The sequence below is a fragment of the Capsicum annuum genome, unplaced genomic scaffold (assembly GCF_002878395.1).
Source record: "Capsicum annuum cultivar UCD-10X-F1 unplaced genomic scaffold, UCD10Xv1.1 ctg999, whole genome shotgun sequence".
NCBI classification, from domain to species: domain Eukaryota; kingdom Viridiplantae; phylum Streptophyta; class Magnoliopsida; order Solanales; family Solanaceae; genus Capsicum; species Capsicum annuum.
The window spans coordinates 4,654-76,742 of NW_025896087.1; the positions used below are offsets into that span (position 1 = coordinate 4,654).

General features: G+C 35.2%; 1 protein-coding gene and 1 pseudogene across 1 annotated transcript; one reads left to right on the top strand and one right to left on the bottom strand.

Moving 5' to 3' along the window:
* The first annotated feature begins 6,140 nt into the window (after positions 1-6,140).
* Positions 6,141-15,323, top strand: LOC124895852 (annotated as a pseudogene).
* Positions 15,324-36,368: 21,045 nt separating this feature from the next.
* On the bottom strand, positions 36,369-36,872 carry LOC124895853. The gene is made up of 2 exons (XM_047406256.1): positions 36,694-36,872; positions 36,369-36,639 (listed from the first exon to the last, which is right to left on the bottom strand). Exons 1-2 carry the CDS (start codon positions 36,870-36,872, stop codon positions 36,369-36,371), a joined length of 450 nt encoding a protein of 149 aa, XP_047262212.1.
* Positions 36,873-72,089: the final 35,217 nt, after the last annotated feature.

The following is a 72,089-nucleotide window of genomic DNA, read 5'->3' on the forward strand; positions in this document are numbered from 1 at the left end:
TGTAGCCATAAAAATTAGTGAAGCTATTGCAGATGAGAAATGGTTTCAAGTCATGAAGTTGGAGGTTCAAGCTCTTGAGGAAAATAATACCTGGGAGGCGGTTGACTTATGGACAGAAAAGAATGTCATAGAATCAAAATAGGTATATAAAATCAATTACAAAGAAAATGGTGATATTGAAAGGTTCAAAGCAAGACAAGTAACAAAGAGCTATAGTCAGCAAGAAGGTTTAGACTATCATGACACTTTTTCACCTGTTGCTATGATGGTAACTGTCAGGTGTGTCATTGCTCTAGCAGTTTCAAGAGAATAAAGTTTGTACCAGATGGATGTGTATAATACTTTTTTTCAAGGTGATCTAGATGACGAAATATATATATGCAAATGCCTGAAGGTTTTCAGCAAAAGGGTCAACATAACGTCTGCATGTTACTAAAGGAGCTTAAAAATCCCTCAAGACAATGGAATATTAAACTCACTTAATCTTTGTTGAAGGTTGATTTTACTCTGAGTACATATGACTACTCTCTGCTCACATTGAAGAAGACAGGAGGAATGATGATTATATTGGTATATGCAAATGACTTTCTCATTACTAGAGACAATGAGTCTATGATTATAAAAGCTAAGAAAGCACTGCATTAACAATTCAAGATCAAGGACTTGGGTGAGCTTAAATACTTTCTAAGTATTGAGATATTAAGATCAAAACAAGGGATCATTTTAAATCAGAGAAAGTGCTTGCTTGAATTGATCTCAGAGACTGGTCTTACTGGTGTAAAGCTTGCACTTACACCTGTGGAGTCCAATATTAAACTGGCCTCTGTAGAGTTTGATGAAGCTACATGTATAACCAATGATGTGGTTTTGAAGGATGCCTCTCTTTATCAAATACTTAGTTGGAAAAACTTATGTATGTCACAATTACTAGACCTGATATTAGCTATGCAATACATATTAGGGTTTTTGTCCTAATTTTCTTACCAAATTTAAGTTTTATTTTTCTTAGAAGTAAAATCAAAGTAATACCATAAATACTTTACCTTTTTTTGAAAAAAAATATAAAACTTTTCCATATTTGACAAACCTATTTTTTGGAAGAAAGGTTTTGAAACTCTATAAATAGAAGATCCCTCTTCTCATACTATAACACAATAACATCCACAATGTATTTGTTATGAGTCCTGTTTAGGAGGAGATTTTCTCCAAATAGTATTTTTTTTATGTTTTTTGATATTAGTTTTCAATAGGTAGGTCACTTGACCAAATCCTATCTATAATATGTTTTTTAGTATATTTTTTTTGTCGTCTGAATTATCACCACAATGATTTGTAACTAATAGCTTCTGCAGGACGCCATCTCAATTTCGAACCCAACAAGTGGTATCAGAGCATACGGTTCAAAGATCCAGTAGTGTGGTGAGACAAGATTAAACTAGTTCAAAGCAATTTCAAAATCAAGCTACAACTAGTTTGGTAATAATGACGATTTTGTTTAGCTACATGTGGAGAAGAAGTTTTAAGCATATTTCAACAGTACTGTTGCTGCATCTTTAAAAATAAAAATAAAATATTTATTTTTAACCCATTTTTAACCATAATATTTTAAATCTTATTTTTAACCATGACAAGTAACAGTGATGAAGATTATGCGAAGAACAAAATCATGCATGCGAAGAAGGTGTATCAAATTATGTCAAGAAAATCAAGCCAAAAGAGGTTTTTGTCCAAATTTTCTTACCAAATTTAAGTTTTATTTTTCTTAAAAGAAAAATAAAAATAATACCATATTCACTTTTACTTTTCTTGAAAGGAAAATATAAAACTTTTCCATATTTGGCAAACCTCTTTCTTAGAAGAAAAGTTTTGGAACTCTATAAATAGAAGACCTCTCTTCTCATAACATAACACAATAACATCCACAATGTAGTCGTTATGAGTCTTGTTTAGGAGGAGATTTTCTCCAAATAGTATTTTTTTTTTATATGTTTTTTGATATTAGTTTTCAATATGTAGTTCGCTTGACCAAATCCTATCTATAATATGTTTTTAGTATTTTTTTTTTGTCATCTAAATTATCACCACGATGGTTTGCAACTAATAGCTTCCGCATGACGCCCTCTCGATTTCGAACCCAACAGTTCAGACTTTAAGCCAGTTTATGAAGATGCCTAAAAGATCACATTTTCAGGCTGCACATAATGTGGTTAAATATTTGAAAGGGTCAGTAGGACAAGGCATTTGGATGAAGACTCAAGGCACTACAAATATAACTTGCTGGCGTGACTTTGATTGGGTAGCCTGTCCTAATACTAGAAGGTCTGTCACTGGTTATGTGATACAATTTGGTGGATCATTGGTGTCATGAAAATCTAAGAGTAACATATACTTTATAGGACCTCAGTTGAAGTTGGATATACAAACATGGCTTCAACATTGGCTGATTTAACCTAGTTGGAGGGTTTAATCTCAAATTAAGGTGTTTCTATTCACAAACCTATCACAGTATTGAGTGATAGAAAATCAGTTATTCAACGGGCAGCCATTCCTATATTTCATGAAAGAACAAAACATATAGAGATTGATTGTCACTTCATTAGAGATAAGATCAAGATTGAGTTAGTCAAGACTATGTATGTTCCCACACAACATCAGGTGAAAGAAATATTGACCAAAAGCTTGAGTCATGAGCAGCATTCTCATCTCCTTAGCAAGCTTGGTGTGGTTAACATCTTGCATCCTTCAGCTTGAGGGGAGCGTTGAGATTATTAGAACAAGTGAAAGTAGTTAATAGTAGTTAATAGTGTTTACTGTTTCATTGCCTTAGTTACTGTTGCATTGCTTACTTGTACATCTGGTTAGTTAGTTGGTTTGTAACAACTTGGTAGCTAAGAGAGTGATAGTTAGGAAGCTTCTAGATGATATTAGAGACTTTGTACAATTCTATAAATAGCTCCTAAGTTATTTAAAAGATAGTAGTTGTAACTATTTTTTTCTCGGTTCATATCAATGAACTCCTGTGCTTTCTTTATGCTTCCTTCTCTTCCTTCATCTGTTCTATTTCAGCTATGAGATGATGTATGTACGTTGTTAGTGTAAATTTTGACAGGAAAGAAAGTGAATAGGATTCAAGACGATCCAAAAGCAGTTGATGGAGTCTCGGTTGAAAAAATTCAAGGTGATGCAAGAGATTATTTGAATGCTAGGTAGTAGCTTATAAAAGACAATGATAAGGTGTAACATAAAGCAGTGACTAAAGATTCAATTCCTCAACCTCTTGGTACAAGAAGTGAGCAACTGAATTAGGGTGTCAACTCAAAAATTCATCACAAAGCGGGACAACCTGATAGAGTACAACTGATCATGAATTAACAGCAACTTGATAATTTCCATATAATACTAATAGGAAAAACGAGGTTGTGGATGATGAACATGGAAAAGATGGCCAACAATTTAAAGAGATGGATGCCACAACGGAAGTTGATTTGGGAGTAGTCATACATGATTTTGAGGTTTCCATGTGAGCCAAGGAGTTAAGCAAAGGTAAAGATACGACTAATGATGAGAATTGGACCAATTGTGACATGAAAGCAAGACATGGGCACCGTAGTTAACACCTTGATTCGTGACAATGAGCCGAGCATTGTGACAAAGAAAGGTGTTCGATCAAATTCCTCAAAGGACATTATTTGTCCCAACTCTTGATGCTTTTTCGATTAGAGAGGAACAACATCCTAGTACGAGTAGTCCTATATTTCATGATGAACATTAGGAACTGGCTAACATGTTGCTTGTTTGGTTTTATCCATCCCCATTTTGAAGCCCTTAATGGATACTTTGAACAATTCAAAGTAATATTAAGTGCCAGCACAATCCGTGGAGCCATTTGAAGAGCTACAATATGGCTCTAGACAACAACTAATATCCATACGGAGTGACCAAAATATGGATACAATGGTGGTATCTACTCCAGTGCACTCAACCAGTAACATTAAAGCTAAGAGTGACCAAAGTGGGGGATGAGCGCGAAGAGTTGGGCAGACATGATGGAGAAGGAGCTGCAGCTTACATATCTTACGATACGCGACAAGTTGAGCCCAATAGCTCGTGTTTGTGTCTAGTTGTACCATGATAGTTCCACCACTAGCAGCAGAACAACTTATGGTTCATCAGACAAGTGCTCCAAATAGTGAAATTAGGAATGAAGATCTTCTATAAGATGCAGATTTTTTTGATGAAAGCCATGAGGATGAAAGGTTGGATATCTGATTTGCAAATGATGCTAGGGATGCTGACATCTCTCCTAGGTAACAAAGAAGTGAAAAACACAAAGGTAAAAGCAAAAGTCATGGTAGACATCATATTTAGAATGATAAAGTGTCGGGGGAATTGTCCCAAGCAACTATCAATGATAGTGACAAAGCAAAAGAAACAATGTTCAACTACATCAAGATGGTTCGACAAACGCAAGAAGAATTAACGTATTTTCAAGAACTCTTGAACAAGGTTCAGGAAGGAGATAAGGAGAAGAATCAAATTGATATAGGGCTACAATTTTTTGAATTTGTCACAAGTACAAAGATGAAGGGGCCAAAAAACAAATGGGGACAGTATTTTTGAGCCAAAAAATAAATAGACTACGTTTGCTCCATTTCAAATAATTCAGGAGCCCTTTTCCGTGGAAACAATAGCTTTAAAGTTTTCCTTTTACCCTTAATTAAGTGATATACAACCACATAAATATCTAAAGATTATTTTAGGCCACAAATTTTAAAAATCGTTCTTTTTCCTCAAATAACGTGTCAATTCAAATGGTGTCACATAAATGTTATGGAAGGAGTAAGACGATTAACAACTTTTAGCTAAAAAGCTAAATAAAGCAGACTTAAATTAAGAATAAAGATGCAATTTTTTTCTAAAAGGAGTGTAAGGCCTCATAAAAATTTTGACTCTAGGCCACAAATGCTATCAACTTAAACATGTTAATCAACTTGAGAAAAAATTTCATATAGATTCTATATAAAAAAAATGATTTTTATGGTTGGGTTTGACGTGCAAAATTGTGCTTATAATGATGTGGCATTTGGGACTAACTCAACTTCAAAATTTAGCTCAAGATGGGAGGATTGCCCAAGTCCATATAAGAAGACCACAAGGCCATTCTCCGAACACTATTAAAGTAGGACTCTAACCCATTTTAATAGTGTTGAAAATAAAATAACTATCTCCGGTATGCATTCGTTTTTATCGATTTTGTATTAAAACATCTGTCTAGTTAATATACTTCGTCAGTGCACTAAGTAGCTAACTAGTTTGTGGACAAATCAGTAGAAATTCTTTATTGACATGCTTGCTTTATGTGTTTGTCAATAGCTACCTGTTGTAAGTTAGAAAAATTATCATGGGCAATTTGAAACAACAGTTCGTTTTTTGGGCAGGTTTCATCTGTTGTGCTTAGTGAGGACATTGCCAATCTTCTAGATTTTATAGAGAGGTTAAATGATGGACGTGTGCAAAGTTCAGTTCTTAATATGGATCAAATTGAAGAGCTGACAATTTAGTCTGCATTTTTTCATCAATATTACTATTTGTTTTCGGAAAGTTGTAATGGCCAAATCATGTCTTGCATATCAAAAGAGATTCATGATCTGGTCCAGTCACTTTTTCATCAGAGTGGAGAAGACACACTGGTTAAATTAAAGGATCATGACGTTCCTCGCCTCCTGGAAAATATCAAAAGTTGTATTAGCTCACATAGCTATGCTGAATCAAGTCATGTGACCATGATCGAGGGTCATTTGATTGAACTTTTGGATGCCATCCTCATGTATCTCCACTATCTACCCCAATGTTTTTCTGAGTTGATTTTACCATCAATGACTCAATAGTCAATATGAGCTTCTTCAGAAAGTATTTGGCAATTTAAGAGATTTCCATGGGTTGAAAGTAAATGGTTGCTTTGATTATGAGATAATCGAATATGTCTTACCTCAGATTCAACTTATGACTCAGAAAGTAGTAAAATTTTTTCTACTCTTTTGGATTACCGACTTGATGTATCAGACAAATCAGATGCCTCTTGATTTAATTTGAAGATAGCTACTCTACTTATGGAGGTTATTCCTGTTGAACTGCATGTTATGCACATATGTTCTACGTTCTTGAAAGCTTCAATGTCGGCAGAAGTTGTACGCTTCATCAAGCAACTCTTAGAAGAATCTCTAGACATTCTTAGAGAATCACTGATTCGTATACAACAGCACATCACTAATGATATTACTCCGAGCCCTTCAGCGTACAACTTTCATGTCTTGATAGAGTTCCTATTGATTATTCTTTCTGATGTGCTCCTTCATGAAAAATAGTTTGTTCTCTTAGCACATGTTGGAGCACTTACCAAGGATGTATTCATTCTTGTTTGAAATTTAGAAAAGAACGCACAAAGTGAAGAGAATATGAACGGAACAAGTGGTGCAAGTCTAAACTTGCTGGAAAATATTGAATTTCTGAATGAAGATCTGAAGAGTGTTTTCTTGAAAGCCCCTGCAGAGTCACCTCAGCTCCACTTCCCCTTAAGTGATGGACCACTCTTCATGACTCTTCTACTCAGAAACTTAAATGACTTGCTCAATTCTAATGTTTATTCAGTTGCTTTGATAAAAGAAGAAATCGGTCAGCTGAAAGAAGACCTAGAGCTCATAAATTCGTTCTTTGGGAAAGTTGAGCAAGAATGGAATAGAGATCTTTGGGCTCGTAAATGTGGCATATGCAGTGGAACATGCTATCGACTCAATTATTGTCAGGATAATGGTCTCTTGCAGCTTATCTTCGTATTTCCTGATACCATAGGAAAAATCAAGCTTGTATAAAAAGAGGTACAAGAAAAGATCTCCAAGAACACAAGTACAATTTTTGTGAACTCTCCCAACAAGAAAGTTGAAAACAAGTCATCAATAGTTGGTAAAATAATTATAGGTTTTGAGGAGGAGACTGAGTGGATAATTAGGAAGCTCACCAGCGGACCAATGGAGATAGATGTAATTTCCATAGTCGGCATGCCACGACTTGGAAAAACTACTTTGGCTTACAAAGTATATAATGATAAATCTGTTGTTGATCATTTCGATGTTCGTGCTTGGTGCGCAGTCAACCAGGAAAGTAATGAGAAAAAGTTGTTGCAAAAAATTCTCAATCAAATACATGGTTTGGAAGAAAGTGACAGTGAGTATGAAATAGATGATGACGTTGCTAATAAGCTGTAGAAACGACAGTTTGGAAAGAGGTACCTTATTTTCTTGGATGACTTGTGGGATGCTACAAGGGGTGGGCATGGTACGGTATTTTAAACTTCGGTATGGTAACTTCAGTTTTTGGTATCTAAAAGAACAATACCATTACCATACCAAATTAGTTCAGTATGGTTCGGTATTTTTAAATTTGGTATTTTACGATTTGGACTATGTTATGTCATCTGCTGCTGTGCTGTACTATGTGTTTGTGTGATATCTCGTGACTTGAGCCGGGGGTCTTTCGGAAACAGCCTTTCTACTTCATCAGAGGTAGAGGTATGGACTGCGTACATCTTACCCCCCCAGACCCCACTAAGTGGGAATACACTGGGTTTGTTGTTGTTGTTGTTGTTGTTGGTATTTTACGATTTGGTAATTCGGTAACCATACTTTATTTGATTTCTAATTACATATATTCATATGGAAAAACTACAACTTTAAATTTAAAAAATGTCTCAATCATGTTAGGGTAACAACTATCTTTATTTCTCAATTACACAAAATTAACATTTCAATCACGATTGAATAGCCCGAGATACAAACTCTGAAAAACATTACCTAAACTTAAGCATAGTGCTCCTAAATAATAAGCTTCCCAAAAAATTTATTTCTGAATAAAAGTTACTTCTGTGTTCAATTGACTAATCAATGATATATAAATATATTTAATAATCTTAAATATAATATATATATATATATGGGTTTTATATGTTATTAAAAACTTCGGTGCGGTATACGGTATTTTGGTATTTATTGCATAAATATCAAATACCGTACCAAATACCAAAATAATTTAAAATTCCTACCAAATACCATAACATCAATACCGCGGTATAAATTTTTTTAATTTCGATCTGGTATTCGGTATATACCATACCATGCCCACCCCTAGATGCTGCAACATGGGATGAGCTAACAAGGCCTTTTCCAACTGAATTTCAGAAAGGAAGCAGAGTTATTTTAACAAGTCAGAAAAAGAAAGTGGCTTTGCATGGAATATCCCACAGTGATCCTCTTGATCTTCGATTGGTAAGACTAGAAGAAAGTTGGGAGTTATTAGAGAAAAAGGTATTCGTAGAAGAATGTTGCCCTGATGAACTAAAAGATGTTGGTGAAAAAATATCCCAAAAGTGTGATAGGCTTTCTTTGGTACTTGATTTGATCGGTGGTATTAGAGTTGCCTCGAATTTTTTGACTCTCTGCTGATTATGCCTCAACATGCCTCCATGTTCCAGCTTGAGTCTTGGCACTTGCCCAGTTTTAGGAAATTGAGTAGATCATGATGCAGTTACTGGTCATCAGTTATTTTTTCTAAAAGTGCAGCCTATTTCTCAGGGGCATTTTCTATATATTTTTGGTGATATATATAGTTTTCTTTGTAACTGCTTGAGGCAGTGTCTTTGTTGTACTGAAGATCAAAATCTTCTTTATCCTCATACCTTCATATTTTGAATTCTTGAGGATTTGATTGTACTCTACCTTCTATATAGTGAATAGCTTATCGTTGCCCGTGGTTTTTTCCCAACTTAGGTTTCCACGTTAAATTTGTGTGTCATCTATTTTATTTCCAGATTTTTTTCTTGATTTTATATGTGTATTGTTCCTTGATGTAAGTGAGTTTCTAACAAGTAGTATCAGAGCCAGGTTCATTCCCGTTTCGGGCTCCCGGTCCATGCGCCAGTGCCAATTAGGCCTGGGCGTGAGTGGGGGTATTAGAGTGGGTAAAAGTCCCACATTAGTTGGGGAATGGACTAGTGGTTTGCTTATATAAACTTGGGAAATCCTCCCCTTATGAGCTAGCTTTTGAGGTTGAGTTAGGCCCAAGGTGCATTTCTTGACATGCTATCAGAGCCAGGTTCAATGATATCTACTGTAACCAAGTTTGATATCGAGAAATTTGATGGAAAAATTAGCTTTAGTATCTTGAAGGTCTAGATGAAGGCTGTTCTCACACACAACGATTTGAAGAAGGCTTTAGATGGCAAGTCTAAGAAGCCTGATTCTATGAACGACGAACAATGGGAGGAGTTGGATGAAAAGGCACTCTCTGCAATTCAACTTAGTCTTTCCAAAGAGGTTTTGTGGGAGGTTATTCATGAGACTACTGCTGCAAGTCTCTGGTTGAAACTTGAGTCTCTTTATATGACCAAAAGCCTTTCCAATAAGCTCCGTCTCAAAGAGCGTTTATACACGCTTCGTATGTCTGAAGGTTCTTTGATCCAATCTCATCTTGATGCATATTATTCAATTATAATAGATCTGAAAAATTTAGAAGTTAAAATTGAGGATGAAGACAAGGCTGTCTTATTAATTGTCTCTCTGCCATCTACCTATAAACACTTCAAGGAGATTATGTTATATGGAAATCATGAAACTTTATCTTATGAAGATGTTCAATCAAATTTGTTGTCCAAAGAAAAATTTGATCTTGAAGTTCATTTAGAAGATAAAACAGAGGGCTTGTTTATTAGAGGTAGATCATAGAACAAAGGGTGTTATTCCGGCAAGACATTTCATTACTGCAAGAAACCTGGGCATGTTATTTCTGAATGCAAAAAACTGAAGAATAAAAAGAAGAGAGAAGAAAATAACAAAATATTGTAGAAAACTACTGAAGCCGGAGTTGCTGAATATGATTCCGAAGGTGATGTTTTGTTAGCTGTCTCTACTGATAAGAAGAACTCTTCTGAATGGGTTTTTGATACTGGATGTACGTATCATATGTGTCCTCGTAAGGATTGCTTTTCAACATATGAAAAAGCTGAATTAGGTGTTGTCCTAATGGGGAATGATGCCCTTGGGATTGGTAATGTACAAATAAGGACCCATGATGGCGTTATCAGAACCTTGACCAATGTTCGTCATATTCCTGGCTTGAAATACAACCTGATTTCTTTGGGTACTCTTGAATCTCTTGGATGTAAATATTCAGCAGAAGGTGGAATTCTCAAGGTTTCAAAAACTGATCTCGTCTTGATGAAAGGAATAAGACGTGGGACTCTCTATTACTTGCAAGGTTCAATTGTGACAGGATCTGCAGCAATTTCCACATCATTATTTGATGATGATCTCACTCGTTTATGGCATATGCGCTTGGGTCATATGAGTGAGAAAGGTATGTCTCTTCTTATCAAAAGAGGTCTTCTCGATAATTAAGTTACTGGGAAATTGGTTTTCTGTGAACATTGCATATTTGGAAAACAAAAGAGAGTGAGTTTTTCAGCAGTTATACATCACACATATGGTCTTCTTGATTATATTCATTCTGATTTATGGGGGCCTTCAAAGGTTACATCTCTCGGAGGAAAATGCTACATGATGACCCTTATAGATGATTTCTCTCGCAAAGTCTGGGTTTATTTCTTGAGACATAAAAATAAAAATTTTCTTAAGTTCAAGAACTTTAAGGCTCTTGTTGAGAATCAAACTTCAAAGAAGATTAAAAAACTTTGGACTGATAATGGCTTGGAGTTTTGTGAGTCAGATTTTAATAAGTTTTGCACGAGTCATGGTATTGCTAGACACAAAACTCTTATTGGGAAGCCCCAACAAATAGAGTTGTGGAACGTATTAATAGAACTCTTCTTGAAAGATCTCGTTGTATGCTTTCTAATGCGGGACTATGGCATCATCGTGATTTTTGGGCCGAGGCAATTCTACAGCTTGTTATCTTGTCAATCGATCTCCTCACTCATCCATTAACTTCAAAATTCCAGAAGAAGTTTGGTCAGGTAATCCGGTGGATTTCTCTAATTTAAAAGTATTTGGATGCCCTACTTTTGCCCAAGTTAATGATGGAAAGTTAGCTCCTTGGGTTGTGAAATGCTTATTTCTTGGCTATGCTTCTGAGTCTAAAGGGTATCGTTTATGGTGTCCTAATTTTTGAAAAATAATTTTGAGTAGAGACATCACTTTTAATGAAAATAATCTATTGTGGTTTGGAAAAGAGTCTTCTGTATTATCTCCTAGTATAGGTGATCCACAAGATACTAGTGAGAAGGTGGAGTTAGACGTGAGAACTACATCTCAGAAGGTTGACCCTAACTTTTCTACAGACCCACAATGTAGCAATGATATTCATGTTGATGAACAAGATTCTAGTACCACCCATCCCGTTGAGCCACAATTGATGGATGATTCTTCTATTGCTCATAATAGACCAAGGAGAGTTATTAGAAAGCCCAACTGATACAGTGATAATGATGGTCTAATTGCCTATGCACTTACAGTTGCACAAGAGATTTCTGAAGGAGTTAAACCTACTTCATATTCGGAGGCAATCAACAGTTGTAATTCATCCCAGTGCTGATAGTAATGCAAAAATAAATTAAAAGTTTGCATAAGAACGGGACATGGGAGTTATATGAACTTCCTAAAGGCCGTCGTGAATTAAGCTGCAAATGGATTTTCAAATGGAAAAAAGGAATTCCTGGTGTTGAAGATGCTAGATGGAAAACTCATTTAGTTGTTCGAGGCTTTGATCAAAAGGAAGGCATTGATTTTAATGAAATTTTCTCTCCCATTGTTCGTCATTCTTCCATTAGAGTGCTTCTTGCCTTCATCGCATTATTAGACTTGGAATTGGAGCAATTAGATGTTAAAACGACTTTTCTACACGGAGAATTGGAGCGAGAAATTTATATGAAGCAACCTCAGGGCTTTGTTATTCCTAGCAATGAACAATGTGTTTTCCATTTGAAAAGGTCCTTGTATGGACTTAAACAAGCACCTAGGCAGTGGTACAAGCGATTTCATGCTTTTATGGTTAGTCAAGGCTACACACGAAGTCAATATGATAATTGTGTGTATTTTCAAAAGTCTTCAAATGGTTCCTTTATTTACTTGTTATCATATGTGGATGACATGTTGATTGCTTCAAAAGACATGTCTTTGACCAATAAGCTTAAGTCTCAACTAAGTAATGAGTTTGAAATGAAGGACCTTGGTGCAGCAAAGAAGATTTTGGGAATGGAGATTTATAGAGAATGACAAGCTGGAAAGCTATACTTGTCTCTGAAAAAATACGTTCATAAAATCCTTGACAAGGTCAATATGAGTAAGAGCAAGTCTGTCTCAACTCCTCTAGCATCTCACTTTAAGATATCTTCTGAATTCTATCCTAAAACAGAGGAAAAGATTGAAATAATGTCCAATATTCCCTACTCCAGTGTAGTTGGCGGTCTCATGTATGCCATGGTATGTACTAGACCCGATCTTGCATACACAGTGAGTATGGTAAGTCAGTATATGCACAATCCTGGAAAGTATCATTGGGATATGGTGAAGTGAATTTTTCGATACTTGAAAGGTACGATTAATCTTGGCTTGGTCTTTGATAGGAACAAGGTGACATCTAATGATGTTGTTAGGTTTGTTGATTCTGATTATGGTGGTGATATTGATAGGCGCAGATCTCTGTCTGGGTACAAATTCACTTTATGTTCTGGTTCTATTAGTTGGAAAGCATCTTTGCAATCTATTACAGCTTTATCCACTACAGAAGTGGAGTACGTTACAACTACTAAAGGTGTGAAAGAGGCTACATGGTTACGTGGTCTTATTCTTGAGCTTGGTGTTTCACAAGATACTACTGTTGTGTTCTTAGATAGTCAGAGTGTAATATATCTAACAAAAAATGATGCTTATCATTCCAAGACTAAGCATATTATTGTGAAATATCATTATATCAGAGATACAATGACTGCCGGAGAGATTATAGTTAAGAAAGTGTACACTTCGGAGAATCCGGCAAATATTCTTACTAAGCTACTTCCCATTGCTAAGTTCAAACATTTTTTGAATTTAGCTAGTGTTTACAAAACTTGATTGCCCTTCAGGGCTTTTATGGTAATGACGAGAATCTACTAAATGTGAGTCAAGGTGGAGATTGTTAGAGTTGCCTCCAATTTTTTGACTCTCTGCTGATTATGCCTCAATATGCCTCCATGTTCCAGCTTGGTTCTTGGCACTTGCCCAGTTTTAGGAAGTTGAGCAGATCATGATGCAGTTATTGGTCGCCAGTTGTTTTTTCTGAAAGTACAGCCTATTTCTCAGGGGTATTTTCTGTATGTTTTGGTGATATATATAGTTTTCTATGTAACTGCTTGAGGTAGTGTCTTTCTTGTACTGAAGATCAAAATCTTCTTTATCCTCATTCCTTCATATTTTGAATTCTTGAGGATTTGATTGTACTATACCTTCCATATAGTGAATAACTTGTCGTTGCCCATGGTTTTTTCCCAACTTGGGTTTCCACGTTAAATTTATGTATCATCTATTTTATTTCCAGATTTTTTTCTTGATTTTATATGTGTATTGTTCCTTGATGTAAGTGAGTTTCTAACTGGTGGAGTCATTTCAAGGAAGGAAAAGAAAGAATTTTTGTGGCTTGAAGCTCTCAATAATTTGAGTTCCTTTATTTTTAAGGATACAAAGAAAGTGGTAAAGGTTATACAATTAAGTTATGACCATTTGTCAGATTACCTAAAGCCTTGATTTCCTCACCTTGCAAGTTATCCGAAGGACAAATATATGGTAATATCCGAGTTGAAAGACTTACGGAGTGCTCAAGGACTTGTGGAACTAACTGATTTGAAAAGTGCGGAAGAAGTAATGAAGGTTTATGTGGATGAGTTAGTTTCTAGTAGCTTGGTAATAGTGAGAGGTGGTAGCAAAAAGAGATGCCAAATTCATGATCTGGTGCATGACTTCTGTTCGATTAAAGCTAGAGAGGAAAAGGTTTTTGACATCACAAGTTCAAGTGCTTTGTCTTCCTCCTCCTCCTCCTCCTCCTCTTCTTCTTCTTCTTCAGATCCAATGCTACGTGGGATGACCATTCATTATGATGACATCTTCATTCGAATGAAATTCCATTCCTGTTCAATACAGATGAGAAAAATCCTTCTATTAAACACCTTTTCTCTTTGAAGATACACGTGAATCGTGAGTATCTGTATAACAATGTCCTTCAATACAACTTTCACTTAAGACACCTGAGGCTTCTTAAAATGATGGACCTGACGGATGTAAATTTCACAGATTTTTTGATGAATGAAATAGGCATGCTTGCTTATTTGAGGTGCTTAATCATCCGGACAGAGGCAAAAGCTCTCCCTCTATCATTTTCAAACCTACGGAATCTAGAAACTCTGGTAGTGAGGAATGGTGGAACAGACATGGTATTATCGCCTAGTATCTGGTGTCTTGTAAAGCTACAATGTGCGTCCATCTATAATTGTTCTTTCTTTGATTCAGATATTGACGAACCAACAAAGTTAGAGAATCTGACAACAATAGATCTTCTCAACTTTTCCTGTTCGGGAGGCTCAGAGGATATTTTCACAAGGTTTCCCAATCTTCGAACCCTTGGATTCTGCATTAGTAAATCAATGGATTGTTCAGTAGAGCATATTTACTTTCCAAGATTTGATGTTCTTAATAAACTTTAAAAAGTTTCAGCATATTTTGTGTGCAGTGGGTTCGATCTGACAGTAGATGCACTGTCAAGAATTGGGAGATCACTACCCAACCTTCAAAGGCTTGGACTAGTAAGGGCAAGCATCCATGGTGGTGAAGAATGGAACATGGCAGAAGTCACCTTTGAGAATCTCAAATCTCTAAAATTCGATAATATGTCTTTTTCTGAATGGCACGTTGCAGATCAATCCTTTCCCATGCTCTCGAGGAATTACTTAAATACTATTGCACTAAGCTAAAATATATCCAAGAAAGTTTTGGGGATATTGCTTCATTTAAGTTTATTTCAGTGTGGGGAAGCCCTCAACTTATAGAGTTGGTGCTCAAGATTAAGGTGTTGCAGAAACGATGGGAGAAGACAATCTTGAGGTACACTACAAAGGTATGCTATTTTAGAATATGTGATTATATAAAAATTCATTAACTTGTTTCCTACATTAAATTCCCTCTCACAATATGTTTTCCAATATTGCTTTTAACATTTATAATCCTCTTTCTTTTAACATTTATAATCTTCTTTGCAGTGAGAGACAGGTTGACCAGAATATTAATATGTAGAGACCTCATATGATGGATTGATCCTCAAGACATTTATACCTTGTTTCTATCCATTTAGTTAATTCATAACGTTGGGGTTAGTAACTGATGTACCAAGACTTGATTCATTTCAGTTCATGTCCAATACTTAGTATTTTCTTGAATGGACTTTGGAAGTGATCAATTTTAGTAATGGTCTGAAATACTTGTTTTCTTTATTGGAATGGATGAGATCTGATGCATTATATACTGTCGCAGTTGTAATCGTCATCCAGAACAAATCATGAAACTAGCAAGTTTCAATGTCCAACTTGGAATTGGTCAACATTTTCTCTTAATGGTCTTTTTTCATATAATTAACTTTGTATGATCTTTTCCATGATTTTGCTTGTATGATTAGGTAAAATTATAAAGTATAATACTATTACTGGAATAAAAGGAATGATGTTTTTCATTGATTGTAGATTGAGTATAAATAGATTCTATACCGCAATGTGATAAACTAAGAAAAGGTTAATACTTATCTACATATAACCCAAATACAAAAGAGACCTAAAGGGAAGGAACTACTAAATTGAAATTTAAAAATAGAAGTTGATTTTATCCTTTATTACATCCCCGCAAGTTGGTAGTGTCAACAACACCCAACTTGGATAATTGTTGTACAAAAGAGGCTTTTGGAAGTGGTTTTGTGATTATGTCAGCCACTTGATCAACTGAGTGAAGGTGATGTACTTCAATATCTTTATTCTGGACCTGTTCACGAATAAAGTGGAAATTAATGGCAACATGCTTCGTCCTACTATGAAAAATTGGATTGTAACAAATGTTAGTGGTGTTTATATTATCACAAAAAACCTGCGGAACCCTTTTAAGTGAAAGATGAAGTTCACGAAGAACATTTGTGAGCCAGTTGGTTTCTACAACAGCAACAACCACACCTCTATACTCAGCTTCTGTAGAGAATCAAGATATTGAGTATTGTTTCTTTGAGGACCAGGAAATTGGTGTGCAACCTATGAAAATAACATAACCAGATGTAGAGGTGCGATGTTCTAGATCACCAGCCCAATCCAAATTAGAATAAACAACCAAACGAGAATCTGGAGCTTTTGTAATCCTTATACCATATTGGCAGGTATGGCGAAGATCACGAAGTAACCGCTTGACTTCTTTCCAGTGAAATTGACGTGGGATTTGCATAAATTGAGAAACCTTGATAACTGTGAAGGCAACATTAGGACGTGTAAAGGATAAGTAGTGAAACTTCTTTATTACCCATCGATAAGTACCATCAGTTGGAGGATCATTCACTGAAGCTGTCAAAATGGTAGTTGAAGTCATAGCTGTAAGTGCTCCTTTACAGCCTATCATGTCAACATCATCTAAAAGATCCATAATATACTTGTGTTGGGACAAAACAAGACCATCAGCAAAAGAGATAACCTTAACACCCAAAAAATAATGGAGCTGTCCAAGGTCTTTCAAAGAGAAGCGATTGGAAAGACCTTCTATTATATGACGAACCCCATGAATTTGATTTCCAATGATGATTATATCATCTGTATCGCTAAGAGCATAGACAATGAACCCAAGATTATGCAAAATAATAAAGAAGAATCAGATTGAGACTTAGTAAACCCAACAGTTAACAAATAATTTTTGAGCTCAGTGTACCATGCTTGGGGAGCTTTTTTCAAGCCATAAATCACTTTGTTCATCTTGTAGACATGGGTGGAGAGGCTTCGATCTTCAATGCCTGGTGGCTTCCTCATATAAAATTCTTTCTCAATACATCCTTGTAACAAGGAATTATTGACATCGATGGATAGGCCAGTTATATAGCGTCGCAATGGTAAGCACCAAACGAATAGTTACTGGTTTGACTACCGGGCTAAAGGTTGAATGGTAGTCTAATCTTGGATGCTGGGTAAATCCCTTTGCAACAAGCCGAGCTTTGTACCTATCCATGGAACCATCAAATTTATGTTTTATACAAAACAACCACTTGCACTCAACCACATTCATTAAAGGAGAAACTAGAACCAAATCTCGATTCCTAACAAGGGCATCAAATTCAGCTTTCATGGCTTTTCTCCAGTGAGGGTGAGAACATGCTTGTTTATATGTACAAGGAACAAATGGCAAGGAGAGTTGGACACTTACACTAAAGTGCTTGGGTTTGAGATTATTTCATTTAGAGTGTGTGGCCATAGGATGAGTTAAAGTGGTCACCACAGGTGAAGGAATGGGTGGAGTCAAAGTAAGTGTGCTCTGGGAAGGGTTGTAATTAGGTGATTGAGAAGGTAAGCTATAAGGAAGTGGCATCAATGAGGTGTTTGGATGTGGACAATTTTTATATTAATAGGTGATTAATGGTTTGAATGATGGTGGTGGTTGAGTATTATTGGGTAGGGGTGGAATTGCAGGTGGCAACAAAGGAGAATATAAGTTTATACTTGATCCAATGGAGATACCTTTTGATGTGGAAGACATTGAGCTGGGCAGTGGAGACTACACGGGTAGAGCATTTGGGAGTGGATGACAAGAACTGAACTTGATGGTTTATGATTCATAGGTTGAACATCAGAACAAATCTCCCAAGCAATATTATCTCTCTATTTGAGTTTTAAATTGGAAGACATTTGAAAAGGATAGGTATCTTCTAGAAATAGAACATCCTTGATAAGTACAATTTATTTTTAATGAGATCAAGACATTGGTGGTAATAATGTTTATTAGAAAAATCCTAAAATACACAACTGGGATTAGATCTTCGCTCTAATTTATTTTTGTCGTATGGTTTGATCCATGGGTACCATAAATAACCAAAAAATCTAAGGGATTCATACTTTGGAGACTCGTGATATAGAATTTCATATATATTTATTTTGTAAATTTGGAGTTGTTAGACGGTTTATAAGGTAGACTGCTTGGTGACAGACAAAACTCCTAAACATTGGGGGCAAGGAGGCTTGGTACTATAAGGTTTTGGCCGTCTCAATAACATGCCTGTGACGACGTTCAACTGGTGCCATTCTTTGGGTATGTAGGAAGGTGTCACTAAATGTTCAATATCATGAATTTTGAGATATGAGGATAAACCTTGAAACACACCATCACTATCGGTGTAGAGAGACAAAATTTTAGTTTGAAATCGTCACTCAAGTAAGGGATGTAAAGCTTGAAAGACATCAACAACTTCCTTTTTTGATTTTATAGTGAACAACCACATGTATTTTGAGTACTGGTCAACAAATAAGACATAATATCTCTTGATATCAATTGATAAAATAGGAGAAGACCCACATAAATCCCTATAAATAATTTTCAATGATCGTTGACTTTGCAATGAATTTTTAGATAAAGGTAACTTGTGCATTTTATTAGAATAACATGAATTAGAAAATAAATTGGCTCTAGAATGTGAAAGTAGAAGAGAAAACTGATGCAAAATTCTATTTAACTTATGATGACTTGGATGACCTAAATGCCGATGCCACAGGTATAGAGGAATGACAATATTGCATTGTGGTGAATGACGCCCACTGCCTGACGGACACATACAACCTATCTCTATTCTGCCCCCGAAATAGAGGCGCCCCCATACTCAGATCCTTCACAAGATAAGAAAAAAAGGAAAAATTCAATGGAGGTGTGGTTATCACAGGAAAATTTAGAAAAAGAAATACAGTTATTTTTTTTATAGAATAAGAGCATAAGGTATTGAGAAGCTTAAATTGCTTATTTGATTCATTTATGTTAGTGTTACTGATTTAAGATATTGGAATACTGCTACCATCTCCCATTGCTATCTCCTTTGGAACGTGGTAGTTGTGCACATCACTAAAGTTTTGATCATCTGAGTCCATATGATGAGTGGTGCCAGTATCAACAATACAAGGAGCCTCTTGAGTTGAAAGCCAAGGAACATAGTTTGCTGGGGCTTGTAGGTGATTGTGTGATTAGGACATGCAGAGTCACACAACTGGATATTTAGAGTGTTATTATATCATTGTTGTTGGTTATTTTGATGGAAAGAGTGGTAGGTCTTATCAAAAGAATTATACTCATGAGGGTTAATTGTCTCTGGATACCAAATGAAGTAAATACTGTTACTGGAATAAAAGGAACGATGGTTTTCATTGATTGTAGACTGAGTATATATAGATTCTATACAACAAAGAGATTAACTAAGAGGTTAATAATTATCTATATATAACCTAAATATAACAGAGCCCTAAAGGGAAGGAACTACTAGATTTGAAATTTAAAAATATAAGTTGATTTTATCCTTTATTATAAATAACTTGAAATCTCAAGCTCAAATAATTCATTGTATGTTTAGTTTCTGTTTCTCATTTAGCAATAAATAATTGACTAACCACTTTATTATATGACTAATTCTCAATCTCAACTACAACATTATGTAACACCAACCTTGGCTACAGTGGACCGGCCTTTGTACACCAGCAAAGGGTATATAAGACTCTTGAATTTTAAATTGTGTACTGATTATGTACTTTTTTTCTATCTATATTGGTATAATTAAAGTCCTAAAAAGGATGTGTAGTCTTTTTTCTTCTATAATTTCTCCGCCTAAATAGTTATCACCATTTTTGTTTGCACTCCTTTTTAAAAAACATTAACTACATGCTAAATTGACTACATTGCCCTTATTTATTAATTTTTTCTATTTAATACTTCTCTTTTGCACACTATGTTGATATCTCTCCATATTTATGATTAAGAGTGAAGGTGAAAAACAACAAGTAATTATGTCTTGGTTTTGTGAAATGACAAGTATTAAGGAATATCTGTTTTTAGTAAGGTCGACAACTAATTTGGAACAAGGGAGAATTTAGTTTTTTGGAGTCAAGGATATGTATGATTATTTGTGACTTTGTTGGAAGTTTGGTAACAACTATCCAAAGTTCAAAAGTTATTGGTGATTGCTTAACAGGAATTGCAATCAAAACACGCCCGCCATTGATGTTTCTTGTCACAAGATTTATTTGTAATTGTTGTATTTTATTACTCCTTACACACATTTTCATATAATTTTAATCATCCTAACATATCTATAAAATCACATGACTAGAAGTAGTATTTTAGTCAAAAACAAAGGGAACGTAAAGAGCAAAGCTACAAGGACAAAAATATAGGGAAATTGTAGCTGTAAATTGCTACAAAAGAGACTGTAGGGAAGGGGAAAGCTAAAACTTTTGAGTGATTTCTATTTTTATGGATGGTTACAAATGCACAATGTGCCTCCTAATTATACTAGTCCATGGATGATTCTAAATATCCTTCTAGATACATCTACAAGAAAAATCTAGTCATCCTTATTCTCTACTATTCTAAAATATCTAGATAATTCTACCATATATTTATTCAAGATACTACACTAGGATATTTTAGAAGAACCTATTCCAAAAAATATCTAATATCTAGGATTTTCTACAACAAAAATATCTACTAACTAGGAGTTTCTAGACAAATCTTAATTTCCTAAAACTCCTCCTTAAGATCTTTCAATGAAACTCCTGCAACGACATTTGAAACTCAAACTTGTTTATAGGAAGAGCCTTGGTTAGAATATCAGCTTGTTGTTCTTCACTTCTGTAGCTATAAAACCTTTAGGTTGTTCAACTTAAATATCTTCTTCAAGAAATCCATTTAGAAATGCAGATTTGACATCTAAATGGTAGATTTTCCACTTGTATTGTGCTGCAAGAGCAACTAGAAATCTTACTGTTTCATGCTTTCCAAAAGAAGCAAAAGTATCTCCAAAGTCTACTCCAGGCTGCTGGGAATAGCCTTTAACTATGAGTCTGGCTTTATGTTTGAAGATGGAGCTATCTGGATTGAATTTCGTTCTATAGACCCATTTGACACCAAGGATGTTCTTTTGTTCGGGCCTATCAACCAGCTCCCAAGTATTATTTTTATTAATCATGGCAAGCTCCTCCCCTATTTCAGAAATCTAAGCTTTATAATCCACTGCTTCTTTAAAGAAAGATGGTTCGACAAGAGCAAATTGCATTGCTCATAAACTTCAGCTAGCGATCTGGTCTTCAAAACTGGAGAATCAGTTGTCAATTCAAAATTTGAAAAGTGTCTTGCTCCAGTAATAGGACTGGAAGAAATATCACTCATCTACAAATTTTGAGCTGCAACTGAAGTACTCCCATCTTAGTTATTTATAACAATACCTCGATCCCAATCATAATGGCTAGACTAGTCCACCGTAAGATCTCTACTGATAAGCACCTTCTTCAAATAAACATTAAACACTTTGTACCCTTTTGTAGTTATGCTATAGCCCAACAAAATATAGAGTTCTGCCTTGTTATCCAATTTGCCTCTTTTAACATCTGTAACATGTGCATAGCAGACTGAACCAAAAACTTTCAAGTATCTCGCAGACGACTTTATATCCCACCATGCTTCGAATTTCATCATGTATTGAAGTGCTCTAGTTGGTAATATGTTTAGAAAATAGATGACACTATTGATTGCCGTAGCTTAAAAATATTTAGGCATGTTCTTTTCTGCGAACATGCATCTCGCAATCTCTATCACTATTCTATTCTTTGATTCAGAAACCCCATTATATTTTGGAGTGTAGCTAACAGTAAATTGTTGTTGAATACCCATATCTTTACAATATTTTCTGAACTGGTGTGAAGTGACTGGATATACTTTAATTGGCAGCCACTCTCCCTTTCTACCATAGCCTTGAATTCTTTGAAAATAGAGAACACCTGAACTTTGGTACTTAGAAAATAGACCCATGTCATTCGAGTTAGATCATCTATAAAGAGAATAAAATGTTTATTCCCACTCAAAAAAGCCATCCTCATTGATCCACATATATTTGTATGAACCAACTCTAGCTTTTCTTTCACCCTCCAAGACTTCCTTTAGGAAAGGATCATCTATGCAATTTATCAAATTGACATGACTCACAAACATCTCGATACATGTGAATTTTGGGTACATCAAGCACCATACCCTTGGATTGCATATACACCAATGAACTAAGGTTGTAATGAATGAATCTTTTATGCCAAAGCCAAGTATCACTCATTTCAATATTGAAAGAGCAACTTTAAGCAGAATAACATGAAATTGGAAAAGAATTACCAATCATCCTAATTTTATCTACTTCATAACCTTTAGTATCATAAATGACACATTTTTTTATCCTTATAAGTAAGTGAATAATTATTGTGAAGCAACTGAGCAACACTAAACAACTTTTGAGTCAAGCTTGGCACATAAAGAACATTATTTATAATTTTCATACCTTTGTTTGTAGGGAATTTCACCGATCCTCTTCCTTGAGCTTGCAGCAGTGCACTATCTCCAAGCTTCACTTTGGTCCTATCAGACCTTTCCAAGCTAACAAACAGATTTTGCTCAATCACCATATACTATGTGCACGCACTATCGACATACCAATTATATCAATCATCATGTGATGTGTGCGAAGCCATGACTACCTCCTCCTGTGTTTTTTCAACTTGGTAATTTTTTGCAAAAGTTACTCGTTGGAAAGACTGACCACTTTGAGTTTGCTTTTGCCTGAAATACTTCTCAATATGCCCATACTTCTTTTAGTATCTGTATTGAATAAGAGACCTCTTGGACTTCTGCCAACAATTCTACTCCAAGTGGTTTATCTTCTTACCAATGCCACAAGGTAGAATTTTTTCTCTTCTCGACGATATCTCCAGAGTGGTCTAAAGAGACTTTTTGCCTTCTTTTTGTTTCTTGAATTTATGCCTTACTTGACAGGAATCTTCGATTGTCCCTTCGCTTCTCATGGTTACCCGTTGCTCTTGGATTTGCAATTTAGGGATCAACTCAGCTATTGAAAGAGTAGTCAAGTCACAAGACTCTTCAATAGATGAGATTTTTAATTCAAACTTATCCGAAAGGATGACCATGATATTCTCTAAAACCTTCTAATCCAAAAAGTTTTCACCAAGTATCCTTATTTGGTTCACAATATCCATCTGCTTGAAAGAGTATTCTTTCACACTATTCAAATCCTTCATCTTCAAGAGTTCAAACTCCCTCTTCAAAGCTAAGACCTTAACAGACTTAACTCTGTTGCTGCCTTTAAACTCCTCCTTTAGCTTATCCCAGGATTCTTTGGCTATCACATAAGCCATAATCCTTGTAAACATCACTTCCGTATGGCTTGAATGTATGCAAGTGAGAGCGCTTTGAGATCTAGTCACCAACTCATCATACTTTTTGATATCATTGAGAGTTGGGTTGTCTCTCAATGGCTGGACAACAGGTACTCCTCTCTTAAAGATATCCCACAAGTTGAGAACCTTCAAATAAGCCTTCATTTCAATGGCCCAAATATGGTAATTGTCCCCCGAGAAAATTGGAGGACCCATTGTTGGTTGATTTTCTGGTTCCATGTCTTTTTAGTAAATAGATCCAAGAAAAGGATCTAAAAATAAGATGAGCCAATCAACAAAAATAACTTCAGATCCCGTAAGAAATAGGCTCTGATACCATATCAAAATAAAGGGAACGTAAAGAATAAAGCTACAAGGACAAAAATATAGGGAAATTACAACTGTAAATTACTACAAAAGAGACTGTAGGGAAGGGGAAAGTTGAAACTTTTGAGTGATTTCTATTTTTCTGGATGGTTACAAATGCACAATGTGTCTCCTATTTATACTAGTCCATGGATGATTCTAAATATCCTTCTATATATATCTACACGAAAAATCTAGTCATCCTTATCTTCTACTACTCTAGAATATCTAGATAATTCTACAAGATATTTATTCAAGATACTACACTAGGATATTCTAGAGGAATCCACTCCAAAAAATATCTAATATCTAGGAGTTTCTACTACGAAAATATCTACTAACTAGGAGTTTCTAGATAAATCTTAATTTCCTAACACTCTTTCTTATGATTTTTCAATGAAACTCCGTGCAACGACCTTTGAAAGTCAAACATGTTTATGGGAAGAGCCTTGGTTAGAATATAGGCTTGTTGTTCTTCACTTCTGCTACTATAAAAACTTCAGGTTGTTCAAAATAAATATCTTTTTTAAGAAATCTATTTAGAAATGCAGATTTAACGTCTAAATGATAGATTTTTCACTTGTATTGTGCTGCAAGAGCGACTAGAAATCTTACTGTTTCATGCCTCGCGACAAGAGCAAATGCATCTCGAAAGTCTACTACAGGCTGCTGGGAATAACCATAAACTACGAGTCTGGCTTTACGTTTAAAGATAGAGCCATCTAGATTGAACTTTGTTCTATAGACCCATTTGACACCTGTAACACCCCGTGGTTTTCCTGACTCGGTATCACTTCATGGTATGCTTAGAGGGGTGCTCATCTAAAATGTTTTCTAAATATAGAAAGGGACTTAGTCTAATTTTGAGCTCCAAATCTTTGAAGAATTATTTCACGACCTTCCCGACCTTTAATAGTTAACATTTTAGCTAAATCATGATTAGGGAGGTCAATAGGTGTTCCCGAACAGGTTTTAGATTTTTTGGGCTGTGTTTAGACCTTGTTTGGTGTCCCCAAATAGTGGACCAATGCAATCTTAGCACACCGCGTAACCCATCACGTTGGTCAATTTTTGTGTAGGAACTGCCAGGCAAAAGTATTGAGGCTTGGCGCAATTAGGGCGCGGCGTGTTAGGTATAACATCGCCAATCACGTCGATGCTCAGTTGTTTCAGATTTTTTTAAAATCCGTGTCCAAGGAGGGGCAATTTAGTCATTTTCCCCACCCTTTTTCAGCTTTAACATGGGATTTAATCCCCAAATCACCAAAATACATGATATTTTCTCACAAATCACTCAAGAACACTTTCTATTGTTTCAACCCAAAAGTCCAAGAGAACTCAAAATTTAACTGTCACTTTTCAAAATTTCTTCATGAATCGGAATCCCTAGAACAAGAGCTTTAAGAATCACCCATCAATAGTTCGAATAGCATCCCTAAAGCAAGACTTCATCCAAAAGTCATAATTTAAGGTACATGGGGTTTATGCTAAAACTACATGGGCTTGTTGAATCTCTTGAATATGATTTAAAGATATCAAGCATGAGTTTATAAAGGGGTTTTGGATCCTATGTTATAAGTTAAGCATTAGAATCATTTTTAATGGTAGAATTGTTTTGCCCTTTTGGTCTTTTACCTTAAATTGATTTATACCTATATGTATATGTATGAAATTAAAGATTTTATTAGAGCATTATATTTAAAATCCCTCTCTTTTATTGAATTAGAGTTTATAAACTTATTGGGAATGATTTGAAGTACACGGTTTATGATTTGAAAGTTGTCTTTTCAATATCTAAGTATTTGACATAATTTAGAGATGATGAGAGGGAGTTTTTTCTTATACCTATATGCTTGTTTAAAAGAGAGAATTGCATGTTATTGAGTAAATTGACATGATCACCTTATGTTATTGAAATTTTGACAAAGAGAAAGTTCCTTGCATGTGTTCACATGAATTTAAAGAAATAGTTTTTTGAACTGATTTATTGATATGGTAGTCCCACACTTATGTTTTGAAAAGAGAGATTTTAATATGCTAATAATGGCTAAGAGATGTGACTTGCAAGTCAATGGTAAGGCGATACCATATAAATGTAAACCATAATAGAGCTAGACTTTTTAGAGTTTGATTTCAGATAATACATATTTTAAAGAGTTAAAAATGGGCTTAAAGAGGGTTAGGTGGTTGCCTGAAGAAGTCTTGATTTCATGTAACTCATATCCCAAAATCAAGTTTTGCCGATACGGGTTCATTATTTTCCCCAAGTGGGATTATATGTTGGCCTAGTGCCCTATGGCGTACAGAGAGACAAAGACTCCAGCTCTTGTGGCAAACTTGGGTTGGGGGCTTGGCTGCCGAGTTAAGAGCAGATTCCATATAGCCCATAGAATTTTTGAGTTGTAGGGTATACCATCTAGCACAAAAGTAAAATAAAGAGTTAGTCATAGTGTTTTCAGATGATTGTTCAGAGCTTTTTAAATATGCCGATGTATTTTCTCATCATATGTTATGTTTATGAACTGTTTTCAAATTGCTCTTACTTATGTTAAACAAAAACATTGTTATTTTAGATTTGCTCTGCATACCAGTACAATTGTATTAACCCCTACCTTTCAGGGTCTGAGGCTCAGTCTAGAGGTCTTGCTAAGCCGTAGATTTTCCAGATTGAAGTGAAGTGTGCAGTTGGTAAGCCTCCTTTATTTCGAAAGGCCTATGTCTTTCAGACTTTTGTTATTTATGTTGGTATTGGTCCACTTGGGGCCTTGTCCTAGTTTTCAGACAGCTTTGTTTTATATGTAGTAGAGATTTTGCAGACTGAGTTAGATACTATCTAGATGTTGTTGAATTTTAGTCTTCATTATTATTTTAAACTCAGAGTATGACCATGGTTCTATATTGATTTACGTTCTCCATATCTTTTTTTTGTTGTATGAATATTGTACGTGATTACCAGATAGAGAAGGGCATCCGGGCCTTCATGGTTCAGGATATTCATCAAAGCTAAGGTCCCAGCTCTGGTCGTGACAAACTTGGTATCAGAGGGCAGTTTATAGTCCCAGGGTTTCTAAGAAATCACTTTGGGTAGAGTCTTGCTTATGAGTGTGTAGTGTGACACACTTATAGGCAGGAGGATACTAGGAATTTAGGAATGTTTCCCTTCTTTATGGTTTAGTTCATGCTTTAGAATCTGAACTGTCCTTTAATCAATGATCTCTTGTATTTCAGGAAAGCAGCCATTCCTCCTCGTTGCTCTAATGATTAGAACTCCTAGACTTATGATGTCCGTCCCACTCATGGGATATGGACATGTAACAGGGCTCATACCACTAAATTTACTACTTCTTCAGGAGTATCTCCTGTCTAGACCAACCCACCCAGGGCACCTAGAGACCCCTAATTGGAACTAACCATACCCAACCTCTCGAGAGGGAGATATCAAATGCTAAGTTCAAGCAGTTGATGCACATGCTTGCACAGTTGGTGGCTTCACAGACCCAGTGGTCAGAGAATGTTGGGTATGCACCTAGAGCATCTGAGACTTCACGAGTAAGTTAGTTTATGAGGTTAAACCTGCCTAATTTTATGAGCATAAAGGTGGAGGAGGATCCATAAGAGTTTGTAGATGAGATGGCAAAAATCTTTTGAGTGATGCATGTATATGAGGTAGAAGGGGTTGAATTAACGGATTATCAACTGAAGGAGGTAGCGAATCAGTGGTACAATGAGTGGGAAGATTTAAGGGGTGAGAATACTGAGCCCTATATGTGGGGAAATTTATGGAAGTCTTTCTGGATCGATTCTTTCCTCTGGAGTTGAGAGAGTCCAAAGCTGAAGAATTCATAAACTTGAAACAGGGAAAGATGAGCGTTAAGGAGTACACTTTGAGATTTAATCAACTATCCCTTTATGCTTCGGAGATGGCAGGAAACATGAGGGCCCGTATAGGGAAGTTTGCATTCAGTCTTTCGGAAGATTTAGTGTTAGAAGGCAAAGGGGTGATATTGAACAGGGATATTGACTTCTCCAGGCTGTCTATTCACATGCAACAGGTGGAGGAGTAGAAGAAAAAAGTTGCTGAAGTAAGGGAGAAAGACAGAAAGGCCAAAAGGTCTAGGACAGTAGATTAGACCTATAGTCAACACTAGGATAGCAATTGAGGTAGCAGTTGGCCAAAGAAGAAGAATTGAAATAATGCTCAGTCTGAAGTCAATGCTCCAGTGCCCAGACCTCCAGCTGATTGGTGTTTTTAGAACTTCCAGTCTGTCCAGGGACCGAGAGTATAGGGTACACAGTTCGCAAGGAAGTGTGGCACAACCTGCTAGATCATATCGTCGATGTAACACGTATGGAAGGCACCACCGAGAGAGATGTCAATTTGGCACCATGGTATGTTATTTGTGTGTACAATAGGTCATATCCAAAGGTAATGCCCAACAGTGAGAGGTAATGTTGGGGGAGCTAAGTCACAAGAAAATTCTTTTGTGCCACCGCCGCCTCAAAAGGGTGCCACTTCAGCTGCTGGGAGCGGTCGCAATCGGTTGTACGCTTTATCCAATCACCAGGAGATAGAGGCCTCACCAGATATAGTCACGAGTATGTTTCAAATCTTCTCCCATAATATGTATGTGTTACTTGATCCTAGGTCTACCCTATCTTATGTGACCCCATATGTGGTAGTCGATTTTGGGTTTGAGCCCAATGTTATTGCAAAACCATTTTCTAGTTCCACTCTTGTAGGTGATTCTGTTGTGGCTAGGAGGGTATATAAAAATTGTGTTATGTTCATTTATATTTGTGATATCGTGGCAGACCTTATAGAGCTTGATATGGTTAATTTTGATGCTATACTGGGAATGGACAGGCTCCATTCGTGTTATGCCATATTAAATTGTAGGACTCAAAAGGTTACCTTCTCTTTTCCAATGAACCAATGATAGAGTGGGAGGGGCATTCTGTAGCTTATAGGGAGAAATTCATATCTTACCTCAGATCCCATAAACTTATTTCCAAGGGTTGCTTGTATCATCTTATTCAGGTTAAAGATTCAAATATCAAAAGTCCTTCTCTTCAGTTAGTCCCCGTGGTTAATGAGTTTTTAGAAGTTTTTCTCGATGATCTCCCAAGAATATCACCTGATAGGGAGATAGAGTTTGTTATTGATTTATTATCGGACACTCATCCCATCTCTATTCCGTCATTAGAATGGCTCTTGTGGAACTAAAAGAGTTGAAAGAACAGCTGACATATCTTCTTGGCTGAGGTTTTATCCGTCCTAGTGTTTCCCCCTGGGGTGTACCTGTGCTCTTTGTACATAAGAAAGATAGTTCTCTCCATATGTGTATAGATTATCTTAAGCTGAATAAGATCACTGTTAAAAATAAATATCCTCTTTCTAGGATTGATGATCTCTTTGACCAACTTCAGGGTGCTAAACGTTTTTCAAAGATAGACCTTCATTTGGGATACCATTACTTGAAGGTTAGAGAGTAAGATATTCCCAAAACAGCTTTCCTAACCTGAGACAGTTACTATGAATTCTTAGTCATGTCCTTCGGGTTAACTAATGCCCCTGCAGCTTTCATGGACCTAATAAATAGGGTATTCCGTCAGTTTCTAGATCTGTTTGTCATAGTTTATATTGATGACATTTTGATTTATTCTAAGAGTGAGGAGGACCATGCTAATCACCTCTGAATTATCCTTCAGACTCTCAAAGATCATAAGTTGTATGCAAAGTTTTTCAAATGTGAATTTTAGCTTAATACTATTGCTTTCTTGAGGTATATTGTATCTAGTGAGTGAATTAAAGTTGATCCCCAAAAGGTTGAGGCAGTGAGAAAATGGCCCAGACCCATGACTCCAATTGACATTTGGAACTTCTTGGGTTTGGCAGGGTACTACAGAAGATTTGTAGAGAGTTTTTCCTCCATAGCTGCTCCACTTACTAAGTTGACACAGAAAAAGGTGAAGTTTGTATGGTCTGACTCCTGTGATAATAGTTTTGAGAAGTTGAAAGACAAGTTGACTACTGCACCTATTTTGACTCTTTCGGATGGTACAGAGAGTTTTGTTGTGTACTGTGATGCATCCTGGGTGGGACTTGGGTGTGTACTTATGTAGCATGGTAGGATGGTAGCTTATGCATCTCTGTAGTTGAAGGTGCACGAGCGAAATTATCCCACACATGACTTGGAGTTAGCAGTTGTGCTGTTTGCACTTCAAATTTTGCAACATTATCTGTACGGGGTATATATTGATATATTTACTGACCATAAAAGTTTATAGTATGTTTTCTCGCAGAAGGAATTAAGCCTCAGGCAGAGGCATTGGTTAGAACTATTGAAAGATTATGACATGAGCCTGCACTATCATCCGAGTAAGAAGAATAAGGTAGCCGATGCCCTCAACAGATTATCTATAGGCAGTTTTTCTCATGTTGAGGAAGGAAAGAGGGAGATGGTGAAAGATATTCATCAGCTTGGAAATCTAGGAGTGTTACTTTTGGATTCCAAAGATAGAGGGTTAGATGTGCATGAGATAGCTAAATCTTTACTATGTGCTGAAGTGAAGGAAAGACAGGCCGAAGATCTCATTTTGATGCAAATTAAGAAAGACGTGTGTCAAAAGAAGGTGATTTATTTTGAAATTGGTGGTGATGGAATTTTGAGATACCAAGGTAGGCTGTGTGTTTTAAATGTGGATGGTCTGCGAGAGAGGATCCTTGACGAAGCTCACACTTTGAGGTATGTTGTTCACCAGGCTTTACTAAAATGTACCATGATCTTAAGGCTATATATTGGTGGAATAATATGAATCATGATGTGGCTGAGTTTATTTCCAAGTTTCTAAATTGCCAACAAGTTAAAGTGGAACATTTGAGACCAGGTGGTACTTCCTAGGAGATAGCCTTGCCTTTATATAAGTTGGAGATGATCAATATGGATTTCATCACGGGACTTCGAAGGTCCCGAAATCAGTATGATTCTATTTGGCTAATTATGGATCGGCTGACCAAGTCCGCTCAATTTTTTCCTGTGAGAACAAACTATTTGGGATATTATTATGCCAAGTTATATATTGAGGAGATAGTCCATTTGCAAGGGCACCCGTATCCATTATATTTGATCGAGGTACGCAATTCTCTTCAAAGTTTTGGAAATCTTTTTAGAGGGGTTTAGGTACTCAATTGAACCTAAGTACTGCATTCCACCCTCAGTCGGATGGACAAGCTGAATGCACCATTCATACCCTTGGGGATATGTTGAGGGCCTGTGTTATTGACTTTAAAGGTAGTTGGTTAGATCACTTACCACTGATAGAGTTTGCCTACAATAATAGCTATCATGCCAGCACTAAGATGGCACCTTTTGAAGAGCTTTATGGGAGAAGATGTAGATCACCAATTGTTTTGTATAAAGTGGGTGAGACACGACTGTTTGGGCCTGATCTTGTTCATCAGGCAATGAAGAAGGTGAAAATCATTAGAGAATGACGTAAGACAGCCCAGAGTCGCCAGAAATCTTACGCCGATGTAAGGGGAAGGGAGTTGGAATTTGAGGTTGGTGATTGGGTGTTTTCAAAAGTCTCTCCTATGAAGGGAGTCATGTGATTCGGGAAGAAATAAAAGCTGAGTCCTTGCTATATAGGACCATATCAATTGTGAGAAGGATAGGTAGAGTTGGTTATAAGTTAGATCTGCCTGTAAGTCTGGGCTCCGTTTATCCAGTATTCCATGTGTCCATATTGAAAAAGTGCATTGGAGACCATTCCCTAGTGTTGCCTGTAGAGGAGATCAAGGTGACAGACTCCTTGTCATACGAAGAAGAGCCTATTGCAATCTTAGATCACCAAGTTAAAAAGTTGAGGATTAAGGAAATAATTTTGATTAAGATACTGTGGAATAATAAAAAAGTTGAGGAAGCTACTTGAGAATCAAAAGATGACATGCGAGCTAGATACCTTAACCTTTTTGAGTCAATGGGTGACGACATAGAAGGTATTATTCTACTACTCTCTATATCCCTCCTTCTTTATTTCCTTATCAAGTTTGAAATCATGCTTGCCTGTATTCTAAGTCATCATTCAGGGACGAATGATCCTAAGAGGGGGATAATGTAACACCCCATGGTTTCCTCGACTCGGTATCACTTTATGGTATGCTTATAGGGGTGCTCATCTAAAAATTTTTCTAAGTGTAGAAAGGGACTTAGTCTCATTTTGAGCTCCAAATCTTTGAAGAATTATTTCATGACCTTCCTAACCTTCAATAGTTAATATTTTAGCTAAATCATGATCCAGGAGGTCAATAGGTGTTCCCGGACGGGTTTCGGATTTTTTGAGCTGCGTTTAGACCTTGTTTGATGTCCTAAAATAGTGGACCAATACGATCTTGGCACGCCGTGTAGCCAATCGTGTTGGTCAATTTTTGTGCAGGAATTGGTAGGAAAAAATACCAAGGCTTGCCATAATAAGGGCACGATGTGTCGGGTATAGCGTCGATGCCATCGACGCGCCACATCGCCAATCGCGTCGATGCTCAGTTGTTTCAGTTTTTTTAAAATTCGCATCCAAGAGGGGGCAATTTAGTCATTTACCCCACCCCTTTTCGTCTTTAACATGGGATTTAATCCTCAAATCACCAAAATACATTATATTTTCTCACAAATCACTCAGGAATACTTTCTAGGGTTTCAACCCAAAAATCCAAGAGAACTCAAAATTTAACTGTCACTTTTCAAAATTTCTTCAAGAATCGGAATCCCCAGACCTAGAGCTTAAAGAATCATCCATCAATAATTCGAATAGCATCCCTAAAGCAAGAGTTCATTCAAAATTCATAATTTCAGGTATGTAGGGCTTATCCTAAAACTACATGGGCTTGTTGGATCTCTTGAATATGATTTAAAGCTATCAAGCTGTAATTTATAAAGAGGTTTTGGATCCTATGTTTTAAGTTATGCATTAGAACCTTTTAAGGGTAGAATTGTTTTGCCCTTGTGGTCTTTTCCCTTAAATTGATTTATACATATTTGTATATGTATGAAATTGAAGATTTGATTGAGAGCATTATTATTGAAATCCCTCTTTTTTGATGAATTAGAGTTTATAAACTTATTGGGAATGATTTGAAGTACATGGTTTATGATTTGAAAGCGTTCTTTTCAAAATCCAAGTATTTGATATAATTTAGAGATGATGAGAGAGAGTTACTTATTATACCTATATACTTTTTTAAAAGAAAGAATTGCATGTTATTGAGTAAATTGACATGACCACCTTATGTTATTGAAATGTTGACAAATAGAAATTTCCTTGCATGTGTTCACATAAATTTAAAGAAAGAGTTCTTTGAACTGATTTATTGATATAGTGGTCCCATACTTATGTTTTGAAAACAGAGATTTTAATATGCTAATAATGGCTCAGAGATGTGACTTGAAAGTCAATGGTATGACGATACCATATAAATGTATGTCATGACAGAGCTAGATTTTTTAGAGTTTGATTTCAGAGAATACACATTTTAAAAGTTAAAAATGGGCTTAAAGAGGGTTAGGTGGTTGCCCAAAGAAGGATTGAGTTCAAGTAACTCGTAGCCCAAAATCATGTTTTGTCGATACGCGTTCATTATTTTCTCCAAGAGGGATTTTACGCTAGTGTTGTTCCCTATGGCGTACAGAGAGAGAAAGAGACTCCAACTCTTGTGGAAAACTTGGGTTGGGGCTAGGCTGCCAAGTGAAGGATAGATTCCACATAGCCCATGGAATTTCAGAGTTGTAGGGCATACCACCTAGCACAGAAGTAAAATAAAGAGTTAGTCACAGAGTTTTCAGATGATTGTTCAGTTCCTTTTAAATATGCCCATGTATTTTCTCATCATATGTTATGTTTATGAATTGTTTTCAAATCTCTTTTACTTATGTTAAGCAAAAACATTGTTATTTTGGTTTTGCTCTGCGCACCAATACAGTTGTATAGACCCTCTACCTTCCAAGGTCCGAGGCACAGTCTAGAGGTCCTGCTAAGCCATAGATTTTCCAGATTGAAGTGAAGTGTGAAGTTGGTGAGCCTTCTTTATTCTGGAAGTCCTATATCTTTCAGACTATTGTTATTTATGTTGGTTTTGGTCCACTGGGAGCCTTGTCCCAGTTTTTAGACAGCTTTGTTTCATATATAGTAGAGATTTCGCAGACTGAGTCAGATACTATCTAGATGTTGTTGAATTTTAGTCTTCATTATTATTTTGAACTCAGAGTATGACCATGGTTCCATATTTATTTACTTTCTCCGTATCTTTTATTATTGTATGAATATTGTACGTGATTACCAAATAGATAAGGGCATTCAGACCTTCATAGTTTGGGATGTTCATCACGGCTAGGGTCCCAGATCGGGTCGTAACAATACCGATGATGTTCTTTTTTTTGGGCCTTTCAACCAGCACCTAAGTATCATTTTTATTAATCATTGGAAGCTCCTCCTCTATTTCATTAATCCAAGCCTTATGACTTGCTGCTCATTCAAAGTAAGATAGTTCGATAAGAGCAAATTGCATTGCTCATAAACTTCAGCTAGTGGTCTGGTCTTCAAAATTGGATAATCAGTTTTCAATTCAACATTTGAAAAGTGTCCTGCTCCATCAATAGGATTGGAAGAAATATCACTCGTCTGGGATTTTGAACTGCAACAAAAGTACTCCTATCTTGGTTCTTTACAACAATATCTCGATCCCAATCATAATGGCTAGACTCGTCCATTGTAAGATATCTACTGATAGGCATCTTCTTCGTACGAATATTATACACCTTTTACCCTTTTATAGTTGTGCTATAGCCCAACAAAATACAAAGTTCCTCCTTGTTATCCAATTTGCCTCTTTTAGCATTTGGAACAAGTGCATAGCAGACTGAACCAAAAACTTTTAAGTGTCTTGCAGACGACTTTATACCCCTCCATGCTTCGAATGGCATCATGTCTTGATGTGCTCTAGTTGGTAATATGTTCAGCAAATAGACGACACTATTGACTGCCGCAGCCCAAAAATATTTAGGCATCTTATTTTCTGCCAACATGCATCTCGCCATCTCCATCACTGTTCTGTTCTTCCTCTCTGAAACGCCGTTCTGTTTTGGAGTGCAGCTAACTGTAAATTATTATTGAATACCCACATCTTTACAATATTTTCTGAACTAGTGCGAAGTATATTCAGTTCCATTATCTGACCTAATATACTTCAACTGGTACACACTCTCCCTTTCTACCATAGCCTTGAATTCTTTGAAAATAGAGAACACCTGAACTTTGTTACTTAGAAAATAGACCCATGTCATTCGAGTTAGATAATCTATGAAGAGAATAAAATATTTATTCCCACTCAAACAAGCCATCCTCATTGGTCTACATATATCTGTATGAATCAACTCTAGCTTTTCCTTCGCCCTCTAAAGACTTCCTTTAGGAAAGGATCGTTTATGCAATTTACCAAATTGACATGACTCACAAACATCTCGACACATGTCAATTTTGGGTACATCAAGCACCATTCCCTTGGATTGCATATACACCAATGAACTAAGATTGTAATGACCAAATCTTTTGTGCCAAAGCCAATTATCACTCATTTCAACATTGAAAGAGCAACTTTCAGTAGAATAACATGAAATTGGAAAAGAATTTCCAATCATGCTAATTTTAGCTACTCCACAACCTTTAGTATAAGAAAAGACACATTTTTTTTTATCCTTAAAAGTAAGTGAATAATTATTATAAAGAAACTGAGCAACACTCAACAAGTTTTGAGTCAGGCTTGGCACATAAAGAACATTGTTTATGGTTTTTATACCTTCTTCCGTAGGGAATTTCGTTGATCCTCTTCCTTGATCTTGCACTAGTGCACCATCTCCAAGCTTCCCTTTGGTCCTATCAGACCTGTTCAGGCTAATAAATAAATTTTCATTAGTCACCATATTCTTTGTGCATGCACTATTGACATACCAATTATATCGATCATCATGTAATCTGTGTGAAGCCATAAATACCTCCTCTTATTTTTTTCAACTTGGTGATCTTCCACAAAATTTACTCATTAGGAAGACTGATCACTTAAAGTTTACTTTTACCTGCAATACTTATCAATGTGCCTATACTTCTTGCAGTATCTGCATTGAATAAGAGACCTCTTGGACTTCTGCCAACAATTCTTCTCCAAGTGGTTTGTCTTCTTACAAATACCACAAGGTGGAAATTTTTCGCTCCTCGACAATTCACCTTGGTATCCACCATATTTCATATCTCCAGAGTGGTCTAAAGAGACTTTTTTTGCCTTTCTTTTGTTGCTTGAATTTATACCTTACTTGAAAGGAATCTTCGATTGTCCCTTTGCTTCTCATGGTTACTTTTTGCTCTTGAATTTGCAATTTAGAGATCAGCTCAGCTATTGAAGAGTAGAGTCACAAGACTCTTCAATAGCTGAGATTTTTGATTCAAACTTATCCTAAAGGCTGACCATGATCTTCTCTACAACCTTCTGATCTGGAAATTTTCCACCAAGTATCCTAATTTGGTTCACAATATCCATTAGCATGGAAGAGTATTCTTTCACACTATCCAAATCCTTCATCTTCAAGAGTTCAAACTCCCTGTTTAAAGCTAAGACCTTAACAGACTTAAATTTGTTGCTGCCTTCAAACTCCTCTTTTAGCTTATCCCAGGATTCTTTGGCTGTCTCACAAGCCATAATCCTTGTAAACATCACTTCCATATGGCTTGAATGTATGCAAGTGAGAGCTCATGGAGATCTAGTCACCAACTCATCATACTTTTTGATATCATTGAGAGTTGGGTGGTCTCTCAATGGCTGGACAACAGGTTCTCCTCTCTCAACAATATCCCACAAGTTGAGAACCTTCAAATAAGCCTTCATTTTAATGGCCCAAAAATGGTAATTCTCTCCTGAGAAAATCGGAGGACCCGTTGTTTGTTGATTTTCTTGTTCCATGTTTTTTCAGCAAACTGATCCAAGAAAAGGAGCTAAAAATAAGATGAGCCAATAAAAAAAATAGCTTCATATCCCATAATAAATAGGCTCTGATACCATGTCAAAAACAAAGGGAACGTAAAGAGTAAAGCTACAAGGAGAAAAATATAGGGAAATTACAGCTGTAAATTGCTACAAAAGAGACTGTATGGAAGGGGAAAGCTGAAACTTTTGAGTGATTTCTATTTTTTGGATGGCTACAAATGCACAATGTGCCTCCTATTTATACTAGTTCATGGTTGATTCTAAATATCCTTCTAGATAAATGTACAATAAAAATCTAGTCATCCTTATTTTCTACTACTCTGGAATATCTAGATAATTATACAAGTTATTTATTCAAGATACTACACTAGGATATTCTAGAAGAACCTATTCCAAAAATTATCTAATACCTAGGAGTTTCTACTACAAAAATATCTACTAACTAGGAGTTTCTAGTTAAATCTTAATTTTCTAACAATTTTAAATAAGCCTCCCGTGATGGACCATCATTTGTATACGATGTTCTCTGCAAAGAAGATCAGATCATCTAAGTTAAAAGTAACATTGGAAAAACATATTCTAAAAGGGTATTTAATGTATGAAAAGTTAATGAATTTGTATGCAATCACGTAAAATAGTATACCGTTGTAGAGTACTTCAAGATTATCTTCTCCCATATTTTCTGTAACATCTTCCTTAATCTTAAGTGCCGACTCTATAAGCCGACGGCTTTCCCACACCAAGATATGCTTTAATGAAGTAATATCCCCAAAACTCTCTAGGATCTCAATAAGCTGAGTACAAAGAAGTATATCTAATTCCTCGAGCACGGAAAAGGATTCATCTGCAGACCTTCCATTTAGAAAAAGACACCTGATACAATTTTAGCAATTTGAGATTCTGGAAGGTTACTTGTTCCATGTTCTGTTCTTTTCCCCCTTGGATGCTTCCTCCATTCTATATTTTGAAGGTTGGGTAATGATTTCACAATTCTTGACAATGAATCGGATGTTAGATCGAATCCTTCCACCATCACTTCTTTCAAACTCGAAGGTAACTAAAAATTAAACTTATGTAACATGTTTGTACCCTCTGCACTTAAAATATAGGGTAACTTGTTCAGGTTTACTAAGGACATTCAATCTTGGAAAATAAATCTTTTGTGATGCTGAACAATCCATCCGGAATTGAAGCGTTAGAAGATTGGGAAACCATTTTAAAATATCCGAACAGGAAAGTTCAAGAAACATTAAAGTTGTCAGATTCTCTAATCTTTTTGGTTTGTCGATATCCGAATCAAAGACGGACCAATTAAAGATGGAAACATGTCATATCTTTGCAAGACTCCAGATACTAGGTGATAATACCATGTTAGATACAATGTTACTCACCTCCAAAGTTTCTAGATTCCATAGGTTTGAAAATGAAGGAGAAAGAGCTTTTGCCTCCGTCCAAATTATTCGGCACCACAAATGAACAAGCATGCCTATTTTATTCAGCAAAGTATATGTCAAAATTATAACCGGCTCCAGCCTTTAAAGAAGCCTCAAGTGTCTTAGGTGACTGTTGTATGGAAGAACACGGTTCATGTGTATCTTCAAAGAAAGGAGGTGTTTAGCAAAAGGATTTTTATTATCTGGATTTAAGAAAAAAGTTTCATCCGAATGATTTTTATCATAATGAATGATCAACCGACGCAGCATCAGATCTGAAAAAGAAGAAGAGGAGGAAGACAAAACACTTGCACTCGTGAAGTCAAACAACTTTTCCTTTCTAGATTTTATCAAACAAAAATTATGTACAAGATCCAGAATTTGGCATCTATGACCTCTCACTATTACCAAGCTACTAGGAATTAACTCATCCACATAAACCTCCACTACTTCTTCCAAAATCTCTTCAAATCAGTTGGTTCCACAAGTCTCTCAAAGACTCCATAAATCTTTTAACTCAGAGATCTAAATATCTTTGTCTTTTGTATAACTTACAAGATATAGAAAGCATAGATTTAGGAGATCTGATAAATGGTCATAACATAATTGTATTACCTTCTCCACTTCCTCTTCATCCTTAAAAATAAAGAAACTCAAATTATTGAGAACTTCAAGCCACAGAGCCTCTCTCTTTTCCTTCCTAGAAATGACTCCACCAATCAGATCAAGCACCAAAGGAAGCCCATCACACTTTTGGAGTAATTTTTCTCCAACATCCTTTAGTTCATCAGAGAAACGTTCTTCTCCGAATACCCTTTTCTATAATAACTCCCAACTTTCATTTGGTCTTAGAAATTGAAGATCAAGAGGATCACTATGGCATTTTCCATGTGCAAGCATTTCCTTTTTTTGACTTTTTAAAATAACTCTGCTTTCTTTCTTAAATTCAGTTGGAAAAGGTCTTGTTAGCTCATCCCACGTTGCAGTATCCCACAAGTCATCCAAGACAATAAGTACCTCTTTCCAAATAGTTGTTTCCATAGCTTATCAGCATTTCCATCATCTATGGCATCCTCACTGACTCTTCCTTTCAAACCAATAATTTGATTGAAAATTTTCTGCAACAATTTTTTATCATTACGTTCCTGGTCAATTGTGCACCAAGCACAGACATCGAAATGACCAACAATTGACTTATCATTATATCCTTTGTAAGCCAAAGTGGTTTCTCCAAGCCCTGGAATGCCGACTATGGAAATGATATCTATCTTAGTTGGTCCACTGGTGATCTTTCTAATTATCCACTCTATCTCCACTTGAAAACCTACAATTATTTTACCACATATTGGGACATGATTGATTGTGTAGATTTCTCACCCTAATTTATGCCTAATTAAATGTATATAATATTCTAGCTGATTTCTAGAGATTTTGATATTGTATATATATCATTGTAACCTTTGGATAATCCATAAGTCTAATATACTACTCCTTATTCATCTCTCGAACCTTTATGGTATCAGAGCCTTTCTAAACTCCAACGAGCCTTATCATCTCTTTTATGTTTTCCTATCAGTTCTATGGCATCCATGGTGAATCCAAATGATTCTATTATTCCTGCTAATAACATCAGGCTTTTGGTACAATTTAACTCCAGTTCCTAACTTCCCCTAAAGCTTACTAGTCCAATGAATTTTGTCATTTGGAAAGCACATGTCGAATCTCTCATGTTCGATCATGATCTCTACTGCATCTCAATGGAACCTTAGCAACACCATCAAAATAATAACCCTCAACAACTAAGAGGTACCCAGTCCTAAGTACAAACTCTGGTTTCACCAAGACCAATTGATTGGTAATGCCTTAATGGCATCTATTGAACCTACAATCACCTCTGCAATCTCCAAAACTTCCACCTCAAAGCAAGCGTGGGACACACTGCATAACCTGTATGCTAACAAATCACATACAAGGAATTTTAGTCTTTAAAACTCTTTGGCAACAATCACAAAAAACTCTCGTAGTATGACAGAGTACTTGCACGAGATAAGGAATGTTGCTAATGAACTTGCAATAGCTGGAACTCCTATTCCCGATGACGAACTTGCTATCAAAATACTTAGCGTTCTAGGTCCTGAGTATGATTCAATTTTAATGGTTATCTAAGTGCAAGATACGCCTATCTCATATGAGGAAATTTACAATAAGCTTCTCAGTGAAGAGCTTCTGCTCAAACATAATGAGCCTAATCAAGCCTTAATTACAGCTGCAGTGGCACAAAAACCATCACCAAATTGACGTCCAACGAATGCACCAGCCACATCACCAAATAGACATCTAACGGCCTCTTGACAAAATCATCTAGTTTGTCTGCTATGTGGTCGTACTGGGCATATTGCCAATGTGTGCCATTCATGCTCCCACAATCACTTAGAAGCCAGAGCAAACTTTATTTCTATACCTTGGGTTGTCGATTAAGGAGCATCGCATCATGTGACTTCTGATTCTCAAAATCTTCAATGTCCGAATGACTACACTGGTACTGACAATATTACCATGGTAATGGTAACAAAATCCCTATAACTCACAGCGGTCATGTTCAAATAAAAGTTTCATCTTTCAAATACTTTGTGTGCACCAGATATTAAACATAACCTTATATCTGTGTTTCAATTTGGCAAAGATAATCTAACCTCCATAGAATTTTTTCCTTTTGATTTTCTTGTAAAGACACCTAAGTACGTGGCACCATTGGCACGAGGCCAGAATAAAGAAGGACTTTATGAGTGGCCTACTGGAGGATCCCAAAGTAATCTGAGCTACCAATCCTATATGGCAGAATCTCAACAATCTTGGCATAGAAAATTAGGACACCCAAATAAAAGAGTGCTTCAAGCACTCTCACAAAAGTTTTCAATTCCAATTTCAAATTCTAAAATGTTTGATCATTGTAATTCTTACTCTTCTAATAAAAGTCATTGGCAACCTTTTTCTAAGTATTCTCAGGTGAGCAAAAAACATTTACAAATTATTTTCAGCGATGTATGGGGACCATCACCTATTTTGTCAATTGACAAAAAATTATATTATGTAATTTTTGTTGATCAATTTACAAAATAAATTTGGCTGTACACACTTAAAAATAAAAATGAGGTCAAAATAGTTTTCTCTAAATTTAAACCACTTGTTGAAAATTATTTTCATACAAAAATACTCTCAGTTTACACTGATGGCGGTGGTGAATTTGAAGGTCTCAAGTCATTTGTTCACACCAATGGGATTGAACACCTTGTACATACACTCCACAATGAGTAGCAATGGCTGAACGTAGGCATCGACACATCATTAAAATAACAAAATCCATTTTACACCAAGCCTCCATGCCTCTAGTACTTTTGTTCTTTGCCTGTCAATAAGCCACATTCTTGATTAACAGACTACCTACCCGCACACTTTATTATGATTCTCCATACCAACGATTATTTGGAGAAATTCAAAATTATCAATCCATTTGTACTTTTGGTTTCCTATGTTATCCATGGCTTAAACCATATGCCAAACATAAACTAGAACCCAAGTCCACCCCTTGTGTTTACTTTGGATATTCTAATACCCATCACAACCATCAGTGTTATGATCCTATTTCACAAAGGATACATATTTCATGAGATGTTATTTTTTTATAAAAATAAATTTCCCTTTTCTGATATATTTTCATCTTTAAAAGATAAAAGAATTTCAAAGTTAGAGTGGGATATCTTATACAAAGAGTCAAGTGACCTTAGTGTCAAGTCTGTGCCTCCAGTGGATTATCAGATTCTCCAGCCAATTAGGTTGCTCCAGAATTGCCAGATACTCCTCCTGCAGGTTCTTCTTCAGGTTCATCTTTGGCAGCATCACCAACTCCTACCGCTAGCTCAGATTGCTCTACACAGCCTATTATGTCCCACCCACCACATATCTACTAATCCAGTATCAACACCGAAATCAACACACCCCGACAACCCCTTTATCAATACTAACTCCTGACCCCTCCCCATCCATTCCATCAAACAACCATCACCAATCCTCTACCATAGCTTTCGCACATACCCAACAACCATCCATTTACTGACCTCTTACTCATTCATAAAATAATATTACAAATCCAAGAAAACATTTGATTATCTTATAGTTGCATTAACTAAACTATTTCCCACCACTTATAACAGAGCTTAAAAAAGTACACACTGGAGAGAAGCGATGAAACTTGAGTTTGAGGCATTGATGAACAACAAGACATGAAAGCTTGTACCACCATCTTCTTCTCAAAATATTATTGATGGTAAATGGGTCTATCTTATCAAAACCAAATCATATGGAAGTGTTGATAGGTATAAAGCTTATCTAGTTGCAAAAGGCTTCACACAACGATTGGGTGTGGATTATCACTCATTTTGTCACTTTCTGTTCAACATAATTGGCATTTGTACCAACTAGATATGAATAACGTATTTCTTCAAGGTCATCTTTAAGAAGATGTTTATATGAGTCAACCTTGTGGGTATGGTCATCCTGATTTTCCTAATTATGTGTGCAAATTAAAGAAAGAAATTTATGGACTTAAGCAGGCCCCTCGAGCTTGGTACTCTAAGTTAAAGCAATTCTTGCTTTAGATTGGCTTTCAAAAGTCCAACTTTGACTCTTCTCTATTTATTTGTCATCAAAATGAAACATTGCTCTACATTTTTGTATATGTTTATGACATAATTATCACTAGATCGAACTCTGAGGTCATTAAGAAAACTATCAAGATTTTTTTAGCCAGAGTCTCTCTCAAAGACCTCGGACATCTTTACTACTTTTTGGGTATTGAAGTTCCCCGTACTAAAGAAGGGATCATTTTCTCTTAGGCCAAGTATGTTTCTGATCTTCTTGCTGCCCATAAAATGTTTGCATGTAAGCCTGTTACAACTCTAATGAGTTCCACTACCTCACTATCCTTACAGGATACTACACCTCTGGCGGATGCCATTTTGTATCTCAAGTACTTGGTAAGCTTCAATATCTGCTATTCACCAGACCAGATATAAGCTTTAAAGTTAACAAATTATCTCAACTAATGCATTCTCCTACACAAACACACTGGTCTTTTGTTAAGAAGATCTTGTGGTACCTCCAATATACAAAAAATCATGGCTTACAGATAAAAAACAAGATACATCCTGGGTTGTTAATGATTCAAATACCGATTAGGCTGGTGACATTAATGACAGGAACTCCACTTTTGGATATATCCTGTACCTTGGTGCAAATCCTATTAGCCAGTCATCCAATAAGTAACACACTGTCGCGTGCTCCTCCATGTGCAGTAGCTTCTGCACTTTTTGAGGTCAATTGGGTTCAAAAACTTCTTGTAGAACTACATGTGTAGCTTCTTGATCCACCTATAATCTATTGTGATACAGTTGGTGATACCTATATTTGTGAAAATCCGGTGGTACATAGTAGGATGAAATACATTGAAGTTGATTTACACTTTATTAGAGATCAAGTGTAGCAAAAACAAGTGCTCGTTTAGTATTTACATACTGTTGATCAGCTTGCGGACACGCTTACAAAGCCTTTGCCTCGACTTTATTTTATCAACATCTGTCTAATTTAAAGGTTATTGATGCCACCTTCAACTTGCAGGGCGTATTGGGACATGATTGATTGTGTAATATATTTTTCAAATTTCTCTTCCTGATTTATGCCTTATTCTAGGGATTTAGATATCTAGTTACCTTAGTTAGTCTTTCCTTTACTTGTATATATATCAGTGTAGCCTTTGGATAATACATGAGTCTAATATACTACCCCTTCTTTATTTCTCAAACCTTTACCAGCTAGGTGAGTTCGCAAAAATCGAGCTTGTGTTCCTAGAGATGTTTTGTTGTACCTCTTTATTTGACAAGCTCTAGTTTTCCTATGGTATCAGGAAGTATGAAGATTAGCTGCAAGAGACCATTATCTATGACAATAATTGAGTTAATATAATGCTCTGCTGCGTATGCCATATCTAGAACACAAGACTAGAGATTTCTATTCAGTTATTTCTCAACTTTGTCGAAGAACGATCTTTGAGATGTACGTCTTCTTTCACCCGAATGATTTCTGTTGGTTTCAAAATTAAGAGGGCATCATGCGAAGGCTTAAAGTTTGCAAATCATGAGATGATAAATCAGACGACAAAGAAAACTGTAATAAAAGCACATATTATTTGATATGATTGGCCAAGAAGCCTACATATTGAAAACTAAATCAAAAAGCTTAAAATTTATTGGGAGAAATCTTTCCCTAAGAAAGACTCAAAAGACTACATTATGGATACTATTGTGTTATGGTATGAGAAGAGAGGGTCTTCTATTTATGGACTTCCAAAACGTTTCCTCTTAGAAAGAGGTTAGCCAAATATGAAAAAATTTTATATTTTCCTTTCAGGAAAAGTAGAAGTAATTATGTTATTACTTTTATTTTTCTTTCAAAAAAAGTAAAACTTAAACTTGGTAAGAAAATCAGGGTAAAAACCCTAACAAATCTCCCCTTTTGGCTTGATTTTCTTGACATAATTTTATCCACCTTATTCGCATGCATGATCTTTGTTGTTTACATAATCTTCATCACTCCTACTTGCCATAGTTAAAAATAAGATTTAAAATACTATGGTTAAAAGTGGATTAAAAATAAATATTTTATTTTTAAAGATGCAGCAACAAGAATATTGAAATATGCTTAAAACTTCTTCTCTACATGTAGTTCGACAAAAAATCTTCATCATCATCACATTGATTGCAAATTTATTAGAACTGCCTTGAACTTGTCTTCAGCCTCATTTCACCAAACTATTGGACCTTTGAACTGTAGGCTCTGATACCACTTGTTGGGTTCGAAATCGAGAGGGCGTCATGCGAAAGCTTAAAGTTTACAAATCATGAGACGATAAATCAGACGACAAAGAAAACTGTAATAAAAACACATATTATTTGATATGATTGGCCAAGAAGCCTACATATTGAAAACTAAATAAAAAAGCTTAAAATCTATTGGGAGAAATCTCTCCCTAAACAAGACTCTTAAAAGACTACATTGTGGATGCTATTATGTTATGGTATGACAAAGGGAGGGTCTTCTTTTTATAGACTTCCAAAACCTTTTCTCTTAGAAAAAGGTTAGCCAAATATGAAAAAATTTTATATTTTCCTTTCAGGAAAAGTAAAAGTAATTATGGTATTACTTTTATTTTTCTTTCAAGAAAAGTAAAACTTAAACTTGGTAAGAAAATTAGGGAAGAAACCGTAACAATTTCTTCTTTTATCAAAGCAACTGAATAAGCATTCGAATTGATCAAGTCAGTTACGTTTCTGAGAAGAAGAGTCATGAAGAGCTGTCCATCACTCATGGGAAAGCAGAGGTGAGATGAGTTTGCAGGGACTTTCAAGAAAATATTCCTGAGATCTTCCTTCAGGATTTCAATTTTTTCAAGCAAGTTTAGACTCACACTACTTATTTCATTCATACTCTCTTTATTTCTTGAGTTCTCTTCTAAGTTGCTTACAAGAATGAATACCTCCTTGGTAAGTGCTTCAACACCAAGAAAACAAACAACTTGTCAGGACGAATAACGTCTAGGGGCACATCATCAACAATAATCAATAGGAACTCTATCATCACATGAGTGTTGCCTGCTGAAGTGCTATGAGTAATAGCATTAACCATGTGCAGCTGTAGATGAATCAGAGATTTTGTAAGAATTCTTGGAGAGGATTCTATGAGCTGCATCAGGAAGCGTTCAACTTCTACTGACATTGAAGCTGTCAAAATTGTAAAACATATGTGCATAGCTTCCATTTCAACAGCAATAACCTCCATAAGAAGATTAGCTAGCTTGGAATTAGCTCGACAGACATCTGACTTGTCTTATCCATCAAGTTAATAATCCATCTTGTATTTAAAAAAACGTGACAAGCTTTCAAGTCTATCATCAAATCCATCATCATCAAGTTGATGAGACTAAAAGACAAAACAATAGTGTCCTACTCTCTCATCCATAAGCTGAAACAAAGGTACGACATATTCAATTGTCTTACTATGTTCAATGCAACCATTTATTATCAGATTGTGTAAATCTCTTAAATGTCCAAATACATTCTAAAGAAGCTCATAGTGTATCCTTGACGGTAAAATCAACTCAGTACGAACCTTGGGTAGATATTGGAGATTCGAAAGGAGCGCATCCAAAAGTTCAACCAACTGATCCTCAGTCATAGTGGCACATGATTCAGAATGATGATCTGGGATGATATAACGTTTGATATTTTTAAATAGGCAAGCAATGACATGATCCTTTAATTTAACCAACATATCCTCTCCACTCAGATGAAAAGTGACTGAACCAAATCATGAACTTCATATGATACGGAAGACATTTCAACATCAGAACCATTTGAAATGTAATAACAAAGCTGTAAACATGCCGACAAAAATTTCAGCTCCAATTTCAGCCTTTCAATTCGGTCTGTGTGATCTTCTTCAGTCTTTAACCTCTCTATGAATTCAAGAAGATTGAAAATGTCCTTGCGAAGCACAACACATGATACCTGCTAAAAGACCAAATGTATATCAAAATTTTCAATATCACATATTCGCCATGACAAATTATACTTTAATTTAATACTCAACTAACGTGAATGTAATGGGCCTTCTTCAATATAGCCTACTGCATAAGCTAAATGTGAGTCCTGTGCTTACAGTTTATATCAAAATGAAAGTGCTAGATTTCTTAGGAGGCAGAGAGACTATTTCAAATAGACCCTTGAAGTTTCAAAAAAAACATACTAGTAACTATAGGTTAAGTGTTTCAACGTCATTTTCAGTTTGGTGTGCTACTGGTCTCCTAAACTACTTAGCATGTTTTTTAATTCTTTAATTGCTTAATCCTCTAAGTGGATGTTTAGCTCTCTGACGTCCTAAGCTATTTAAGACTATTGATGATATTTTCCATTCTATTAGGCAGTTGTTCCATCAATATTTGGGGAAGAATATGTCTGATACATTATCAATCGACTACCTTCAGCACTCTAAAAGAGAAGTCATCCTATGAACTATTGTTGAATCCAATATCTTTACTAAATCACATGAGAACTTTTTGATTCTAGGTATGCTATTCTGCGAGAATGATCATGTTATCAATCATAGCCTAGATTTTGTCAAGATAGTCAGATATTATACTAATGTCAAAGTATTTATCAGAGACTACATCAATTATTAGACATGGTGTCAGATATACATAGACAAATATTGTTAGTAAAAGGCATGATCTCAGCATCTGCTCTTGGCCTTTTATGTGTAGCTTTCTGTTTATATTCTAGGTGTAATCTATCATTTTGAGCATGTCAACTTGAGCCTCTACAAAGATAGCAGGAGGCTCTGAAACACTACATCATTAATATGGTTTCAGAGCCTCATGCTATCTTTGTAGAGGCTCAAGTTGCCTTTTTCGATAAATATTTTGATAGATTTCTAGGTAACTATTTCGGCATCTTCCTTTACTAGCAGTACTTTCTACAAGTTCTCCTGACCATCTCAAACTTTTATTTCGAGTTTGTGAGGGTCAACTTTCCAATTTTATTACTTTGTTTGGAGCAGATTATAATGATTACTTGTAGTATCAAGCACCTACACTACAATCACCTTTATCTGGCACCCCACAAACTGGTAATTCTTTTATTGTCTAACTAGGACTTCACCCACCTGCCCATGGCTATTGAATTCTAGTGCATCTGACCATATCTCTGGTAATCAAAATATTTTCTCAAATCTTATTCATTCCACAAACCTCTCCGCAGCTATCCTTGCCAATGGATCACAAATTACAGTAAAAGGAATAGGGGACGTGTAACTTCTTTTGTCTATCTCATTAAACTCAGTTATATTGGCTCCTGAATGTCTATTTAATTTGATTTCTGTATGCAAATAAACAAAACACCTCAAATGTGGTGTCACTTTTTTTGATGACTCTATTGTTGTATAGGACCGGAGAATAGGGAAGATGATTGGAACAAGATATGAGTCACAGAGATTGTATCACATGTCAAAATACCACCACTAGTAGCCTTCATTTCTGCTTCCTCAATTGATCTTCTCCATAGCCGTTATGGTCACCCAAGTCTCACAAAGCCTTAGAAAATTTCCTATTCTTTCCACTTTGTCTTCTTTTGAATGTGAGGCTTGTCAACTTGGGAAACGTTGTCACACATTGTTTCCCAAAAGAGTCAATAACAGGGCCACGTATATGTGATATTTTTCACTCAGATATATGGGGTCCTAGTCGTATCATTTCAAGTTTAGGATCTCAGTATTTTGTTACCTTTATTGATGAATTTCCCCGTTGTACATGGATGTATTAAATAAAAATCATTCTGAAGTATTCATAATTTTTCAAAAATTCTGTGTTGAGATAAACAGTCAATTTGGTGTTTCAATAAAGGTATTACACAATGATAATGCCAAGAAGTACTTATCTTCTCCCTTTGCTAGTTTTATGCTATCTTGAGGAATCACTCATCAGACTTCTTGTTTGTATACTCCTCAACAAAATGAAGTTATCAAACGTTAAATAGGCATCTCATCGAAACTACTCATACCATAGACATCTCGTTGAAACTGCTCATATTTTACTTATACACCATCATGTTCCCCTTTATTTTTTTTGGGGAGTGGGGATTGCTGTTCTCACAGCTTGTTATTTGATCTATAGAATGCTCTCCACTGACAACAACAAAGTCCTCACTCAGTTCTCTTTCTTGGTCAAAATCTTTATATCTACCTTTGAGAGTATATCGATGTATTTGCTTTGTGCATGATCAAAGTGATAGAAATGACAAACTCTAACCAAAATCAATTAAGTATGTCTTCCTAGGATACACTCGTCACCAAAAAGGTTACAAATGCTATGATCCAAAATACAACTATGGTGACACATTCTCTCCAATTTCCAAAATTCCTTCAATCAGATTGATTATCTCCTTTGCATCAATGTTTCATTGGCCGTTTCATCAACTAGATATTAAGAATGCCTTTTTGCATGGCGAACTTACAGAGGAAGTTTATATGGAGCAACATCTAGGATATGTTGCTCAGGGGAGTCAGACTCAGTTTGCTATTTCAAGCGTTCTATATATGACCTCAAGCAAACTCTAAGAGCATGGGTTGGCAGATTTAGTCCTATTGTTTAACAATTTAGGATGTCTTGAAGTAAAGTAGATCACTCTTTTTTTTTATCAACATGATGGTCCAAAAAAGAACATTTATCTAGTAATTTATGTTGATGATATTTCATAACTAGAAATGATCCAGAAGGAATATCTCATATAAAGCAACATTTGTTCAGTCACTTTCAATCCAAAGATTTGGGGAAGTTAAAGTATTTTTGAGAATTGAGGTAGCACAATCCAAGACAAGTATTGCTATCTCACAAATAAAATATGCTTTGGACATATTAGAAGCGACATGCATGTTAAATTGCAAACTTATTTACACTCCTATGGATCCAAATGTCAAATTTGTCCCTGGATAGGGGAGCCACTGAAAAATCCTGGCAGATGTAGAAGACTGGTCGATAAATTGATTATCTCACTATCACATGATAGGATATTTCATTTTTAGTAAGCATGGTTAGTCAATTTCTCCAAGCTCCATGTAAAGATCATTAGGATGTAGTAATTACCATCTTAAAATACATAAAAGCTCTGGGACAAGGATTTTTCGATAAAGACAAAGGCCACACAAACATAGTTGGATATTCTGATCTAGGGCAGAAGCTAAATAATGAGCTATGGCCCTTGCTACATGTGAGCTTACTTGGCTGAAACAATTTCTTCAAGAGTTAAAATGTGTTGGATTCAAATAGATGAAGCTTATATGTGATTATCAGGCTGCCCTACATATTACCTCAAATCTAGTTTTCCACGAAAGAACAAAACATATAGAGATAAATTGTCATTTTATTATGCGGAAGATTTAGTCCGGATGCATTGCCACCAGCTTCGTTGGTACAAATGACCAATTGGCAGATATTTTTATGAAATTCCTTAGAGCAACTCAGATTGGATACATTTGCGACAAGCTCGGAGCATATGACATGTATGCTTCATCTTGAGGGGGAGTGTCAAGATAGTCAGATAGTATACCAATGTCAAGATATTTGTCAGAGACTATATCAATTATTAGATATTGTGGCAGATATAAATAGTCAAATATTGTAAGTAAAATGCATGATCTTAAGGATCTTCTCTTGACCTTTTGTGTCTAGCTTTGTCCATATATTCTAGGTGTAATCTATCATTTTGAGCATGAGGGTAAATACAGCTACATCAGTAATAGGTTCAAATACTGAGAAACCTCAAGGATATTAGCAAAGGAGAAACAAGGCTTGGACGAGCTCTCCACATTAACTAAAAATTAGAGCTTATGGAGTTCAAGAAGGGAAAAGGAACACATAATATTTCCAACCAATTGTGATCTCAAATAGATGGAATAACAACATTTACATACTCAAACTGGACAAATACTTTACACTGATAATGAGTCAAAAGAAGAGAGCGAGATGCAAGAGAAGGTTTTTGAGGAAGATGACGTATATGCTGCGATTCAATCATGCCTGGCCCCAATGGATTGTGATAATGGAACCATCAATTATTGCTAATGCTACGACTGACTCTAGCCATCAATTTTTTCTGTAGAATGAAAGGAACAGTAGATATTTCGATGGTATTTCAACTCCAAACTCTTCCCTCAAAACAAAGTGTCTGTTTAGCTGAGTTATGTTGACACCTGTAATTAGCACTGACCATTTCTTTTTCACTTTGCACATTGTATACTATTGTCTTGTAACTTTATTGGTAATTGCTAGCAGATTTCTTTTGTAAGTTGCATCATCTTGATGCTTTTCTTTAAGAAACACAATACTTCATCGAAACAAAGAGGAATGGTGATGAATTCACTCCCATTGATGTGCCTACAATCGTTTTTTCTTACATTACAAAAAAATTGACGTGTCTACGGTTTCCTACACTATTCATAAACACTGGAGGGATATATATTATATGACATTCACTCCCAGAATACTGGTTCCTATCTATATAATTAAGATTACTTAGCTTCCACCACCGTCAACCATCTTCACCATTGATCAAACCACCTTTTACATCCATAATCAACTTTTGTTGGGTTATTAAGAGGCGTGAATAGAAAATGAAAATGTGGTATTTTTTTTGGAAAGACACCAAGAGAAAGGATGCAATTTGAATAGGCACCTTTTTCATATTTAATGGTTATGACCTTTCCAATTGGTTGTGACTTTTCGTAAGAGTTGCACCTTTTCCGAAGAGTTACACCCTTATGAAGGGGTGCACCTTTCTAAACCAGTGCTTCTTTTCATGAAGCAACACCTCGATGGCTATAAATACCTGAATTTTTCCTCAAGGTAAAGATAATTTTTTAGAGTTGAAAACATTCTTCTTCTTCTTACGAACTCTTTTGTAATCATCAAGCTGTTGAGTGTGTTCAAAGTTTCTAAAAGTTTGAGGTACCGGTACTTTCAGAAAGTGAACCATTTTATCCTGGGAGAAAGCATTCCGTAATCTCCTACACTTGAGGGGAATAAATTCCTTAATTACACACCGTCAAGTTTGTGGACTTGGTTCTTAAATTTTTGCTTCATCTTCATTTCTTAAAGTCGATAAACACTTAATTTTGATAGTTCATTTGATTATCCATTTGGACTTGTATTTGAAGTTGTTGTAACTTCATTGTAGTTCTTGAAAATCGTTATTGAACTTAGTATTAAAGTTTGGGTAGAAACATACAGATTTTTGTACGAGGAACAACAGTTTCCATAGTACATCTGCCGTCGCTGCACAACTACTATCTGACATCACTTATTTTAGTCTCCTCCATAGAACCACAACCACGTAGCCACTATCTTTCAGCCAACATAGTTTAGGCTTGAAAATGGGTCATTTTGACCTTAACGACATATTAAAGACCACAAGTTTCAAAAGTCCTTTAACGAAAAATTAACCGAATCAGTACAACAACATATCTAGTGTAATTCAACCGGTAGAATATGTGATGCACAACAAAAAATAACTCAACAAAATAGCAAGATAAACCAAACAAATATTCATCCAAGTCCCGAGTATTAGTAAAATATATAAATATTGAAGGACATACCGATAATTTCTATGTTTCTCCTTCATTTACTTTTCCTCTTTCCATGTCGTGATTCTCGAGATCTTATGTATAAAAAATGTCAATCTTAATCACAGATAGCAACTATTAAGTAATTTGTAAGGAAGAAAGTATAACATCCAGATTGTTCAACATAATCATACCTTAAAGTTGCGAAAATGAACCAAGGATAAAGTTTGTCTCAAGAAAGTAAGCGCAGGAATTAGAAAGAAAGAATAAGCCGTTTAAAGTAATTAAATTGGATAATTTCAAACTTGAAAGGTCACCCAATAGAACAAGAAGAATAAATAGTAATTCATCTTCTTAATTTAAGTCTTTTTAATATTCTATTTGTTTCATTTATGTGAAACTTTTAGCTTTACAAGATTAAAATTTCTTAATCTTGATTGTGTGCTTGAACATAGAATTTGGGAAAAAACCCAAATATATCCTTGAGCAATTCAAAATGGGTCAACTTTTCCTTTCATTACGGTTTTTTTTGCTCAAAAATGTCTCCGTAAGATGACTTCGTGAAGTCTTTGTAATCAATTGTGATAAATAATATTTTATAATCCACTTCTTTTGAGATCTCACCTAGTATATTTGCTCTTTTTTTTTTTTTTTTTTGGGTGCTAATTAACTGCCCCTATATTATCTTATACTCCACTTGTTTTGAGATAAATCAAACATTTGTCCTTCGTTATTGCTCAAAAGCTCATGTACATAGAAAGAGGATGTTCAGAAGCTCATGTACAAGTTAGTGTCACTTCAAAGGCTTTTCAGTTAAAAGGCTTCTATCCATAACAAAGGCTCAATTACAAGTTAGTGTCACTTCAAAGGCATTCTATCCATAACAAACCAACCCAGTCTACATCCATCTACGAAGCCTTTAATGAACTGAAAACACTAGTCTGACTAGGCCGCGGCAAGGCCCCCGGCCAGACCATAAAACTGAATGAAACTAACATTAGATAGAATGCCTTTCGAAGTAAGGGAGGCTTACCAACTCTGGGTATCTTGGATATGATCTACTGGTTGACGGGACCACGGGACTATGTCTTGGAACCTAAAATATAGGGGATCAATACTCGAAAGTACTGGTATGTAGTACAATCCAAAAATATCACATACTTCAAGTAAAATAAGTGAGAGCAATGTGGAAACCATTTACCATAAATATATTTAAAAACACATGGGCATAATATGAAGAGTTCAAAGCTATGCATGTAAACTCGTAGACACCATTCTCTGTTTTAGTTTCGAGCTAGATGGCACACCCTACATTACTATAATCCCATAGGCTATATGAGATCCTCCCTTAACTCGGCAACCAAGCCCCCAATCCAAGTTTTTCGTAAGGATTGGAGTGCGTAATAAGATGAAGCATGCCTCCTTACTGACATACTAGGCCATGAAAGAGTGTGCCTCCTTACTGACTCACTATATTATGAAGAAATATGACACACTATATTATGAAGAAATATGCCGTCTTACTGACATATCATTTCATAAAATCCGCATTAGCAAAATACGATTTCCGGTTATGAGTTACTTGAACTCGTGCTTTCTTCGGGTAACCATCTGACTCACTTAAGCCCATTTTTAGTTCTTTAAAATCATAATCATACTGCATGCTTAAAACAAACCTTCTGTCATATCGAGGGAAATTCGTAATTATGTATTGTCATACCTAGACTTGCAAGCCATATCTTATCATAAATTATCATAGCCCTCATCATTACAGAACACATTAATGACCACCAAAAGATTTAAGCAACACACGAAAGTTCTTATTCCAGGAACATAGAAAACTTAAGCAAAAGCACTGTATTTTCAAGATTTTAATGTAAGGTAGCCAACTCTTTCATAATTCGCATGCAATTCTTTCATTTAACAAGAAAAGTACATATGTAACAAGAAAATATTCTCTCAATTAAATCATGACCATGTCAAGTCCATAATTGATAGTAAAACATTTAACCCATTCTTTAGATCATGCAATTGAACAACCCGTAAGACATTAAATCAAATTAATATCATGGTGAAAGTAGTATTTTTGTAATTCATGCTCTTAATTCAATTCTCCAAGCCCACAAAACATATACACATGAATATCATTTAAGTTTATGGAAAACTTCATGAAAATAAATATACTTTTCTCGAAATGGGTTCGTGATTCATGCTATTCAAAAATTTTCCAAAACTCTATGCATAAAAAAAATTTCGTGTCCTTAAAACTTGTTAAACACAATAAAATACGCCTATGAGGTTTAGTATAGTCCCACGTACCTTTGAATCGACAAAAACGTTGAGAAGATTGACCCTTGAAGCTTAAAATTCCCAACCCTAAGTTGTTCCTCTTCTTATGCTTAAGGAAGGTATCTTAGGGATTTTTGTGTGTTAAGACGTGTTTAAGGACCTTAATTTCATCCATATAGGATTAGAAACGTTTGGGAAGGGTGAAAAGACCTTAATGCCCTTAAATTTAATCAAAACGGAGCAATTTTGGCATTGTGCTTATGCTGGGTAGCGCTCAGCCAAAGCATACCTGAGGGTGTGCACAGCACAGCACACCCTATCCAGTGGCTATTGGCGTTTTCCATGCAACACATGACTTTAGCACAAGGTCTAACATGCGTGACACACAGTAATTTTTAAGGCCTATAAGCACCCCAACTCAACCCATAACATCTAAACATGGTCTACAATCAAAATGGAGGGTTTTAAGTCTCCTTTTGAATGTGTCACTCAACCCTTAAAACATGGGGTATTACAACGTAGCTCCAATTTAAGTGATAGATATTTATTTTGGCACCAAATATTTTTTAAAAAAAGAATATTCGTAACTTTATAGTCTCAACAAGTTGTAAATATTAATTTGTAAAACTAGTGTGTGTCAAATTAGCGGATTGGATGAGTTAGTAAATTTGTAGATCATCAATCCATAGAAAGTTACATTGGTTGAACATGGGTAAAAAGGGCAAGGGGTTGATGCAAAGTTCCAGCTCAGAGAAGGAGCCAAAATTTGAAGCTTATTAGTTCTGAATTTTTTTGTTTTTACCTAAATGAGTGCTACAATAATTATTTATAAGATTCAATAGTTTTAAGGACAAATACGTAGTCTAAACCAAAACTACTAGATCGATCCGAACCCACAGACAACACCCTAACTCCTACCCTTTTTCTGCTTATGATTAGCTCATCCATACTCATTAACTATTAACCTAACACTCATATTTATCATATAAAATTTATTAAATATTTATATATTATTAAGTTTAAACAACATAAATTCCCTAGTTAATGAAAATAATAACACAAAATCTCTTCTTGTTTTCTCTCTCCCATTTTTTGTAAACATACTCATACATTCGTCCAAATATTATACATTGGTTGAATGTATGATGTACCAGCTCATCCTATATTTAAGGTAAATCTTTAATTATTTTATAGTTCCTTAATTAAAGGTAGTAATTAGCTAACATTAACTCGTTTATGGATAGAAAAAGTAACTGATATTTGAATTTCAAAAATTTTGTTATACATAATTTTTTTTTCTTTTTTGTGTGAATCACGATCTGGAAAGCCAAAAAACAACCACTTTCTTCTACATCCGTTCTTCAATACTACTAAAATCTTTTTCTACATATGTTCTTCAATACTACTAAAATTAATATGAATATCCCCGTATTGTTGTGACATTCAGGAATTTGGGAATTAAAAATTAGTTATCAGTTATACAAAAGTGACGCAATAGTTATTTCGGAAAGTATAACTTTCTTGAAATTGGTTTCTACGATAACAATGGAATTGGATATAGATGAAGTACGTAAAAAAATGGAAGTTAAATATGTGGTTGAATGAAATTCTTCTCCAATTGCCATTAGGAACGACAATAGAGTGAGGGTTTACGTTGAATTGAAGAAACTATTTTCTGGTTTGGTTAATTTTTCGCTTTGTATTTCAACTTTCGACAAATCCAAATACCAAAGTGAAATGATCCCCCCAAAAAAGGTATGATATAAAAGTGTCAATTTTATTTGCTAATCATATAATCTATAGTAATATGGTCTTAGAGGTTTTGAAGAAGTTTATGTTCTAAAGTTGGGTTTTGTGTTGCTGAAGCTCATAAAGTTACAAATGTATAATGTGTTATTACACATTCATGCCAATGTATAATGAAACTATGTTAGTCCAAGAAATGTATGGTAATATGGTATTAGATATTTTGAAATAGTTTGTATTTTATAGTTGGATTTTGTGTAGTTGAATCATTAAATTAAAAATGTATAATATTTGATTATACATTCGAACAAATGTATAATGAAAACTAGGGCAGTGCCAGGAATTGTATTTTGTCCAAATATTTTTATTTTTAATACTTTTTTTTTAATACATTGAGTCAGTGTAAAAAAATTGATGCAACTATGTACTGAATTATCGTAACAAAGACTGCAAGTGGCTCTTGAAGGCGTCTTCTATGAATGAATCAAAAATGTTTGTGATAAAAAAGATTTGAGTTGGAGCATACTTGCAGTCTTAGCGACAGAGTGCTGAATATTTTGGTTGCGATAAAAAATTTTGTAAGTGAATTTACAGCTCCAAAATTAATCAATCACAAGAGAATACATACTCCCGCGTACATTATTGAAGAGATGAAGATTGTTTACGAAGTCGATACTAACTAGTTTATTTTTAGTATATGTTTATGTCCAAAAAAACAAAAGAAAGGACACGAGTATTTTTCTTACCTTAAATTGTAGAATTCATTTGATAATGAACAAGTTATATTAGGATTACAATACGAGAATTAAATAATGATGAGATTATTTTGCAGGTATATTACAATACTACAATTTACTCTTTATGTCATGGGAATTCAAAATTGATACATGAAAAAAAAATTCAATTGAAATTCCTCACTAATAGTAGGTTAAACTACATTAATTATTTTAAGTTATCTTTACATTATGGGTGTATTCAGTAGCCAGAAAATTCATAAAATGTTTTTTAATTTTTCATGTTTGATTGGTTAAAAATTTTGAAAAATATTTTCTATAGAAAACAAGTTTCTTAAAAATATGTAGGGAATTCAAGTTCCACGAGTTCCAGAAAATATCTTTTTTTACAATACCAAACTACTAATTGGATTTTTTCTCAATATATCAAATTGTGGTTTGTCGATTTCCTTTGAACATCCCTAGTTCACAGTCATATAACCTAAGTAGTTCAAACTTGGATTTATGGGTATCTGCTACGAGTGTGTGTCTTTGTATTCTTCATCACATAAATTTTTGAATTCAAGCAAATAAATATGATTGTACATCAAGTTGAATTCAAGTTGTATAAAAGGGGCATGAAAAAGAAACGAGGGAACTCCGATCCTTTAATTTCTGAGTATGGTTTTTTAGGAAACAAACATCAAGAAATGTACTACTATGTATGTAATGTTTGAAGGTTTGTAAGGTTAAAAATTTCCTTATAATATATATTAAAATATCGGTTTTAACGAATGACGAAATTCGTAACTAAACTCTATCTTTGTTGAAAACATACTTTGAGACTAATGTTGCCTTTTCTTATAATGTAATTTGAATATATTTTCTTGTTAGTTGCAGTATTTTATTCACTATATTCTTCTCCCTTTGTACTTGAAATTGTTGACTTGAGTTGCGGGCCTCTCGAAAACATCCTCTCTACCTACACGAGGTAGTGGTAAGGTCTGCATACACTTTACCTGCCATATTTCACACTACACTTTACCCTCCTTATTCCTTATGAAATTTCATTGGAAATGTTGTTGTATGTAGTAATTTGAATATAACAATTAGATTGCATTATTTTATGTTTGGAAAGTACTTGTTGAAGCATCCTATTCTTTATGTATTAGGCTATTTGCAATGGGTTGGAAATGGGTTGCTACTTGTGAATTACACCGTTCAAAAGACAATTTTCTACAAGTAGAAACCTTGTCACTGATACAATTAATAATACAACAATATATCTATTGTAATTTCATACGAGGAGTGCACCAATCAAAAATGAAGACAAAACTTAAACTTCTAGTACAATACACCATAGGTGTACCTGTTATAGTTTACTGCAACACAAATTTAACTATCAAGAAACTGAAAGAGTATGAATTCAATAACACGAGCTCTCAACATATCCTCATGACGCACTCCGACTTACCATTGGTGTGTTGCTCCTTAGGACATGTTATATACATTTATGATGGCAACTTATACATTTAAAAATAAATTGAAGTAATGTATAATAAAATTAGAACCTAAATAAACAATAGTTACACATGTATGATGGTAACTTATACATCTAACAAATTATATCAGACCCTAAATAAACAACGGTTACACCTGGATAAGGGTTACTTATACATCCAAAAATTTAAATCAGAACTTTAATTAAAAAACATTTAAACATGTACGAGGATCACTTATACATGTAACAATTTATATTAGACACTAAATAAACAATAAATACACACGTATGAGAGTAACTTATACATCTCAAAATTAGAATCAAACACTAATTAAACAACAGATATACATGTATGAGGGTAACTTATATATTTAAAAAATAAACTGCAATAATGTATAATGTCATAATACTAATTTTCACATTAAAATATGTATGACCTATATGCTTGTCCTAATGTATAATGTTAGCTTATACAATATTAATACTTTATAACTGTTTAGATTTTCATAACTTTCAATGTATAACATATTGAAATATATTTTAGAATACCTACATTATACAATAGTAGGACAAAATAACTTATGAATAAAGTATTATTATACATATGCCAACTTATACAACAACATAAATCAATACTTTCGGAAGACGCGGTCGACAAGAATTATCAAACTTCTTTTTAGTTGCTGCTTTTGAACCTAACTTCTTCAATCTAGAAGTGACAACTTCCTTCAATTTCTTCACTGTAACGGGCTCGTTTCGGTGCTTTGAATGATTCTCTGTGAAATTTGGATGCTCTTCATCAAATTTACCAGGAACAGATCCAATGAGAATATCTTTTTCTTTTGCATCTAACTAAGTAATTCCTAAACTAAAGCTAGGAGGATAATCCATTATCAATTTGCACTATATTGATTTAACAATAGTGTTAAATTGAACTAAAAAACAAAAAAATCAAAGATATATGAAAAAAACAAAAAAATCAATTGAAAAAAATGAAAACCAACTTGTATTATAGGAAAAAAAATGAAAAAATCGAACTACTAAACTTGAATATGATGGCACAATACGGAAATTTCATAAAAAATCAACATGCAACCAAAAAAAATGAAAAAAACCCTGAATTGGTAAAGTTGAAATTTTTTTTCAAAAAATTAGCGAAGTAAATCATAAAAATTAATTAAATCTTGAACACTTACAAGTTGGTAACCTCTAATTAGAGGTTACTTGTATTTTGCCGTGGTTTAAGGGATTTTAAAATGAATGAAAGTACGGGTGCCGTAATGGGAGCAGTTGGGAGCAAAAATCAAAAACCAATAACGTGGTTTTAGATGTATAATATTTAAGAGAGAGAAAATATAAAAAGGAGATTTATGTAATTTATTTGGAGTTTGTGTAATTACTTTGCCAAATTGGTATTTAATGTAATAAGGTAACTTTACCTTGTGTATATATGTAAATTTTAGTATTATTAATTGATAATTCAGTAATTTAAGAAAAGTTAGTGTTCCGAATTCATAACCATCAAATTATATATCTAAACTTGTCATGACCCGATCCGAAATCCTAACCGTGATGGGCATCCCGTACCATGAAGGTTTGAGCGCCCCTTTTTATCCGATAATCATGCACAACGTTCATATAATGTAAAGAAAATGCGAAAAAGATAATAAAAATAGAAACGTGGTCAATCTCTTAATTCAACTGAACAATACGAAATTAAGTTCATAAGATTCAAAACACATGACACTAGTTTGCAAAATCTCTACTAACAATAACATATGTCTATAAACTGGGACAAGGCCCCCGATCGGACCATAAACCAAGTCTAAATGAACACAACACAAGAAATAAGGCCTTCCAAAATAAGGGAGGCTCACCAACTGCAAACGTCTGATAAACTGGTCAGCTATTTAGCAGGACCTCGGGACTGTGCCTTAGATCTTGAAATATAGTGGGTCAATACAAATGTACTAGTACGTAGAGAAATAAAAAATAACGTACTTTTATCCAATATAACTGAGACCAATTCAAAAAACATTTTACATACGATATAGAAAAATACTTGCGCATATTTAAAAGAATTTGAGACAATTCTGTGAAACCAAGACTCACTCTTTGCTTTACTTCTGAGCTAGGTGGTACACCCTAAAATTCTACAATCCCACAGGCCATATGGAATCCGCCCTTGACTTGGTGGCCAAGCTCCCAACCTAAGTTTGCCACAAGGGTTGGAGTATCTGCTCATCTACTCCGCCACAGGACCGTCTCTAGCGTACAATTTACTTTTTGGGTAACATAATAACCCATATTAGTAAAAAATTATTTTCCCTACACGAAGTTTGTGAATGAGTGATTTTCTGATAATGAGCATGGAATATCCGTCTTTCTACTAAACAGGATGAATTGAACTTATAATCTATTAGATGCTTTTTATGAATGTCAACTAAGTATCGTAATTAAATTGCTCCTGGTTATTCAATCATTTGATAACCAAATTCATTCTTTGATAAATGATCACTATGAGTCAGACTCAATAGAATTTGATCAATCATATTTTCTATTGTTCAGGTGGAAAACTGAAACACAATTTTCGGCAATGAGTTTTTTGGGCTCATGTCTTCTTCGGGTAACCACCTGATTCTCTTTAAGCCCATTTTTAACTCTTTCTAAACATGTATCATTCTCACTTTCAATATCTAAAAATCTAAAGTAAAATCTGCATTCTATTCTGTTCTGTATTATCATTGCATTATCTCTTTTGGTACTGTCATACCAAGACTTGCAAGTCATATATCTACGCTATAAAATATCATCTTAAAATCTCTTCATTCAAAACATAATGTTTGGACCACCAAATCATTCAAACAGTATAAGAGAATTTGTATACCAAAATCCATGAAAACTTATGCAAAGATTCTCTCTTTCAATTCTTAAACATGTGGAGGTCAATTACTTTGTAGCAAACCATTCACATCTTTAAATCATTAATTTTCATTTATGTCACCAGGAAACACCCTCTCTTTGGTTCATAATGAAAAATCAAGTTTTAAATAATAATAGACATTTGTATCATGCTTCTCAATATGCAATTGAAAAATTTATAACAAATGAAATGAAGATGCTTCATAACAAGAGAAGGAGTATAAATATTCATACTCTCAATTCAAATTTCAAAACATCAAATCCATACATATATAGCTGAGTAACAATCAATTTCAAGGGGAAGGCCTCAAGACCAAAACATTATCATCAATAGGGTTCACAATGCATAATTGTCTATCTAAATTCAAAACCTTTTTGTAAATACATGATTTCTCAACGTTCAAATATTTTTTAAAAATTATTTCACCATGGCCATGTATTTTAGGAGAACCCCACGTACTTTATATTGTTTAGCTTGAAGTTTGGAACCCTAATATTGACCCTTTCTTGAAATCTTAAACTTAGAGAAAACCCTAATTTTCTCTTGTTCTTAAGAGTTGATAGGATTTAAGATGTTTTAAAACTTAAAAAGGATTGATTATAACATATTTTTGATGATTTAAATCGTGAAGGAGAGATTGAGTGAGGAAAAATACAAAACTACCCCTAGGGAAACCAACAAAATCATTGAACGTCTTTAGTTGATGACCAAGGTTGATGGCCCATCACTTATGATATGGGTACGATCATGATCGGGGTCCAATGTGTCAAGACTCGAGCTCGGGGGGCTTCCCATCCAAGGAACAAGCTTTGAAGTGTAGAGAACAAGTCCCACCAGCTCCAAAACTATTCACTGTTCATCCGCGTTCACTGTTCATCCGCCCTTTGCAAGGGATTTTTAGTCATTTGTAATAATTTAAACTAGGTATAAATAGAACCTCATTTGGTTATTTTTTGGAGATTTTTTGAGAATATATTTTGTAGCCTCTTTGAGAGTCTTTAGCAAGGTGGAATCCTTGTGTTGATCATTTGCTTAGAAACTGAGATTGCTTGGGAATTCCAATTTCCTTGAGGTCACATAAGAGATAGGTATAGGTTGTGTGTGATATTAAAGGTCCAAAAGTGGAATAAGCTTTTAGGTTGTTAATATTATACCATCCCTTTGTCTATCTATCTATCTATCTATCTATCTTTACTTTCTTATAATCGTTTGTCTATATCTAGTGTAATCCGTTTGTGTTCTTGGCTTGTAACCGTGTTTTGTTGTTGTTGAATATTTTTCATCAAGTTTTTATGCTGTTTTAGTGTGTTTTACTCTTGATATCACTTCCCTTCTTGTTCTTCTTGCGAATCTGAGAGAGGTCATCAAAAGGGTCCATAGTTCTTGAACTAGTGGATTGATTTTGGTTTTTGTGTTGTTGTGTTCTTGGGGATTTTGGTATCTAAGAAAGGATGGTTGTGTTACTAAACTACCAATCTTGGGTTCTCTTGGATGAAAATTAAAAAAAAAAATAGCTGAAAACTGAAAATAAATTCCAGAAAAGTGCAAATCTGTCCATTTTGTGTTCTTGGCCGAAAATTGTGTTGTTGTTAGCTTGGACAAGATTTGTTTGTTTTGTGTCTATAACTTGTAGTCTTTTGTTTGTTAGAGTGTTTATAGTGTTGTTTTCTTTCTCATCTATACTAAAAAGTGTCCAAATCTAAGATTGAACTTGAACTTGTTGAAGTTGTTGATATGAACAAGGTGTGGCCGAGTTGGATATTGTTGTCACCTAAACATTGGCCGATTTGATGGTTTTGTTGTAATGGAGTTGGAGACTGAAATTGTTGTTTCTCTTGGAGTTTTTTTTTGTGCTCTTAAGGTTCTTCACCCTTTCATCATCCTGTTAATCCTTAAAGTGCAAACTTGATCTAAAACGATGAACGACAAGCTTGTAGTAGTTGTTAGTGAAAGACTTGTCCCTATCACTTCAAAAACTTTTCATCTACTTTTCCTTGATTTAAGGACCTTGCTTCAAGGAGAAAGTTGAAAGAAGTCAAGTTTTGCTTTTGAAATTTGAAAAAAAAGGCTCCAAGACCACGTTTCCCTCCATCAACCAAATCCACCAATTCCAAATTGTATATTGATCAAGACTTGAAATTGGGAAATAAAATTATGATAAAACTAGAGGCCAATAGTGGGATGCCACGTCACTAAAGTACTGTTCATGCAACATTTTTGAGTTCAAATTTTAGATTTCTTAGTTTTATTTTATTGTTTCCTAACTTTGTTTGTTTGCTCGATAGTAATTGACAACCTAGTAATACCCTACTAGCTTGTAAGTTAGTTTTGTGTACTTTCTTTGTGTTAACGTTGTTTGTTGTGTGTTTTTATCGTTTTTGAGTCATAGTATCTTTTTTGGTTCAAGTTCGTACATTACTTATTTGAGTCGTTTCAAACAAGAATCTACTCCGACCTTGAGCCACAATTAGCACCAAGTAACCTCATTGGAGTATAAGCGAGTTAGAAACACTTGTATGGCCAATAGAGTGAAAAATCCAAAGTGTGAAAGTGAGGGATTGTGGACTATTTTGAGACGCATTGTGGACTATTTTGTGATGAATTGTGGACTGATATTTGCTAATCTTTAATGTGTTTGTTGTTTTCGTGTTGTTTGCTTAGTAGCTCTTGATGGTTACAATGGTGAATGAAGCTAAAATGCCTAGTTTGGTTAAATTCATCATGGAAAGGCTTGATCCCATAGATAGGTGAATAATGGATAGAATGAAAGGAAGATTGGAAGGGACGAAAGGCTCTCTGTGCAAGAAGTTGAATAACTTGATGGAGCATCCAAGCCTTCCTAATCAAATTCCCATAAGTCGCCATGCTCTACATGAGCTACAAGGTAATCAAACTAACTTTTGCACTCTAGTGAATGAGGATTATAGCCAACTAAGTGTGAATGATAGTTTGTCTTTAAGTGTGCCTTCATTTTGTGATGATAATGTACAACTTGAGATTGTGGATACACTAGTTGATTCACCTAGTGCTGAAGACATTATGGAAAATGGTAGTACATTGTCTTATGGAAGTCATGAAGACCAACTTGTGTGTGAAAATGATGATGTTGAACATGTTGGCCGAATGACTAAGGATGACCCTCTAGTTGTTTTTGTTATTGACCATGATAGTATAGAGGGGACATTTGATCATTATTGTAGTAGTATTAGGGTAAGGAAGTGTATTCTCAACCCGTGCCCATGGACACTCTACCCATTTTATTCTGGTGATCATTTGAAGTGTGGTGATGAGGATGTATTTTGGAATGACTTGAATGTGCATGGAATGTATGGCTTTTCTTCTCTCGGCTTTCAATTCTAATTTTTGTTCCAAGAAGAGTCTATGTTTTCCACGTGATAAGTGACACTTGTTCCTTGTTTCTTGTCGCACTTATGTGGATAAAATAGTTGATTCTCCCTTGGTAGGGTATTTAGGTAAGAGGGATATTTGGGTATATGTGAAGTTTGAGATACCTTGGAAAGATGCTATGATTGATTACACTAATCCTAAACCTCATACCTTGAGGAACTTTTGTTTGCTTGTCCTTCCTATTGCTTTGCAAGGTTTGGATTCGAGGATGAATCCTTTCTAAGGAGGGGAGAATGATATGGGTACGATCATGATCGGGGTCCAATGCATTAATACTTGAGCTCAGGGGATGCCCATCAAAGGAACAAGCTTTGAAGTGTAGAGAACAAGTCGCACAAGCTCCAAAACTGTTCACTGTTCATCCGCCCTTTGCAAGGATTTTTTAGTCATTTGTAATAAGTTAACCTAGGTATAAATAGAACCTCATTACGTCATTTTTTTGGGATTTTTGGATAATATATTTTGTAGCCTCTTTGAGAGTCTTTAGCAATGTGGAATCCTTGGAAAGGTCGAATCCTTATGTTGATTATTTGCTTAGAAATGGAGATTACTTGGGAATTCTGGTTCCCTTGAGGTCACGTAAGATATAGGTTTAAGTTGTGTATGATATTAAAGGTCCAAAAGTGGAATAAGATTTTGGGTTGTTAATACTATACCATCCTTTGTCTATCTATCTATCTTTACTTTCTTGTAATCGTTTGTCTATATCTAGTGTAATCTGTTTGTGTTCTTGTCTTGTAACCGTGTGTTGTTATTGCATCTTGTTCATAAAGTGTTATTTCTGTTTTAGTGTGTTTTACTCTTGATATCACTCCCCTTCTTATTCTTCTTGCGAATCCGAGAGAGGTCATCAAAAGGGTCCATAGTTCTTGAACTAGTGGACTGATTTTTGTGTTTGTGTTGTTGTGTTCTTGGGGAATTCGGTATCAACTTAGGTGATGGTTCGTCACCTAAATCATCACTTTCAAGCTGGAATTTACCCCTTACTTTCCTAGTCTAATGACTATAGCTGATGGCTCGTCACTTAGTTGACGGCTCGTTAGCTTTAGTCATTACCTAAGTGATGGCTTATCAGCATAGTTGCCACTTAGTTGACAGACAGATACTTTGAAGTAAAATGAGCATAACTCTCTACTCTAATATCTGATTAAGGTGAAACCAGTTGAGTTGAAAACAAAACTCAATGATATTTTTTTGGTATATAGTAGGAGATGCAACTTATTATTTACAGGTATTAGTGGTCGTTCAAATTTGACCCAAGCTGAAGCATTCACTAAAACTTAATCGATAGAAAAGTTCTGTACTCGTATTTAAGTTAGGAGATATTTGTGACTTAAATTCATGTTCAAAGGTATTAACACATTATATGATTGATAACCACACATATATTAACAAGGATCATTTGGTTCGGGTCTATACGCGTAGGAACGACGGTTTAAATTCTAGCCAAAAGGTGCGAGGTGTTACATTATCTCCCCCTTGGGATCATTCATGACAAAATGATGGGTAGGGACTTGTTGAAGCTATAAAAGTATGGAATAAGGAACATAACCTTGCATTGAACATTTTTCCTTGATAAAATATGCAAAGGCATCAAAAGAGCTTCATGATAAGTAAAATGCGTAAGCACGAAGCATGAGGCAATGAAATTTTAAATAGGGATGTTTTTGCACATGAGTTCTATGAATCATTATCATCACAACATGAGACATGAGTTAATTTGGTGATAATAGGCCTGATTTCCATTGGTACTAATCATGAAATAAATTTCTTGGGAGATAAGAAATGGAAGCATTATCTACCTTACAAGATACAACGAATAGACTTAAAATTAGTGACACTACTCGTCTATGCCCCAAACAATAAACGACATACTTCATCATTTCCAACTTACGATTCCTCCATCACACATCTAACCACAAGAGTTTGAATCTCACTGCATAGTACTTCTATGTTGAAGCCTAACTCGGAGTTAAAAGGAGCTAACTTAAGATATAGGACCCTGTACTTTACATCCCACTAAGAAAATTACATCACCTTGTCACTACCATCAAACACACTTGAGTTTCAAATCAAAGAGCACCAACCACATAACATATTGGTTTGCGTTTTCATCAATCATAACATTCAAGTCTATCATTAATACACCCACTTCATGGGCCTCTCCACTACGACCAAAAAATTCAATCACTCACAAAGATTTTCACCACATATCTCCTTCCTAACTATTCCACGTAACGAAAGTCCATCTCCTTGTTTCCCCTTTCATTTATGACCATAGTTCAAGAAATCACATCAAAATTTTCACTTCCAAAAACATCTGCTACCCCTACCTAAAACATTACTACACTTCCACAACAACCATCCTACTAATATATGGAGGGTCATTGAGGGACTCGAGCATAAGCATCATAAAAGAGAGTGACACTATTCAATTATAACATATACTTATTATACTACTCAAGGTGGGACATGAATTGCAGATATGATACAATCACAAAGTTTTTCATCTATCAAGTGTCTGGATCATAAGTATAGAGCTATTCTGGCATAAACTCAACATAGCACGAGTTCTTAGGATAGACTACAGTGAGAAATATGAGTGCTTAAATCATGAGTTGTATGACATAAGTTCAGAATTAATAAAGTCAGTGATTAATAAAAGGATTGATACTTGAAACTATTACTTCTAATTTTCAAAGCTGAGATAGTCATGGGTTTGCATGCACCTTATCAGTTTGGGCTAGACCCGACATAAAATAGATCGATAATACGTAGGAAGCATAGTTTCTTAGAACCAAGCATTATGTGAGACATGGACTTTTTATGGATCATGAACAATATAACATAGAGCTTGGATACTTGAAATATTGGATCACTGAGGGACATTAATGCTTCTAGTTTGGAGGTCAGAATATGAATATAAATCCATAGAGAACTCGAACCATAGGTATAGGCATGACTTGAATACATGACTCAAGGCATTAGCAAAATGACCTCTTAAATTGAAGAAGGAAGAGGTTTCTTAAATAGGAATAGGTTTATCATGACCCCTCCCCGTAACCTTCCACACAAAGAAAAATTTGGGAGCCACCTTAATTCATCATCCCCACCTTAGATCAAAGTCGCTATCCTAGACTTGCGGATATATCCCCTCATCAAATCTATAACCACAACTCTCAACACAATGGTGGGTCAGTATAGACATGAACACAAACTCCCCTCAATAATTTTAATAATAACACACTGATTTCTTTCTAGGACATCCCCCTTCAGGGACACGAATCATAACTCTCTTCAACCCCCAAAGTCATCGACTTATGACTAACATTACTATGGGCATGTACATCTATGCTTCTAAACACTTAATACTCTATCTTCAACTCCTTATAATACTACCATTACACCTCTAATCACATAACTTGCAACTTAAAAAAATTGGTAAAACTGTACTAAAGGCGTATATTGCCTACCTATATTCCCTCAATTCAACTTTAAAGAACACTATACCACAACTCCCCAGACTTCTCCATACTACAAAATTCAAGAAGGCAAACTAGTTACGCAAGACACTTATACACATAAAACCTTATCTAACAACATGCTACAAGGGGGATTCAACTTATTCTTATATACTTGCGCTCTTATCCACTTAATAATTCAACCACAATTCATTTAACACTAGTCCTCATGTACATATATACCTCATGATTACCACTTAAATTTTTCATAAATTATCAATCTAGGCTCCTTCACAACTCACATTAAGCCTACAAATTTGTTCCTACCAAATACACATCATTAGTCTTAGCTAGTATTCTTATCACCACAATCCACATCTAAAGTTCAAGCCTATTGCTAACACCAATCATGTACCACAGATGAAGCATGACACATATTATACTAGTCCATTAGACAGGGAAATTAGCCAAGGATTTCTCATCTTACCGAACTATAGCCCACAAGTTCATTCTCTCCACGGCATCACTACCACACCTTATAATCTACTACACCTTCTCACATAAATTACTAGTTTACAAAAACTAGAGAAAAGACAAATCAAGGAGGGTAAAGACACATAATAAGGATAATCGATCTTAATCTCATATTGTATACCATTATGATCTTATCAACATATTCTACTTCCTCACATCATATTTACTTACCCACGCATACATTGCCACTACCATCAAAATTCTATGTACAATAATGAATTTCTACCCATAACTTATTGACTAATCTACCCCTTTCCATTCACAACCTTTGAGCAAGTTCTAAAACCACCATAACTATCCATTTTGATATCCTTCCCTATTTTAAAGAAATAATAATCATAGCCAACCACTTCCTTTATAAACTACCATATGATCTACAAATATTTCCACCACATTAGTCTATATCTATAAAATGGTAACCCACCCCTCAATCAATGGTTATACAACTATACTAGCTTCTTTACAAAAAAGTCACCCTCATTATGACTTCTAATCTTGTGACTTCATATAACTAATTTCTGGACCATTGTATAGCTCACAGGCTATGACACTTTATCACATACTACTACTCAGATGGAAATAATGTTCCAACATTTTGCTACACATTATTACCCTTATGCATGACATCTGCAACAAAAATTTTTAAAGGGGACAGAATACACTTTGTACCTCAGGCTGAAAAGCATGATTTCATTAGGATAAAAGTATACACTTGAATCAATACACCTTTACGAACTAATGGACTCCTATGAAGTTCTTGTGCAATCTCATAACTTTATGAATAACTCAATAAGAGATAAATACCTCACTGGGGGAGCTAAACTCTTAGAATTGTATCGCCTCGACAATAAGGCATAACCCATGAAATTAGAACAAGGAAGGAATTTGGAAAACATTCTTATAGACCACTATATAGCACGAACTAGAGTATGAAAGAATAACAAACAACTCCTAAATGCCCGCTAGCCTCCTGATTATAAGTGTGGTGTACAACAAACCTATGAGCAAAACTTTACAAGACACGATTTTGTAAACACCCTTTGTAATACCCCATACTTTTTTCTAGCTAATTTCATCTCAAGAATGTCTAGTATTAAATTCTAAATTAAATGATGGTTATTATATGAGGAATTTTCTATATTTTCACTTTTTGTCATGTGGGAAATTTAATAAGCTTTCCATTGATATAAGATTCGCCCAAAGCCAATAACCGGGTCAGAAGTTACGACTATTTCAAGTTCCCATCATAAAACAATGCCATATTAGTAAGTGGCGTGCCACGCCAGAAAAGGAAATGGAATTTGGCAAATTACAGTAGGGGTACGCGATTATGGCACATCTCGCCAAGGCCCAAATTCAGAATTGTCCATTTTCCAGTGTTTCAGCGCGATTTCCTCCGCGTCATGCCAAAGTTCCAGGTCACAAAGGAAGTGGCAACGGGATGGACCTATTTTACGCCATCCTCAATTTCCCAATTTTCAAAATTCAGTGACACAACACGATAGCACCGCGTCACGCTAAAGGCCCAATTTGGGAAATTCTTACAATTTTAAAAGACACATCTAAGGGTTAAAAGGGTCAATTTTCTACCCCTATTTAAATCCAATAACATGTGATTTAGCTATTTTTCACCCAAAATATACTAGTTTCTCTCAAGTTTCACTCAAGTACAGGCTAGAGTTTCTATTGGAGGTTTGAATTCAAGAAGGTTTCACTGTCAATCCTTACGAAATCACGAACTAAGGTATGCATAGTGTTCATTCATGGACTCCTTTTATCCATGAAGTCCAAGAATCCCTTTTTACTAAATTCAAGTTTATGAATTTTCTTATGAATTTCGTGATTGGGCTGCTCTTGTTCATATGGATAATGAGAAATTGAATTCTACTCCATGTTCGGTGATAAATTCTATATGGGTTAAATTATTAGAGATATAGATTCATGCAAACCTATGACTAAACCCTTGAATGATAAAATTAGAATTAAACCATAATGTTTATTTTTTTGTACAATGATGTTTACATGTACTATGCCTACAATCTGTTTGATTAAATGCCTAAATGAAGGAAAAGTGCCTAAATAGCATGATACCATGAAAACACCATGTATGTACAAGTTTATGCCTATTAAACATTTGATAAAATTCTTATATAAATGTGGTATGGACTATGGTGTTAGTTATATATTCAAGTAAGTTATGCTTGGTCAGTTTTCTTCCATCGAGTCCTAGGGGTACTTGTACTCAAAACATTAGTTGTGTGCCTTGAGCCAATGTCTTGTTTTCACGTTATTCTCAGTCAAGCTATGAATCCTTAGACTCCAGACAATATTATGACTCAGGAAATCTCCATGATCTCATAAACTCAGTCAGTTGTCTGATATCAGTAGTATTCCGTTAGTCAATGGAATTTAGTAATTCAGCCCATGTTCAGTTCAGTAAATCATGTTTAGTGTCTATTCAGATGGTAGTAGGAATTAGCACCGAGTGAATCCAAGTATGGGAACACACACACTATTAGATGAGGGTGTTATTCTTAGAAGTCAGCCTTGTGTTAATGAACTATGTATCCAGCATAGATTGAGGCATCAACACTGTTCGATGAGGGTTGATGAGGTAGATAACCACCATTCTCATAGAGGGGACACTATCAAATAAGCGTCACCCACAACTTGTCCTTACCAGTGGCACGGTATTGACATCCTTTAAATTCGGGTTACAGATTGGACCCCAACTCAGACATAATGGCATGTTAGGGGCATGTCGGTTAGAGAACTACTTCCCATAGTTTTATGTTATAGAATCAGGATTGCCAGATATTGTCAATTAGTCTTAGTAATAGAACTCAGATAGTTCTTCAAATTTTAGGACTGTCAGATACAATCAACTCAAATATAGTATGGAACTCAGATAGTTCCATCAGATTCAGGACTGTCATATACAGTCACTTATGTTATTAGTTATATT

Excerpts from the sequence above, each read along its gene's own strand:
- LOC124895853 (XM_047406256.1), bottom strand. The coding sequence starts at position 36,872 with ATGGAACAAGAAAATCAACAAACAACGGGTCCTCCGATTTTCTCAGGA. Across the intron at positions 36,640-36,693 it reads ACTCTCAATGATATCAAAAA|CCATATGGAAGTGATGTTTA; the intron begins GTATGATGAGTT and ends CATACATTCAAG.